This window comes from Chiloscyllium punctatum, chromosome 36 (genome assembly GCF_047496795.1).
Source record: "Chiloscyllium punctatum isolate Juve2018m chromosome 36, sChiPun1.3, whole genome shotgun sequence".
NCBI lineage: Eukaryota > Metazoa > Chordata > Chondrichthyes > Orectolobiformes > Hemiscylliidae > Chiloscyllium > Chiloscyllium punctatum.
Genome location: NC_092774.1, coordinates 32992828 through 33064916, shown reverse-complemented (window position 1 = coordinate 33064916; position 72089 = coordinate 32992828). Strand labels below are relative to the sequence as shown.

The 72089-nt window shown below is 46.1% G+C and overlaps 1 protein-coding gene across 6 annotated transcripts; it reads left to right on the top strand.

Moving 5' to 3' along the window:
- Positions 1-28538: 28538 nt before the first annotated feature.
- LOC140460357 (uncharacterized) lies at positions 28539-48832 on the top strand. 6 transcript variants are annotated; one of them, XM_072554852.1, is made up of 4 exons: positions 28553-28641; positions 33059-33137; positions 33915-34069; positions 39722-39976. In XM_072554852.1, the coding sequence occupies exons 1-4, from the start codon at positions 28590-28592 to the stop codon at positions 39754-39756; spliced, it is 321 nt and encodes a 106-aa protein (XP_072410953.1). In that variant the 5' UTR covers positions 28553-28589; the 3' UTR covers positions 39757-39976. The 6 variants fall into 6 exon arrangements, 3 of the variants coding, with proteins under 3 accessions (XP_072410951.1, XP_072410953.1, XP_072410952.1); XM_072554851.1 differs by lacking the exon at positions 39722-39976 and adding an exon at positions 36296-38277; XR_011954014.1 differs by lacking the exons at positions 33059-33137; positions 39722-39976 and adding an exon at positions 48614-48832 and having other exon boundaries at positions 28539-28641.
- Positions 48833-72089: the final 23257 nt, after the last annotated feature.

The following is a 72089-nucleotide window of genomic DNA, read 5'->3' as shown; positions in this document are numbered from 1 at the left end:
CCTCGTGGGGAAACCGCAATCAATCTCAAATCCATCGTATTAACCACTCGACCCACGAATAAAGAACCACACTGACAGATTCATTTCCCAGGTCTCTCTGCCTCTGGAGCTGAGAAAAAGTGAATTATTGCTGGGTTTGTTTGAATCCAATCACTTCACAGGTTTCGAAAGGGTTAAACATCTGCACATGCCGAGTCTGGTTGTTTCATCCCGAAAGATGAAATGAACTTTCAGTTAAAAACAGAAACAGAAATTGCAGGAGCAACTCAGCAGGTCAGGCACCATCGGTGGAAAGAGAATCAGAGACAATATTTCAGAATTCTGTTTTCTCCCACAGGCACTGCCAAACCTGCCGAGTTTCTCCAGCAGTTCCTCTTTCTGTCTCAGATTCTCAGCATCCGCAGTCCTTTACGTTAGAAATTAAATCAATTCAGCCTCATGTGCAGGAATGAGAATCCTTTCAATTTCCCAAAAAATTGGCAGAGGTTTCAAAGCATTTGGAAAATAAGTAACATTAGGAAAAACATTTTCGCACAGGGAGTGGTTCGGATCCGTAAATCCCTGTCTGACCGTGACAAGGAGGCAGATTCAAGAACACAAAAGGGAATTCGGTGGTTATGTTCAAAGTAACAATGTGTAGATTTACAGGGAGAAGGCAAGAGAATGATACGAATAGAGACTCTCATTTACTTGCTGTGAAGAACCAGCAGAGCTAAGGTGGGCCTCCAAATGCGCTGTGACACGTGTTGTGATTCAGAGTGAACTCACAGTTCGACAAACGGAAGGTGGGTATTTAGAAAAAGTTTATATTTACACAGTCTCCTCACGTCGGCGCAACAATAAAATAGTTTAATTATCCACCAGTGGAGAGGGACCTGTTCCTGGAGATGGGACAAACAGCTGGCTCAGGGATATCAGTCCACATTGGTCTCTTTGCTGCAAGTTCAGAGGGAGAACATTGGAGGGACAAAGGAGTGAATAGCTATCTGTGTAGGAGGGTGAATAACTGTCAATGGAGACTGTTCCTGGCTAACAATAAGTCGTGTGTAACAGCAGACTATGTGATAACAAGGCCTCGAGTGGGTGAGGTAGGGGTCAAGGGCATGGGGCAGTTCGGGTCCAAACAATATTGAACTCGATGTTGAAGACGGAGAGCTATAGGATCTTCAAGTGGAAACTGAGGCGTTGGTCTTCCACCAGGAGCTTAGCTTTGCTGGAACACTGCTGCATGCCTGAGACAGAGATGTTGGCCAGGGAACAGGGTGGCGTGTTAAAGTGACAGGCAATCAGAAGCGCAAGGCCTTTTTTTGCGGGCAGAACCCAGCTGTTCTGCGAAGCAGTCACCCAGTTTATGCTTCATGCTACGTTGGGGAAACCACACTGTGAGCAACGAATGCAGTAGACTAGTTTGTGGCCAATGTGCAGGTAAAGTGCTGCTTTACCTGGAAGTTATGTTCGAGCCCTTGGATATTCAGGAGGGAGCAGGTAAATGGGCAGGTATTACACATTTGGTGATTGCAGGGGAAAGTGCCTTGGGACAATGGGAGGTGGGTGTGGGGTGTTGCAAATGAAGGAAGAGTGGACCCGAGGTGTAAGCCCTGCCCATTTCCCTCCTCTCACATATAAATCCATAAAGTTGAAAGAACGTTCCATCGAATGATTTAGTGCCACGTGACTCACGAACTAGTTTGTATTCATGTTCCGGGGCCAGCCTCATTATTGTGTCACAGCAGCTGCAGGCCATCAGCGGGGTCTCGCCCTATGACGTCACGGTACGGCTGGAATCCCCCGGGACAGTTTATCAAACTGTCCTGTGGGTCAGGGCAACCCTGCATCGGGAAGCACTGAGATGGTCAACCACTATCAGTTAACATGGGGAACACATCTCCACATTACACAGCCTCGCGGCAAGCTTCCCTTCGTTCCACTTAAAGTTCAAGAGCTCTCAAATTTCTTCCAGGTGTTCGCTAAATATATCTATGAGCACTTTGTTAAAGTTTGAATTTTGCGAGTGTTGTAATTTTGTGCTTTTGGAGAAATCACAGTTCGAAAAAAGAGAATGTGGGAATTTAGACAGAGTTTATATTTGCACGACGGTGATATGTCTGCGGGTGCGTGATTGGAGCATCACCCAGAGGGGAAACCATCTCCCCTATTCAGTCAATGTCGTTTTTGCAGCTTTCCCGGAAGACGGCGCACTGTTCTGCACCTCGCCTTCTCATCTCTTTCCCAAAAAAACTTCGACATAAATATTTCACATTGATTTCCTGGCCCAATGTGCACAGTTGAGATGACACCCTCGTGGAGGTCTAAGTGGTCTTCTGTTGTTCTCTGTACCCTATGTTGAGGAGGGCAATGCTTGTCACTGGGCAATCCGGTGTCAGAGACAAGTTTAGAAACAAAATGGTTCAACTTTCTGCCAGTCGAGAGGGCTCGGTTCCTGGGGCCGGGACAAACAGCAGCAGGGAGACAGAATGAGAAGCAGCTGTTCTGGAAACCCTTTGCCGCTTGCAATTCTCAGAGCAATGTCAAATGTATTTCACACTGAGCAAGACTCAGCTGGTTGAAGATGTGAAGTGGCAGTGGCAGCTCGTAGTATGTGTGGCTTCTTGGACTAGGGGTATGATTCTCGCTGTACATTTTCCACTGCGAGACATCCCCGGTTGAAATCCTAAACGAGCCCACGTTTCCTGATTTGTGCACGAGTGCCTGCTTCATTTTCTCAAAAAGCGCCTTCGCTAAACTCCATTGGACAACGAATTGGGCAGGAAGCAAGCAAGAGAATTGATGGAATATAGCATTGACATCAGTGGTCCCGTGTTTAAGGAATGTCAGCAGTGAAGCAAGATTGGAAAATTAGGACAGCTCTGCTCGGAGAACAGAAGTTTGAAATCTGGCCTGATTGAAGCTTTCCAAGTCATGCGAAGTCTAGGCAGAGAAAGTAATGCAGTTAAAATGCTCCCACGCCTGAAAGGATCGGCAACGATTTGGCAGTGTTTTAAAGTATTGAGGAAAAGAACCAAAAGTGACATTAGGAAGAACGCTTTCGTACAGGGAATGGTTAGGGTCAGTAAATCCCGAACTGACACTGACAAACAGGCAGATTCTATCGACGCAAACGGGAATTCGGTGATCATGTTTAAAGTAACAATGTGCAGAATTACATGGAGAAGGCAAGAGAATGATACGAATAAAGACCCACGTTTCCTTACTGTGTCGACCCAGCAGAGCGAAGATAGGCCGCATGGCGTCCGTCTGCGCTGTGACACAGGCTGTGATTCAGAATGAAATCACAGTTTGACCAACAGAATGTGGGAAGTTCGAAAAAATGTTTATACTTACACAGCCTCCATACGTCTGTGGAACAGCATATTACACGCCAGCAGTGGAGATCTTTGACATCAGTCTCGAATGTGCATGCCACATACCAGCCAAAAGGCTGAAGGGACCTTGGAAAACGGGAACGTGCTGGGCCCATAACGCAGAGGTCGATGGATCGAAACCATCCTCCGCTGTTGCTCGATGTCTCCTTGAGCAGCTTCCTTTTGTAATGGTGCTGTGCTCTGTTCTGTATCTTGCCTTTGCACCTACTTCCTGAGTGTCGGAATGTCCTATATCATACCGATACTCTCACGAACCTCACACCGTTCAAGTAACGTGCTTTTGGAGGTCTGAGTGGTCTTCTCCTGTTCTTCGTCGGTTTCCTATGAACTGAATCGCTAACCCACTTCTCTGAGATGCCAATGAGCTGAGACGCATACCTTGTGGTTTCGTGCCTTCCCTGCCATCGTTCGCCTCGCCGGTTCGGACATGAATGACAAGATGATCTGCATGTCAGAAACCGTATCACCACTCAGACACAGTCCCTTACTATTAGGACAGATATCACTGATTGTGAATCACCTCAGAGAGAGACAAGTGGCAGAGAATCGCCGTGGACTCGATGGGATGAACCACCTCTGTCGGCGGGAGAATGATGCTACGTGTTTATGCCGTCCCGCTGCCTATCTCTGGGACAAAGAGGCTGAGGGAGAAAATCTGGTTCATTTTTAACCGTCCCTTCCGTGTTGGACCGCCTGCAGTCCCTCAGCTCGGGGCCGTGGGGATGACTCTCAGTGAGTGAAGGTTTCACTCGGATTTTCTTCATCTGGGACACTTGGGGCTCAGATGTTAACTGCTTTGCGGTCGCAGCGATGAAAGCGATGCCCATTTTGCAATAGACTTTCCGTAAGATTTCTGCTTGAAGACGAATTCTGAACACCAAGCAGGCTGCACAACAATGTACTCATATGAATTTACTTGAGGGAAGTGTCCTCGGTGTCCATTTCTCTCTGCCCCGCCAGCACAGCATCTTTCTATCTCTCCGATAACAGACGTTTGGAGGAAATTCATAATCAAAGTTACTCACGTCCCACGCATTAGTGTAAGTGAAACCTCTCACCCCAAGGGATTGAGAGATAGAGAGCAGAAGAGCGAATGGACTCTTCCCTCCCTCCAGAAAAGCGTGCAAGTAGAAACAAATTGGCTTAATTATCCGCCAGTGTAGAGAGTCCAGTTCCTGGGGATGAGACAAACATCAGCGTCTCGGGGACAAAATGACAAGTAGATGTTCTAGAAACGCTTTGCTGCTTGCAATTCTTGGGGCAAAGTGGAATGTATTTCACACTGAGAAAGTTTCAGCTGGCTCAGAGTCTCAAATGTACATTGCTCTCTGAGTTTATACTTGCACATCGACGATATGTCTGCACAATAGCACATGACAACAGCAATGCAGGAGAATGGCACAGCGGGTGCATGCTGGGATCATAACCCAGAAGCAAAACCATTTTTTCCTATTCACTCAATGTCGTCTTGAGCAGCTTTCCCGTATAACGGCGCTCTGTTCTGTTCCTTGCCTTGTCATCTGCTTCCCAAACTTCGAGTATCTGAGTTAACTATGTCACATCGATACACAAGTCAAATTTACACAGTTGTGCTGGCACCATTGTGGAGCTCTGAGTTGTATTGCCCTGTTCTTTGTCGGTGTGTCCTGATTTCGTGTGAAATCTCTTCTCTCAGATGGCAATGAACCGGTGAAGTTGAAACACGTGACTTGCTGTTTTTGTCCACTTCCCGCAGTAAAGAAACCAACGCCCGTGTAATAAAAGACTTTTTGCAGGATTGCTGTGTCAACACAAATTCTGAACAGCAAACAGGCTGCACAAAAATGCACTCATACCAATTTACCTGAGGGAAGAGTCTCCGGTGTCCATTTCTCTCTGTCCCGACAGCACAGCATCTTTCTGTCTCTCCGTTAACAAGACCTTTGGAACAAGCTCAAAGTTGCCCATTTCCTACGCATGACTGTAACTGACTTAACGTGCCTCACATAATAGTGAGAGAGAGCAGAAGAGTGAATGGGCTCTGCCTTCCACCAGCACAGCTTGTAAGTAGAAACGAAATGGTTCAGTTATCCACCAGTGGGGAGAGCGGGATCCCTGGGGACGAGACAAACAGCAGCGTCCTGGGAGCAGGGAGACAGATTGAGAAGCAGATGATCTTGAAACTCTTCCCCAATTGCAATTCTGGGAGCAATGCACAATGTATTCCATAATGAGCAAGTGTCAGCTGCTTCCGGAGGTGGATGCATCCATGGCTGGTGCCTCGTTAGTCTGGGATATGATTCTAGCTTTGGGTGTTGTAGCGAATGCAGCCGTGTGAGAGTTTCCGGATTCCAATCCCAGTCGAAACATCATTCGTTAAATTGACCTGATCAAAAATGCCCGATGAATTTTCTCAAAAAGCCGCTTCGTTAAATAAGATCGGACTCCCTGAATTAGGGACAGTGCAGAGCTGCCATTGCAGTGAACACGGCGAAGGGAAACAAATGTTCAAAGTGAGAACAAGTATTGCAGATTTTTCGCCCGCGCAATCCGAGTCTGAATGAATCCTCCACCTGTATTACGCTCAATTCTGAGGGTGATACTTCAGGAAGCGGGGAAGTGAAGTAAGTGCAGACGGCGCTGAACAGGTTAACGTGAGTGGTGCCATCCTGAGGAATGTCAGCAATGAAGGGAGATTGGAAAGTTTGGGGCAGCTCTCTTTAGAGAACAGAGGGCTGAAAGCTGGTCTGATTGAAGTTTTCCACGTCATGAGGGTTTTAGACAGAAGAAATAATGCAGTGAAAATGCTCCCAGGCCTGAAAGGGTCGAGAACGATTTGGCAGAGATTGAAAGTCATCAGGAAAATAAGTAAAAGTGACATTAGGAAGACCGTTTTCGCACAGGGAGTGGGGTCAGTAAGTCGCTGTCTGACAGTGACAAAGAGGCAGATTCAATGGACACAAAAGGGAATTTGGTGGGCATGCTCAATGTAACAATGTGCAAGAGTTACAGGGACAAGGCAACAGAATGAGACACTTATTTACATATTGTGTTGAACCAGCAGAGCTAAGGTGGGCTGCATGGCCTCAGTGTGATTCTGAGTGAAATCGGAGTTGGATCAACAGAACATAGGAAATTTGACAACGGATATATTCTGCCCAACAGGATACTCCATCACAGCAATGAAGGTGTTTTGACATCATTCTCGAAGGTACATGCCACAGTGCATATTCAAAACGGAGTATTCCTTTGAATCACTGAGAAATTTGTTTACAGTTATTCAGTCGAGGTGAGCGGAGTTGCGCATTGGGAGCCACTCCAGTTGATAGGTCGAAGCCGTTTTCTCCTGTTTGATCGTCCCACTAGCACTCCAATTTGCTGTGCTTCCAGTCAGTAGATGCAGATCACTATCCCATACTGATACATGGGACACGATGACCCAGCTGTGGTGACAAGCTTGTGAAGGGCTGAGTGCTCTTCTCCTGTTCTCTGTCTGGCTGCTATGATCCGAATAATCAAACCTCTCTTCTCCGAGATAGGAATAAACTGGTGAAGGTGAAACACATCAGTTGCGGTGTGTCCCATGCGCAGGAGGCCCTGCAGTAATTCCCCACGCTGTTTCACACAGCAGTAGCCTCTCGGTGAATTACACTTGGCAAAAAAATCGATTGAACCAAATCAGTGTCCGCCATTGGATTTTCCTGACACCGTTTATAAAATTCAGGCTCACCGTTAATGTGGAGAGGGGTCGTCAGACTGTAGTTTCCGCTCCTTCTGTTGAATAAAGATAATTTTAACTGTGTCCAGTGAGAGGAAAGGATTTGCATTTGGTGGGAAACATTTCTATCTGAACTCGCTGTCACTCCCCTTGAAAGCTTGAAAGATTGAAACATAAAGCTGGGAGTCTCTGGATTATGTTGTAAAAATATTGGTCTTATGTTATTCACACCGCGCTGTCACCAACTGAACGAAGCAACTGCCCAGAGGGAGGCGGCTGTGTTTAAATCCCGTGATGAACCCGGGGAGCTGAGCATTAACCCAAACAATGGGCACACCACCTCCCTGACACAGTGTTCACAAATCAAACTGACAGCAAAGATTCACGTGAGATCGAAAGTTTCCGAAAAGAAGATTTGGCTCAACAGATATCCGGAGTGAACGCACTCCTTTCTTGATTTGAAATGTAAGAAGTCGACGTCAGTGAGCCTGACGTGACTCGAACACGCAAACTTCTGATCTGGAGTCAGACGCGCTACCGTTCGCCACAAGGTGACTTGTAAGCTCTATTCATGCTTAAGGAAGGTGATCGCGCCGCAATGATTTTACGTTATGAACGACAACGGAGATCAACAGTTCATGTCTGTTCTGTCTCTCCCACCTCTCCTTCTGTCTCTCGAAACAATTTCCAACTCTACCTCAATAAAAAGCTGAAAGAACTGCGGATGTTGTATATCAGAAACAAAAAAACAGGAGTTGCCGGTGACCCTTCCACAGAACAGATGGTGATTGGGAAAACGTTGGTTTATATGCAGGAGATATTGTGGGAGGAAGGCGGATGCAGTAAATGATAGATCAGGACAGAGCCCAAAGCGAGGGAAGAACTGTTGGACAGGAAAGGGAGTTGATAACGATCTGCGTGGGAGGGTGAATGGAGACTGTTCGTGGCTAATAATAGGTAGTGTGTAATGACAGACTGTGTGATAACAAGGCTTGGTGTGTGTGGAAGGGATGAGGATACTATGGAGTTCAGGCCCTAGAATTATTGAATTCGATATTGCGACCGGAGGATGTATGGTCCCCAAGTGAAATATTTGGTGCTCTTCGTTCTGCTGGTGCTGAACTTCGCTGGAACACTACAGTAAACCTGAGACAGAGATGTTGGCCAGGGAATAGGGTGGGGTGGGGAATTGGCAGGCAACTAGAAGCTCAGGTTCTTTTTGCGGGCAGAACGTAGATGTTCTGTGCAGCAGTCGCCCAGTTTTAGTCTTCGTTTTCCCCATTGTAGATGAGACCACATTGTGAGCAGCACATGCAGTAGATTGGGTTGTGGGAAGAGCAGGTAAAGTGCTGCTTCACCGGGAAGGTAAGTTTGGGCCCTTGGATAGTGAGGAGGGAGCAGGTAAATGGGCTGGTGTCAGACATTCGGCATTGCAAGGTAAAGTGCCGTTGGACTATTGGGTTAGGGTTGATAGGAATGAAGGAAGAGTTGACCCAAGGTATAACTCCTGCCCATTTACTTATCCGCCAAATAGAGAAATTTGTTAAGTGTGTACAAGGAAATTTTCTAATTCACAATGAGGATGTACATACTGGCGAGTGTGCAAAACGTAAGGGCCAGCAACCATAATTCCATTAACAATAGAATAGTGATTGAAAATAATATACCAGATCTAAAAGTTGAAGTTCTAAATTGGAGGAAGACTCAAGTATGAGGCAAGATGTTTCAAAAGCTGATTGGGGGCAGTTGTTCGCAGGTTAAAGGTCTGCTGGAAAATGGGAGGCCTTCAAATATGAGATATCAAGAGTCCACACACAGTATATTTCTGTTAGGGTGAAAGGAAAGGCTGGTCGGTGTAGGGCATGCTGGATGACCAGAGAAATTGAGATTTTGGTTAAGATAAAGAAGGATGCATACGTCAGGGATCGACAGAGAGATCGAGTGAATCCTAAGAGAATAAAGGCAGTACGAGCATACTTAAGAGGGAAATCATGAGGGCAAAAAGGGGACATGAGATAGCTTTGGCAAATAGAGTTAAGGATAAGCCAAAAGGTTTTTTTATAAATACGTTAAGGACAAAAGGATAACAAGGGAGAGAATAGGGCCCCTCAAAGATCAGCAAGGCGGCCTTTGTGTGGAGCTGCAGTAGATCGTGGCGGGGTGGGGGGCGGGAATACTGAACGGATATTATGCATCGGTGTTTACTGTGGAGAAGGGCTTGGAAGATATAGAATGTGAGAAAGTAGATGGTGACATGTTGAAAAAATGTCCATATGGCAGATGAGAAATTGCTAGATATCTTGAAATGCATAAAAGTGGATAAATCCCAAGGACCTGATCAGGAGTACCCTTTCACACTATGGGAAACTGGGGAAGTGATTGCTGGGCCTCTCAATGAGATATTTGTATCATCAATAGTCACAGGTGAGGTGCCGGAAGGCTAGAGGGTGGTTAAGGTGGTGCTACTATTTAAGAAAGGTGGTAAGGAAAAGTCAGGGAACTATAGACCGGTGAGCCAGACATCCGTGACGGGCAAGTTTTTGCAGAGAATCCTGAGAGATAGGGTTTACATGCATTTGGAAAGGCAAGAATTGATTAGGGATAGTCAGCATGGCTTTATGCTTGGGAAGTCATGTCTGACGATTGAGTTTATTGAAGAAGTACAAAGTGGATTGATGAGGGCAGAGCGATGGTTGTGATCTATATGGACTTCAGGAAGGCGTTCATCAAGGTTCCTCATGGGAGACTGGTGCGCAATGTTCAATCTCATGACATGCAGGGACAACCAGCCATTTGGATGCAGAACTGGCTAGAAGAAAGAAGACAGAGGGTGGTGATGGAGGGTTGCTTTTCAGACTGAAGGCATGTGACCAATGGTGTATCACAAGGATCGATGCTGGGTCCGCTACTTTTTGTCAATTATATAAATGATTTGTATGTGAACGGAGGAGGTATCGTTAGTAAGTTTGTAGATGACACCAAAATTGGGGGTGTATGGACAGCAAAGAAGGTTATCTCAGATTACAACGGGACGTTGATCAGATGGGCCAATGGGCTGAGAAGTGGCAGATGGAGGTTAATGTAGATAAATATGAGGTGCTGCATTTTGGAAAAACAAATCAGAACAGGACTTTTACACTTAATGGTAAGTTCCTTGGAAGTGTTGCTGAGCAAAGAGACCTTGGAGTTCAGGTTGATAGTTCCTTAAAAGTAGAGACGCAGGTAGATTGGGTAGACTAGAAAGCGTTTGGTGTGCATTCCTTTGTTGGTCAGAGCATCGAGGATAGATGTTGGGAGCTCATGTTGCCACTGTACAGAACATTGGTCAGGCCACGTTTGGAATATTGCATGTAATTTTGGTCTGCTTCCTATCGGAAAGATGTTGTGAAACTAGAAAATATGCAGAAAAGATTTACAAGGATGTTGCCAGGGTTGGAGGGTTGAGCTTTCGGGCGAGGCTGAATAGACTGTTTTCTCTGGAGCGTCGGAGGCTAAGGGGTGACCTTATAGAGGTTTATATAATCATGAGGGATATGGAGAGGGCAAATAGACAAGTTCTTTTCCCTGGGATGGGGGAGTCCAGAACATAGTCCAGGGCATAGTTTTAGGGAGTGGAGGGGAAAGATATCGAAGGGACTTGAGGGGCAACCTTTTCACGCAGAGGGTGATGCATGTACGGCATGAGCTGCCGGAGTAAGTGATGGAGGCTGTATATTTACAGCATTTAAAATGCATCTGGATGTGTATATGAATAGGAAGGTTTTATGGGGATTTGGGCCAAGTGCTGGCATATGGGACTAGATTAGGTTAGGATATCTGGGCTGCATGGACGAGTTGGACCGAAGGGTTTGTTTACCTGCTGTACATCTCTGTCACTCTGTGAGAATCCATGGGATTCTCTAGGAGATAGTCAGGACTGCAGATGCTGGAGGTCAGAGCTGAAAATGTGTTGCTGAAAAAACGCAGCAGGTCAGGCAGCATCCAAGAAGCTGGAGAATCCACGTTTCGGGCATGAGCCCTTCTTCATGAATTTTAGGTATAAACTATAAACATTCCCTTAGTTAAATATTGTGAAGTGTGAAGCCATTGTTTTCGTCCCCAAGTTCGACCTGAGCTCCCCCCTCCCCCATCCAAGTAACTCTGTTGACAGCCTTCATGTCACAGGAAAAGGGCAGGAAAGTGCATGTGGAGAATGTCAGATCAGCAGGCTCAAGGGGTTGACTGGCATTTTGCTGTTCCTATTTCTTATGGTTCCCGAGCCAGTACCTCTGAAACAGGGTCCTGGCTTCAGTGTGTGCGATTACTGAGAGTGCTGATGTTCCCTTGTGTAAAATCAACAACTTAGCAGCTGCTGAAACCTCTTGCTCTTTTGTTACGTCTAAGCACAATATGCCAATGTGTCCAGGGGAGGCGATGGCCGACTTTATTGTCACCAGACTATTCACCCAGGTAATGTTCTGCGGACCTGGGTTCAAAATCTACCACGGCAGTTGGTGGAGTCTGAATTCAATATAAATCTGGCATTAAAAATCTAATGATGAAACTGTTGTGGTTTGTTGTAAAAACTTATCTGGCTTCCTGCTGTCCGAACCTGATCTACATGTGATTTCAGACCCACTGTCAGCTGGTTGAATCGTCACTGCCCTTTCAGTCAATTCTTCAAGCTCACCTTTTTTAACTATGATGTTACCAGAGTGATTTATACACGGCATAGGCTGGGACTTTTTTCACTGGAGTGTAGAAGGTTGAGGATGGAGGTTATGGAGGTTTATGAAGTCACGAGGGACAAAGATAAGGTGAATAAACACTGTCTTTTCCTGAAGGATAGGGAAGTTCAAAGTTTGGGAGTATATTTTTAAGATGAGAGGGAGAAGATTTAAAAAGGACGGAGGGGGGCAACGTTTTTTACATTGAAGGTGGTTCGTGTGAAGAATGAACTGTCAGAGGAAGTGGTGGATGCAGGTAATTTTACAACGTTTAAAATTATTTGGATAAGTACATAAGAGCCAAACACAGGTAGGTGGGTCTAATCTTCCCCCAGATATTCAAAGGGACAGCCAGTCAGAAGGGGGGGGGCAGGGCCACGCCTATCGTTGTTGTGTGGCATGTGTGACAGCTGCAACAAGACATCCCAACTCCTGTGCTCAATGCTCTGACCAATGAAAGCAAGCATGCCAAAAGCCTTCTTCACCACCTTGTCTACCCACGACTCCATTTTCTAGGAGCTAATAACCCGCAACCCTAGATCTCTCTGGTCCCCTTGGCGTTCTGATTTCTGACTTCTTCAACTCTGGGTTTGTGTTGAACTTGAAGGGATACTTTGTCCAACTCAGCATGTTTAAACAGTATCTTTCAGAGGGATTCATTTGAAACTTTTGAGGAGGTGAGCTCAGCAAGATTGAACTATTCAAAGTTACTTGGACTCTATTTTAAAGTTACATCAGGACCAGTAGTCAGAGACACGTACAGCATGGAAACAGACATTTCGGTCCAACTTGTCCATGCTGACCTGATATCCTAAATTAATCTAGTCCCATTTGACAGCACCTGACCCATATACTCTGGCAGCTCATTTCATATATATACCACAGTCTGCATGAAGAAGTTGTCCATGTAATATATTTTGCTTCTTCCCCTAAACCTCTGCCCTCGAGTTCTGGACTCCCCCATCCCAGGGAAAAGCCCTTGTCTATTACCCTGTCCATGCCCCTCATGCTTTTGTAACCTCTATTAGGTCACTCCTCTGCCTCTGATAATCCAGTGAAAACAGTCCCAGCCTATTCAGCCTCTCCCTGTAGCTCAAACCCTCCAACCCCCAGCAACATTCCTGTAAATCGTTTCTCATAGAGAAGTCAACGTTTCAGTCCTGAAGAAGGGTTAATACCCAAAACGCTGACTACTCCACATCCTGGTGCTGCCTGGTTTGCTGTATTCTCCCAACCTCTTGCTTTCCTTCATTGGCACGCAGAATGTATTGGCTCAGTGGTTACCACTGCAGCCTCATAGTGCCGGGGGCCCAGTTTGATTGCAGCCTTGCGTGACTGTATGTGAGGAATTTGCACTTTCTCCCAGCGTCTGTGTGGGTTTTTCTGGGTGATCCTGTTTTCTTCCATCAACCAAAGATGTGCAGGTTTTTTGGATTGGCCATGCTTAATTGCCCGTAGAGTTAGGTACATTAGTCAGATGGAAATGGGTCTGGATGGGTTACTTTTCGGAGGGTCGGTGTGGACTTGTTGAAACAAATGGCCTGTTTTCACACTGAAGCTAATCTCATCTGCGCTACTTTTGTCACTAACGAATGACAGAGTAGACCCGACAGGCCGAATGGCCTAACTTCTGCTCCGACGGTCTTGCGGTCTGAGGTTTCTCGGGATCATTTCATTTGGCAATGTGTAGTCCCTGGCTCAATGAGCAGCAGTGTCCACTGAAAGCAAAGCTCGAAGGACGGTTGAACTCCTACAATGTGGAAATAGGTCCTTCAGCCCAACACATCTGCACTGATCTTCCGAAGAGTAACCCAGTCAGATCCATTTTCCTACCCTCCCTAAATTGCACACAGACCCCAAAGGGTGGAATTATTCCTGGGTTCTTGGTGCCATGAGCAGCAGTGCAATCCGTGAGCCACCATGGGGTTGTGGTTCTGAGGTGTAGGGGAGGCAATTGTAGTCCAGCAGAAAACAAAAACAGCCCACCTACTCTCCCACTGCACCCACTGTCAGAACTGGCAGGAGGTTCAGTCCTGGCTGGTGACCCAAGGCAGCGTCACCGGTGGGATCTGATTGCTGGGAGCGTTGGTGCCCCCGCTGGTGCTTCCGCAAGTTGTAGGAAAATATGAACCTCTTCCCACACTCGGGCGAGCTGAAGGGCCTCTCCCCAGGTTGGAAACACTGGTGCTTCAGCAGGGCGGAGGAATTGTTGAAGGCCTTCTCGCACTCAGGGCAGCAGAATGGCCTCACTCGGTCCACCACCGCCCTCCACCCCCACCCTCCCCGGGTGGATCAGCTGGTGCTTCAGCAGTGTGGAGGAGCGGGTAAAGCTCTTCCCACACTCGGGGCAGGAGAACGGCTTCTCCCTGATGTGAATGGAGTCATGCCTCAGCAGGGCTGAGGAATTGCTGATGGCCTTCCTGCACTTCGGGCAACTGAACGACCTCTCCGTGATGTGGAATCACCCATGGGCCATCAGGTCGGAAGAAAGAGCAAAGCCCTTCCTGCACTCGGGGCAGAAGAACGGCCTCTCCTCAGTGTGGACCCACTGGTGTCTCAGCAGGTGGGAAGAACTGCAGAAGGCCATCTCGCACCTGGGGCCGGGTAACGGCTGTCCCTGGTGTGGACCAACTGGTGCGTCAGCAGGGCAGAGGAATCACTGAAGGCCTTCCCACACTCAGGGCAGCAGAAGAGCCTCTTCCCCTCTGTGGATCCATTGGTGCTTCAGAACCCTTTCAAATTTCACAATATCCTTCTGATAGAAGGGAGACCAGAATTGTACACAATATTCCAAAACTGGTCTAACCAATGTCCTGTACAGCCACAACATAACTTCCCATCTCAGTCAGAGGATTACGAAAGCTTTAAAAACCCACAAAAAACAAACAGGAAAGAATGGAGGGAAAAATCGAATTTTTGAGAGTCAGCTTGGAAGCATCAATGAGAAATCGGCGGACTGGGTTGATTGGGTGTTCGTTCTTCTTGAGTACATATGCGTATTTCTTTTCGGCTCTTCGCAGTTCCTCTGTGCTGCAGTGTGTAGTGGCTCGTTTAAATAATCTCCTGATGCAGCTTCGTTTGAGGGTGCTGGGATGATTGCTTCTGTGGTTAAGTATTTGGTTTGTGTGTGTTGTTTTTCTGCAGATGCTAGTTTGAAATTCCCCATTGACTGTTCGCTCTACTGTGACATCTAGGAATGGCACTTCGTTGTTGTTCTCCTCCTCTTCAAACCAGGATACCCCCTCAGGCCATAGTCTTACTACTTGGAACACCAATATACAGAGTGGTCAAAGGCCTCTACTGAAGACTAAAACACCAAATCGAAGATTCACTCCACTCCATTTACTCCATCCAAGAATTCCTGAACACCAAAGACACAAAGATAGAAGAGGATGGAATAATGATGTCCTTTGACATAACAGCCCTGTTCAATCCATTAACATCAACGTGGCCAAAGAAAACTGAAGACATTTCTCGAAGAACCAAAGATACAAACACAGCACCAACTTTATCAGCAAAGATAAAACTGTCAACCTCGTGGAACTGTGCCTTACCACCCAATTCATATCCAGTAACAAGCCCGACAAACAAATCAACGAAACACCCATGAAACCACCGGTATTAGGATTCCTAGCAGAAGCAATAATGCAGACTCGAACAAACAGCCATTTCGACGATCCAACCCAAACTTTGTGTCCGCTACAGCAATGACACTTCTGTCATCAGAAAATGAAACAAATTAGAGGAAACATACAACACCATCAACAATCTCCTCACTGGCATAAAATTCACAAAAGAGGAGAACAACAACAAAGTGCCATTTCTAGATGTCACAGTCGAGCGAACAGTCAATGGTAAATTCAAAACAGCATCCACAGGAAAACAACGCACGCGAACCAAGAACTGAACCACAGAAGCAATCATCCCTCCACATACAAACAAATCTGAATCAGGACAGTATCTCAACGAGCCGCGACACACTGGAGCACCCAGGAACTACGAAGATCAATAAATAACTGTGCAGCGCATTTAAGAAGAACGGGCAACCTATAAACCCCCCGAAAATTGCTTCCCTGACGGGGAATCGAACCAGACAGCGGCGGTAAGAGCGCCGAAGCCTAACCACGAGACCACCTCAGATAAATTCAACCACAGGCCATCAATGCAGACCTCAGCAGTTTCCACATTTCCCCTCCCCCACATTACCTAAGTTCCAACCTTCCAGCTCAGCGTTATCCTCATGACCTGTCCTACCTGCCAATCTCCCTTCCCACCTATCCGCTCCACCCTCCTCTCTGACCTGTCACCTACGTCCCCACCCCCATTCACCTATTGTCCTCCTTGCTACCTTCGGCCCAGCAACCCCCAATTTATCTCTCTACCCTGGAGGCGTCATGCCTTTATTCCTGATGAAGGGCTTTTGCCCGAAACGTCGATTTTCCTGCTCCTCGGAAGCTGTCTGACCTGCTGTGCTTTTCCAGTACCACTCTGATCTAAACTCTGGTTTCCAGTATCTGCAGTCCTCACTTTTGCCTCCCAATAAACCCAGTGTGCTGATTTCACATCAACAAACTGACACAAGCAGACACAACGTCTGCAGAAACCCGAGCCACATTAATTTACATTAAAGACATCTGTGAAATGATGTCCAGACAACTCAACCCTCTCAGCATCATGGTCGCCCACAAACTTACCAACACAACTTAAACAGCGGCTAATGAACCTGAAATACCCGATACAAACACCCAGCAAACGAATGTTATTTACAAAATATCATACAAGGAAATATATACATGAACTCTGCGGCACAGTTCTCTGTGGCAAGAAATGCTGGGATGAGATAAGGAAGATTTTTTTTCAGCCAAAACGAATCGGCACTGACTGGACAGCCATTTAAAATCAACGCTATTAGCCCAGGATGGAAGATCCGAAGGGATGAAGTTTTCTTATTTCTTGATGATTTACAAAGTTGTGAGTGGGTTTTGGTGTTTGTTCCCTTTCCACTCCCAAGAGCCGCAGTGGTTGGGGCGGTGAGTTGAGGAAAGTGAAATGTGCCCATGAGCAGCGTGTGGGTCTCTTTCAGCTTCCCCTCCTCTGACAGCGCTGTGACTTGACTCTGATGTTCTCAGGGACATTTACTGACGCGAGACAGTGAAAAGAGTCTCGTTCCTGCAGATCAGGAATTCAAACCGTATGCCGGCTTCAGGACAATGAGAAAGATTAATTGGGGTGTGTGAAGAAGCTGTGAGCTGCATTTCAAACTGGTAGGTGGAGTCAGATGCGTCATCCATTGCGCCCCTGTCACTGTGCGGACCTGACGCCGCCATGCTGCAGGGTTCTGACGTTAACACGGACATGCGCAGCAATGGGAACATTCACAAGGTGAACAGCCAAAGATAATCACCGTCACTGCTTCCCTTCCATAGTCCCAACTTTGTGAAGCAGTATCTTTCACTGGCAAATAAAACACATTAATCATCAGGTGCCTACTTCATTTCGATCACGACTTTACGCCCCTCACTGTTCTCATCTCATTTCCAAATACTTGGTTCATCGCCTCAAAAGCAACTCTGTGGGTATCTGCTTGTACCACCCTGACAAGCAATGGGGTTGCAGATTCCCGACCAGCCCCAATGTGATTGAAATATTTCAACTCCTCCACTGACTTGCATCGTAAAAAACCGTGGAGCAATCTCTATTTCTTTTTGACGCCGTTTCTCAAATGTAGTCGGCAGGGTTCACACCTGCGTGGGGAAACTGCAAATTATGTCATGTCCATCGTATTCACCACTCGGCCCACCAATACAGAACCACACTGACAGCTTCATTTCCCAGGTGGATGAACTGTTCAACCTCCTCGTGGGAGCACGAGGCAGCGCCGATACTGTCATCGATGTAGCGGAGGAAAAGATGGGGTGTGGGACCAGTGTAGCTGCCAACAGTGTAGTTTTACTAACTCTTTCTACCCCGACCTCAAATTCACCTGGACAGTCTCAGACTCCTCCCTCCCCTTCCTCGACCTTTCCATTTCCATCTCGGGTGACCGAATCGACATGGACATTTACTATAAACCGTCCGACTCCCACAGCTACCTAGACGACACCTCCTCCCACCCTGCCCCCTGTAAAACGCCATCTCATATTCCCAATTCCTTCTTCTCCGCCGCATCTGCTCCCAGGAGGACCAGTTCCAAAACCATACCACCCAGATGGCCTCCTTCTTCAAGGACCGCAATTTCCCCGCAGACGAAGTCGACAATGCCCTCCACCGCATCTCTTCCACTTCCCACTCCTCCGCCCTTGAGCTCCGCCCCTCCAACCGCCACCAGGACAGAACCCCACTGGTCCTCACCTACCACCCCACCAACCTCCATGTCCAGCGTATCATCCGCCGTCATTTCTGCCACCTCCAAATGGACCCCACCACCAGGGACATATTTCCCTCCCCTCCCCTATCAGCGTTCCGAAAAGGCCAGTCCCTCCGTGACTCCCTCGTCAGGTCCACACCCCCCACCAACCCAACCTCCACTCCTGGCACCTTCCCCTGCAACCGCAAGAAATGCAAGACTTGCACCCACACCTCCCCCTTTACATCCCTCCACGGCCCCAAATGACACTTCCATATCTGCCACAAATTCACCTGCACCTCCACACACATTATCTATTGCATCCGCTGCACCCGATGTGGCCTCCTCTATATTGGGGAGACAGGCCGCCTACTTGCGGAACGTTTCAGAGAACACCTCTGGGACTCCCGGACCAACCAACCCAACCACCCCGTAGCCCAACACTTCAACTCCCCCTCCCACTCCACCAAGGACATGCAGGTCCTTGGACTCCTTCATCGCCAGACCATGGCAACATGACGGTTGGAGGAAGACCACCTCATCTTCCACCTGGGAACCCTCCAACCACAAGGGATGAACTCAGATTTCTCCAGTTTCCTCATTTCCCCTCCCCCCACCTTGTCTCAGTCAAATCCCTCGAACTCAGCACCGCCTTCCTAACCTGCAATCTTCTTCCTAACCTCTTTGCCCCCACCCCACTCCAGCCTATCACCCTTAACTTGACCTCCCTCCACCTATCGCATTCCCAACGCCCCACCCCAAAGTCCCTCCTCCCTACCTTTTATCTTAGCCTGCTGGACACACTTTCCTCATTCCTGAAGAAGGGCTGATGCCCGAAACGTCGATTCTCCTGCTCCTTGGATGCTGCCTGACCTGCTGCGCTTTTCCTGCAACACATTTTCAGCTCTGATCTCCAGCATCTGCAGTCCTCAGTTTATCAGGGCAGGATCTGCAAAGTTAATGGGGCATGTTGTTGAATAAAGATAACTTGGAGTGCTGCTTCATATTTTCTTGAAAGTGGAGTCGCAGGTAGACAGGCTAGCGAAGAATGTAGTATGTTTTGGTTGCTTTTATAAGTCAGTGCATTTCCGTGCAGATGTTGGGAGGTCATGTTGCCCCTGTACTGGACATTGATTAGGCCACTTTTGGAATACTGCGTTCAGTTCTGGTTACCCTGCTACAGGAAAAGTGTTGTGAATCTTTGAAAGAGGTTCAAAGATTTACAAGGCTACTGCCAGAGTTGGAGGGTTTGAGCTATATGGAGAGGCTAAATAGGTCGGGGCTGTTTTCCCTGGAGCATTGGAGGCTGAGGGGTGACTTTTAGAAGTTCATAAGGAGCATGGATAGGGTGAATAGCCAAGAGCTTTTGTACATAGTAGGGGAGTCCAAAACTAGAGGGTATAGGTTTGAGGTGAGAGGGGAAATATTTAAAAGGAACCTTATGGACAACTATCTCACACCGAGGGTGAATCGAGCATGGAATGAGCTGCGAGAGGAAGTGGTGGAGGCTGGTATAATTACAATATTTTAAAAGGCATCTGGTAGTAGGGTGAATTGAGAGGGATACAGGCTAAGTGCTGACAAATGGGACTATGTTAATTCGGAATATCTGGTCAGCACAGACAATTTCAACTGAAGGAAAGCAGAAATGTCGTTGTGAAGACTGGACTTTCAGAGCAACTTTCAAAGATGTTTTGCCCTTACTGGGAGCAGAAGCTACAATGAAATCTTTCATTTGTGAGACAGCAGTTGAGTGAATGAGTGCATCTAGGATTTTGGTGGAAAATGGGAAGTTGTTGAAATGTGAGGAAGAAGTGTTTTAAGTAAAGCGTCCTGAGCCGAGTGAAGGGTTAGGTGGGTTTTTGTTTTAAACTGCTCATTGCATTCAGCCTCTACCATTATATTTCCAATGCTGTACATCAGAAGGAACAGTGAATCAGTAACTGGCTTCATTAGAAGCCTTATGATTTTCAGTACTGCAGGTATTGCATTTTTTCATTAGCATTGTAAAGGTCACTGGCAGCAGCAGCAGGTGTGACTGTATTCACTAGAAATTATTAAGCAGTTAGATAACACACACACAAGAGGGCACGGTGGGACTTGTCTTTCCATTTGTAGAAGGTGGGAGATTCTGGGTTTGTGATCTGGGGCAAACACAACTGCGGTTAATCATAGAAGCCCTCCTGTGTGGAAACCGGCCATTCATCCCATCAAATCCACACTAACCAATCCAAAGAGCATGCCACCCAGCCCCAGCTTATCTAGTCATTTCTGCTGGTGGGTGAGACTAGGTCACAAGATTAGGGGGAGTGGAGGAGATAGAGGTGGAGAAATTGCTTTTCCCAGAGAGTGGTGAAGCCATGGAATTCCTTGCCCAAGGAAGCAAGAGTAGGAGCCATATTCAAGACACAGTTCGACGGGATTTTGCAAGGGAGGAATTTAGGGTAGTCGGGATAGTGCAGATAAGTGGAGCTGAGACGATGGATAGGTCATCCATGATCTTTATGAATAGTGGAGTAGGCTCAATGGGCCAAATGGCGCACTCCTGTTTCTATTCCTGTGAATGTATAAACCTGCATTTCTCACGGTCAATTCAAATCAAGGCAGGTGAGCAATGTAATGATGTGGAAAGTGAACATTAGAGAATGACAGAAAGGGACAAGGAGAGTAAATGTCCCAACAATCAAAACTGGATTGAAAAGATCACAACAATCGAAACTGAAGACTGTATGTCTGAATGTGTGCTGCATTGTAACAAAAGTGGATGAATTGACTGTACACATTGAAGAGAATATGATCTAAGACTCCTGACAGAGGCATGGCTTCAGGATGCCAAGGATTGGATCCTGAATATTGAGGGGGTACATGGTATTCAAATTGAATGTGAAGGTCTGTAAAGGTAGAGGGTTGGCCCTGCTAATCGAAGCACAGATCACAGTGTAGTATGGTGTCAACTCAGATTTCAGGTCCTTATTTCACTGTTCTCCTGTTGATCTCCCTGTTCCCACAGAGTGAAATGTCATCTGTTCTCAGCTCTGCTGGATTTCTGCTGAAGCCTTTGACCTCCTTTTACAGCTTCCAGAATAATAAAACATTCAGTCAATCAAGGCCCAACCCACATCTATTAGCCTGTCAACCATCCAGGCTGAGTGAGTCATCGTAGCAGGGAATAAAACAAGGACAATTAAACAAAATTAGACATAAACGAACATTTGGTGCTCATGCTTAAAGTTTGTTCATTAGATAGTAATCCAGAATTAGGGGTGTCCCAGGATTCTTCTTGTGCCCCACTTGAGAAATTCCCTCTCCCTTGCATCTAAGTATTAGTACACAGCTATGATTTATAACAATATTTACATCAACAGAAATAAAGCATCTGTTAACAAATATACATTGAGATATACAAACAGACTTTTTAATCCAACACATCTATGCTTTCCTATATAAATCTAGTGACCTATTTGCCAGCATTTGACCCATCTCCCTCCAAACCCTTCTTATTCACACACTCATCCAGATGCCTGTTAAATGTTTTAATTGTACCAGCCTCCACCAATTCCTTTGGACCATTTACTGTATCCATGCCCCTCATGGCTTTATGAACCACTTTAAGGTCACCCTTAGCCTCAGCCTCTGACACTCCAGCGAAACAGACCCATCCTATTCAGCCTCTCCTTATTTCACAAACCCACCAACCCTGGTGACATCCTTATCAATCTTTTCTGTGCCCTTTCAGATTTCACAACAGTTATCCTATCCTAGAGCAGGGAGATCAGAATTGAATGCTACATTCCTAAAGTGGCCAAACCAATGTCCTGTACAGCTGCAACGTGACTTCCCAACTCCTATACCCAATGCATTCAATGGGCCAAATGGTCTCTTTCTGCACTGTAGGGATTTAATTATTTGATTCTGTATCAGAGTCAATTTCAGTCACTATCTCTGGTTTATGGTGTGTCAGGGTAGGATCACTGGTACCAGAATTGCATGCAACACTCCAAACATGGCCTAACCAATGTTTTCTACAGTCGCAACATGACCTCCCAATCCTACACCCAGTGCACTGACCAAAAAAAGGCAAGCATACCAAACACCTTCTGCACTGTCCTGTCTACCTGCGACTCCACTTTCAAGGAACTATGAACTTACCATCGAGTCATACAGCTTGGAAACGGACCTTTGGTCCAACCAGTCCATGCCAACCATAATCCCAATCTCAACCAATCTCTCCTGCCTGCTCCTGGCCTATATCCCTCCAAACCTTTCCTATTCATGTACTTAAACAAATGTCTTTTAATTGTACCTGCATCCTCCACTTCCTCAGGAAGTTCATTCCACACATGAACCGCCCTCTGTCTAACATTAATATTTGAATGGCAAGGATGGGGATGAATTGAAATGGTTCATAAAATAAACAGTTTCTACCCAACCCCCTGTGGCAGATATGGTAGCAACTTCAACCCTGGAGTCTCACAAATCAGTATTTCCATGGAGTGGAGAGAAAATAAAGTGCTGGATTCACAGAGAAGGTGGTTTTCTGTGAGTGTGAAGCTAAAATTAAATCCGTGCTTTGGTTGAACTCAAGCTGCATTGACTTGGAGGAGAGCGAAGGGAGTATGCAAAGTGTCCTCCCCTCCCCACATACCTCAGCTGCAGGGTAGCACAGGCGCAGTGTGGGCCCACTTTCGCCCCACCCCCCATTGCCATTGTGGATGTCACAACATGTAAGTAGCCCTGTCAGTTTCATAGTGAAGGCCCCTCCCTCTGGGCAACATCTTGGAGCAAAGCAATGTCTCCCCCTTTCCATTCTTTATCTGGGGGAAGGTGGAGGGGGGCTAGAGAGAGTGACAGGGGGACACTATTCACTTGTGGTAACTGGAGTGAATCCAGGAAAGGAGCAGACTCTCCAAAGGTGCTCAGATGCTCTCTGTCTCAAAGGTATTTTCATTGTGTATTCCCTCAGTTTGGCACATATAGAGTTTGCACCCTGGAAAAGGATTGCTTCTTTCCTCATGTTCACAATTAAAAGGGTAGTTTCTCATGGAACTGAGCAGTTTTTAAGGGATTGGCACATTGATATAAAATGTAGACGCATGTTGCTTCATATAGTGTGTATGTGATATTGTTGGCTGTTGTAAAATCTTCGTGGCTATGATTTTTAACCTTCGAATGCAGTAATGGATTTATGCCATGTATTTATTGGCATTTTTCTATATACTAGGCCAGCAGGAAGTCATTCAGCAACTTTACCGGATTTCTTTTCTCAAACAGCTTTGACATTTCATTATCACATCCTTGATTCAGCTCCATTTCCAGCACCTTTGTCGGCAGCTTTGTCCAGGTCATTGTCATCTAAATGACGTTTGTCTCCATTCACACCTAAGGCTATCTGGCTGCATGAGGGCTTTCTGTGTCCTGCGTAATATATGATCAGCAGGCATCTAGTAATCTACAGGAATTGCCACAGATGTTATGTTCATTTAATTGTACTGACAGTGATCAATTAATTTGTGATTTTTTTTTGCAGGAAGACGTGCCGAAAGAAATCTGAAAGGAAATGATACATCAACTTCTGACAGAGCCATTTGATTCATTGGGACTTGAATATCAGCAGCCATTCCAGTCGAGAAGAAATGTTTGCTTTTGTCTGCTTGAGAGAGTTTGGACAGTCCTGGTAAACATGGAAATGTGGGGACTGTAGGAAATAATTCCCTTTCTCATCAGCGCTTGACACCCACAGACATGTTCACACTGGGGAGATGTCGTTCTCCTGCTCAGTGTGCGGGAAGAGTTTCAGTTGGCTGTGCAGTTCACACCAGGAAGAGGCCATTCATCTGTCACCATTGTGGGAAAGGATTCACTCAGTTGTCCCGGCTGCAGACACACCAGCGGGTTCACACAGGGAAGAGGCCGTTCTCCTGCTCTCAATGTGGGCAGTGATTCATCAATGCATCCATCTTCTGAAACACCAGCGAGTTCACGTGGGGGAGAGGCTGTTCACCTGCTCTGAGTGTGGGAAGGGATTTGTCGATTCTTACTCTCTGCTGACCCACCAGTGGGTCCACACTGGGTTCACCTGCCCCAAGTGTGGGAAGAGCTTCAGTCATGTGAGCAACGTGCGGAGGCACCAGCGGATCCACACCGGGGAGAGGCCGTTCACATGCTCCGTGTGTGGGAAGGGGTTCACTCAGTCATCTACACTGCTGATCCATCGAAGAGTCCACACCGGGGAGAGGCCATCCATCTGCTCTCAGTGTGGAAAGGGCTTCACCCGCTCCTCCCACCTGCGAGTTCACGTGCCATCGCAGGGGGATTGAAGGAATGACGGCTGAGTGTCATTATCGACTGGACTATCAACCCAATTCTGGGAACTGCCAGATTCAAATCCTGCTGTGCCAGGTTGCAGGATTGGAATTCGGTCAGAAATCTGGAGTTTAGAATCTCATGATGAAACAATTTTCAGAGGGAAAAACTCTCATCTGATTCACTCATGCCCTTTTTAGGGAAGGAAACTGCCCTTGTGGGAAAGGATTCACTCAGTCATCCCAGCTGCACCCTTTACCCGGTCTGATCTACACGTGACTCCTGACCCACAGCCATGTGGTTGACTCTTAACAGCCCTTCCCCCCCCCCCCACCTCCCCCTCCGCCCCCCCGCCACACACACACACGGCAATTGAGTGGCAATAATTTAGTTGGTTGAAATTGCTGAGTGAGGCAATATGTCCTTCGGCTTAAGGCTGGATCAAGGATCCAATTATAAAGGGACAACTCAGCTGACCAACAGTAAAGGAAGTGGAGTTGGGAGGAGTGTGTGCACTTTGAGCTGCTTTTTTTTTCAAAAATAAGCTACTTTTCATACACTTTTTTGCTGAGGAGATCTGAAACTGTAACAAAATTGGGTGGCAAAGTTGGGTTAAACAGAACTTAACCCCGGTCTCAGACTCTCATTGAAAGCTGTGAGATCCAACAGGTTTTTGTTTTAAAGCTGCTCATTTCTTTCAAACTCCTGCACTAAGTTGCCAATGTCATGTATCAGAATGAGCAGTGGATGAGTAGCTAGTATTGTTCGATAGTGTAAATTTTTCTGGAGTGCAGGTACCGCATCGTTTCATCGGCATTGTTAGGTTTACTGGCAGCACTGGGAGGTGTGGGATATATTCACAAGAAACAAAGTTAAAAATCATACAACACCAAGTTGTTTATTTGGAAGCACTAACTTTTGGAACACTGCTCCTTCATCAGGTGTTTGTGGAGCAGGACCATAAGAGAATTTATAGCAAAAGGTTGCAGTTTCATGCAACAGAAATGATATATTGAACAAACCTAGATTGTTGTTAAGTCTTTTCTCTTTTAGAATGGGTTGCAGGTTTTGGTTCATTAATATGTAAATCCCAGAACTTTGAAAACACATTCTCGAGACAACTTAAGGTCTGTATATCACACTTGAATCAGACTGGTTCTATTTCCAAAGTGGAAATTTATAAAATCTCACATGGATTGACTGCCTGAAGATTGTGAGCTTTTTGAGCAAAATATAATATATCTGCAAATATAATTCTGCAAATTCAAAGTCACCCCAAAACCTGATATGTAAGTGTGCGTGCATGAGAGTGTGAGAGTGTGGGCATGTGAGTGAGAGAGTGTGTTTGTGTGTGTGCATGCTTGATAAAGTGTGTGTGTGTGATAGAGTATCAGCCTGTGAGAGGGTGTGAGTGTGGGGGGTATATGTGTGTATGTGCTTTGTGTGTGTGAGAGAGAGTGACAGTGAAGTGGGGTTACCTGTCATGTGACATGAACCCAAGGTCCTGGTTGAGGCCATCCTTATGGGTTCCAAACTTGGCTATCAGCCTCTGCTGGTCCACTAAAATTGGTTAAGCAGTTGCACAACACACACTGGAGAGGCAGAGTGGGACTTATCTTTCGATTTGCAGGAGGTGGGAGGTTCTGGGTGCTGGAAACTAGGGAAAACACATGCTGGAGGACCTTCGGCTCAGAGAGATGGAACTGGAAGCCAGGCTGCAGACATGTTGGGGGAATCATAGAGCCCAGACATATAGCCTGTGGAAACAGGCCCTTGGTGACACTTCAGTCCATTTGAGAAATTGAATTTGCATCCACAGAGTTTCCACGGTGTAGGGGGAAGTGTGTCTTGGCAGCCTCAACGATCCAATGAAGGGCTCATCTACAGTGAGAATACCCAGTCCACATTTCGCCAAAGAGTTAAAGTTCTCTCACAGTCAGAACCCTGGGGCACTCCCACGCAGGCTGCGTGTAATCGCGGGGCTACTCGATGCATGTCAAGTTTGGAATAATTTCCTGCAGACAAATATTTCCCCTCCTGGATTCAAATGCTGCTGATATTCAGGCCCTGAGTAAATTCCTTGTGCATGCCTGAACAGCAAATCTCTTTCTCTGCTAATACCTTGAGAGATCAGATCACTGCTATCAGTGCAGGGCAGAAAATAAGATGAGAGAATTCTGGTTTGTACGGAACATCCTTCTCTATGTTCTACCCAAAATCTGTCTCCCAATTCCTCCACCTTTCAATGGATTCCAAACCGAATTCATCCTTCCGTCCTCCTGTTTTTGCCTAGCTCCCCTCTCTTGAAAGCGCTGACTCTCAGTTCAGTTTCTCAGCCACTTCTTCCATCCCCAGTATGTCGCCCATGTCTTTATTTAGTTTTTAAAAGAGAAAGGCAGTGGTTTGCTGATGCCAGGACGTGAGGGTGACTGCGCTCACACAGTGTTCCAGACTCCATGTAGTGTCATTTACAAAAATCTGCACTGCACGTGTACGGAGAAGGGGATCCTGGGAGTCGGGGTGGGGGAGGTATGGTGGGAGTGGGTGGTATGCATTCACCACCTCCCCATTGAATCAAGACCCAATCATCCCCTCAGTGTCCCCTGTCCATTTACCCATCGCCACCTATAGCCCGCCGTCCATTCTCTCTCACTATCCCGAGCTTCCCGTCTCTTCTCTCTCTCTCACACACATCCCACCCTCTGCACCCTCGTTTCTTACCCCACTCTCTGCAACCCCCTCCATTCTATCTCCATACCCTCTGCCCCCGTCCAGTCTCTCATCTACCCTCTGTCCCCCATCCATTCCCCTTCTCTTTCTCCCCACCCTCTGCCTTCCTGTATCCAGTCCCTCTCCCCACACTCATTCTCTCTCTCCCCCCACTCTCTGCCCCAATCATGCTCTCTCCCCACCCTCTCCTGCCATTCATTTTTGCTCTTTCTTCCCCCACATTCTGCCCTCGTCCACTCTCTCTCCCCACACTCTGCAACCGCCAATTCCTCTCGCTTCACATTCTGCACCCCCCCCATTCTCTCTCTCTGCCAAACCCTCTACCCCCCAACCTGTGCACCTCCAGGCTTTCTCTATCCCCGATGGTCTGTCCCCGTGTCCATTTTCTTTTTGTCTTTCCCTCCAAGCCTCTTCTTCCTGTCCAATCTCTGACCCCGCACCCCCAACCCCATCCTTTCTCCTGCCTCGAGACCTCTGAGCATAGAGAGAGAATGGATGGTAATGACTCTACCTGGGTGACAGGAGGGGTTGATTTGAGAAATAACTGATCTTTAACATTGAGAATAGCGAAAACGATGTACTCAGAAACATCGGTAAAGTCTGAAAGCATATTCAATTGTTGAAAAAAAAAGCTGCAGCCATCTTTCTGAAATTTCCATAAAAATCAGTGTAGTTAGGCCACAGTTGAGGACAGGCTGGAAGGGTGCAAGGGCGGAATCCTAGTCTTATGAAATTGGTTTAAATTGTGTAGAAATAGAGCCATAGAGTTGCACAGAACGGGAATAAACCTTTCGGTCCACGCCGACCATATATCCTAAATTAATCTAGTGATCCATTTGCCACCATTGGCCCATATACCTCTCAACTCTTCCTATTCATATACCCATCCAGATGCCTTTTAAATGTTGGAATTGTACCAGCCTCGACCACTGCCTCTGGTAGCTCATTCCATACATATACCATGCTCTTTGGTCCCTTTTGAACCTTTCCCCTCTCACCTTAAACCTCTGCCCCTCTAGTTTTGGACTTCCTCTACCCTGGGAAAAAGACATACAAATGTTGAGCAGCCAGACAAAATGAAAAAGTAATAAAGTGTTGAGCCCCAGGGAAACGAAACAAATTGTAGGTCTAGCGTTTCTTTTTTCTGACTGGCATTTGGACACCGAAAATCTGTCAGTTACACCGGCAACTCCACTTGGCATACTGCGCATGCTTCTCAGTGTCAGCAAGCACTGCGCATGCTTCTTGATGTCAGCAGAATACTGCGCATGCTCTTTGCTGTCAGCGGAAACGACGCGCGACATTGTTTTGATGGGCCAATAGAAAGTGCTGGAGGACCGGAAGGAACCTGCCCCCATTGTCTGATTGCGGAAGTTGGATCATGAGTTTGTGTTGGTGCCGTTGCTGCTCCTCTCTCTCTCTGAATGAAGATTGAGCCTGACCCCAACTGCAACTTCTTTCCTCTATCCAACATCTGTGAGTACAACACACTTTTCTCACCCCCTTTTACATTGTATTTTTTCATTCTCGTGTTCAACTCGACTTTTAGCAAAGTTGGTTCAGGTCTGTGTCTTAATTGGCAAACACATGGCAAATGCAGTAACACAGTGTGCAGTTGTAACCTTTCCTGTGAAATAAAAGCAGAGAGGAGATGCATTGTTTAAATGGTGATATATTGGGATGTGGAGCAAGTGAGCACTGCAGATGCTGGGGATCAGAGTTGAAAAGTGTGGTCCTGACAAAGCACAGCAGGTCAGGCACCATCCGAGGTGCAGGAGAGTCAACATTTTGGACACAAGCACTTCATCAGGAATGATGTGTGGATGTACAAAGGTGCCTCAGCTGCCTTCTACTCAGGCTTTCTACTCCAGTCAATGCCAGTTGTCACATAGGTGCAGCAAGCAATGACCAAGGCAAATGGTATATTAGCAAGAGAAATTGAGTTCAGAAATGTCTTCCTGCTGAGTTCATCTGACTTTTAAATGTCAAAAATAGTTATGGGGGAAGGCAAGATTTTTAAAAATTATTTTATTGGAAACTTTCAAATCCTTTACAAAACATCTAGACACAGAAAAGAACTAAACCAAAGTACAGAAAGATAGAGGCAATACAACAATGTCATATCACAATGCTATTAATAATGAACTACCTACTACCCTACCAGAACGACCATATCTGCTGAGCTTAAGCTAAACTATAATCAAATTAAATAAAAATTAAAGTAAACTGAATGCACATTAACTTAAATTAGATTATATCACATTACTTTATTCTATTTCACTCACCACACCTCCACTGAGGCTCCCAATCCTGTAAGCACCAGTCATTTTCCCAATATTCTTTTCCCCCAATCTCCCCCTCCCAGGGTCCCACGGGTGCCCAGACTGATTCCCATGGCTGTACCACACCCCTAATTAATATTGCTGAAAAGTCTGCATCAATATAATTTAGAAAGGGCCGCCATGTCTTGTAAAATTATTCCGTTTTGTGGTGCACCATATTTGTGAGGTAGTCTTGGGGGAGATGCTCCATCACCAGCATATGCCACCCCATAAGACCTGGGGGCATTTCCAATGGCCAATTCATTAAAATGTGCTTCCTCGCGCAGTGGGTAAGAATGTTACACAGTCTCTTCCCGTGTTCCCCCAGACAGAGCAAATTTGGCAACCCCAAAAGAACTTCAATCCTCAGGATGTTCTTACCAAGCACTCCAGTATCTCTGGATCTTACAACAGTGTGGGAGAATGCCTATACTAATTTTACATTTGGGACACCCTGGTGACGCTCCTCTCTTGAACTTAGCTAGCCTCTCTGGCGCCAAATGAGCCCTGTGTAAAATCTTCAATTGCATGACCTCTGCTTTGTTACATATTGAAATTTTTCTTACATTTTCCCATATATCTTCCCATACTTCCAATGAAATATCCTCTCCTACCTCCCGATTCCATGTCCTACAGAGTCCCTCCACATCACTAAGGCACATCCCTTCTGTAAATGATGCAAAATACTAACTGAAAGAGCACCCGTACACCGGAGCACTCTTTTCTCCACATGTGGCCTGTAAAGCTGAGCCAGGAGCGTGGTCTTCCTCTGTATATCATCCCTTACCTGAAAGTACCAGAAAACGTTCCTATTAGACAATCCATACTTCTGACTTAGCTGGCTAAATAACATGAAGATCTCCGCCTCAAATAAGTTTCCCAGACAGAAGATTCCCTTATTCTTCCATGACTTAAAGCCAGAGTTCATTGCCCCAGATTGAAATCCTTGGGCTCCCGCCAATGGGGTAAATGGCGAGGTCTTCAGCCAATTGCCCTTGTCTTGCCTCATTATCTTCCAGGCTTTCACCGTATTTAAAATGATTGGACTCTTACACTGCTCGGTCACGGATTTCATCTTATCTATGAATAATAGATTAACTAGGGGACTGCAAGGCTTCAATGTCAAGCCAAATCGACCCTGAATCCCCTCCCCCCGTGCCCTGTCACCCACATTTGCTAACAAAGCACTTATTTGTTATCTCCAAGTCTAGAAGGTCCACGACCACCACCACCACCCCCCCCCCCCCCCCGCCCCCCCGTTTTATCCTCTCCAGTAATTGTACATAGTTAGCTTTATACAGCTGGTGGAAGACAGGGGTAATAAAAAATTCCCAAATACAAAAACCCTTTTGACGACCGTCTAAACAGGAACTGCATTCCATCCTTCAGATCAGGCACCTCCATTAATACCCCCCACTGGCACGGCTTCCGATTTTGTAAAGTTGATCCTGCAGCCCGAAAAACTCCAAATACATTAATTGTTTGAATCAATCGAGGAGCGGACTCGTCCGGATTGGCCAAGGAGAAGTGGATGTCATCAGCTTATAGGGTGATCTTATTCCCGCCCATTCCCACCCCTGGCCCCACTATTTCAGGATCCCTCCTGACAGCCCCAGCTAATGGCTCAATTGCCAAGGTAAGTAGCAACGGTGAAAGAGGACACCCCTGTCGACTACCTCTCCCAATATTAAAGTTATCTGACTTAGTGCAGTTTGTGATGATGTTTGCCTTAGGATCATTATGCAATTCCACCACCCATCGACCAAAGGATCCCCCCAAACCAAAACGCTGTAGGATCCCAAATAGGTACGGCCATTCTATCTGGTCAAACGCATTTTCTGCGTCTCGGGAGACACCGAACCCGGGATCAATCTTTGCTGGCATACCTGCACTATGGTCAGTACCCTCCTGATATTGTTGGAGGAGCTACAGCCCTTGACAAAACCCGTCGATTCATCTTTCATAATTTAGCGCAACACATTTTCCAACCTCAGGGCCAGCATCTTGGTAACAATTTTAAAATTTACATTCAACAGGGTCTGTGTGAAGCACATTCTTCAGGCTCCTTCCCCTCCTTTAAAATGAGGGAGATATTAGCCTCCCTAAGAGAGTGCGGAAGACAATCCTGTGTATATGAATAGCAATACATCCCCAGAGGCGGCTCCACGAACACATTTATGAATTCCTTATAGAATTCACTTGGGAATCTATCTGACCCCAGTGGGATGCTTTATTGCTTCCTGCACCTCCTGTATCGTAATAGGCCCATTCGACAGGGAAACCTGTTCTGCCTTTATACTGGGGAGGTGCAGGTCCTCAAAAAAGGACTGCATCCTCGCTGCACCGTGTTCGTCTCCCTCTGACCGATATTACTGTGCAAAGTATTCCATAAATCTAACATTGATCTTCTTCAACTCACTGTGCCAGCCTTCTCTCTAACAGACATAAAAGATTGGGAAGCATTTTTCTTTCTAGCCAGATATCGACTTGGCTTATCTCCAAATTCAAACAATCTTTGTTCAGCAAAGGAGACCCTTTTTTCGCCACCTGTGTGTGCAATGAGTCGAGAGCAGTCCGGAGAGCTGCAGTTTGACCAGAGAAGGCCTATTATAATATGCTTCCTCAGCTATCTGCAGCCGGGTCTCCAGCATCTGATTTTGCTCCTCCCTCTGTCTCCTTCCATTTGTTGAATACGAAATAATCAGGCCTCATAAATATGCCTTAGTGGCCTCCCACAGTATTGCTGGATTACTGGCCGTACCTGGGTTGATATCTCAGAAGGCCTTGAACTCTCTTCTGCTGTACTCAACGGATTTGCTACGCCTAAACATGAATTGGTCCATGCACCAGTGCTGTGCATCCATTCCACCACCCTTGACTTTACCATCTAAATACACTGGCACATGGTCCGAGACACCTATATTGCCAATTTCACAAGCCAATGTTCTGTTCAAGCAATCCAATGGCATTAAAAAGTGTCAGTTCCCATGTGGCACTTGTGTGGGTTGGAAGAGAAAGTAATGTCTCTTCCATTAGGGTGGAAATGTCTCCAAAATCCACTAACCCCAACTCCTCGCACATGTCCACCAACTGCTTCGGGTGTGTCGGTGTATCTGCCTGGCCCCTTGGCACCCTGTCTACCTCGGGAATTATTAGGCGATTAAAATCTTCTCCAATGACCATGCGGCGCACCCTAGACTTATTAATTTAGGAACTGCATCAATTAGAAATTTAAGAGGGTGCACCGGGGGATGATATACATTCAGGACGCCATACTCTTCTCCATGTGTTAGAGCTGTAAGAATGATGGACCATCCATGTTCATCCTTAATTTGCTCAATAACCTGGACAGGGAGGTTCATTCTTACCAGTACAGCCACTCCTCTCCACTTGGAGCTAAAGGAGGAGAAGAATACCCTATCATAACCACACCCCCCCCCGCCCCCGCTGCAGTTTTAGATGTTCCTTATCATTTAAATGTGTCTCTTGCAGCAGGGCGATGTCCACCCTTTCCTTTCTAGGGCTTAACAGCATCTTTTTTAATGGGGGAATGGCTCCCTTTTACATTCCAGGTGCACCACCTGAACGAATCAGTAGCCATGGTCATCCAGGGCAGCCTGTGGTTATCCAAGAGGAGGAAGCTTATCTGAGGTGTGGTGAGCGACAAAGACATTAACTCTATAAAGTCTAAAAACTGCTCCTATTAAAAACTACTATAAATAAAAATCTAACAACCACATATAACTTAAGCAAACACTCAAATAACCCCAATTATGTAGAGAACTCCCCCCCCCCCCCACCCTTGCCACCATCCCGGCTCCTTCCCGCTGAGGCTGTGCCCCAAGCGCCAGGCAATTCACAGATTGAAAAATGCATGTTATTTACATTCTGAGAGTTAACAATGGATGCCCATCTCCCCACACCCCTTCTCCATACATCTTAACCACAGATATAGCCACCCCAATCCAAAAACAAAAGGACAGCAGTGAAAAAAAGGCCTCAGACAATACCTAACCGACCGTTTTACTAAATAATTCCAGTTTTACATGAAGGCAGTACATATAAAGCCGATAACCACAACAAAAAGGGGCAAAAAGTAGCATTGTCTGTCATGATGTCCCGCCTTCACCCCGACCTGAGTCCTTTCATTCAGTGAATTCACAAAGCCCTTCACCTTTTCTGTTGAATCAAAGTTATATACCGTCCCTTCATGAGAGAAATGCAACACGGCCAGGTACCTCAAGTATATTGAATGTTCAGATCGCTTAATTTTCTCTTAACTTCATCAAATGCTCTTCTGTTCTTAATTCAGGCTCCAGAGAAGTCCTGAAAACACATTATTCTTGAGCCTTTGTGCATTTAGGCCTCTGGATCTCTTACCAGTCTTCTTGCTGTTTCAATCACTAACTGTTTTTCTTTATAATGCAGGAGTTGCACTAGGACCGTGCGGGGGCGTGGGTCCGGCCCTGACCGCATTTCGACCAAGTGGGCCCGCCCCACACTCAACAGACCCGACTCCGACTCCAGCCCCAGGAATCCAACGAGGTCTTCACCTTCCTTGCATTCCGGAAGACCCACGAGCTGTAAGATTTTTCTTCTACTTTTGTTTTCCAGGTCGTCGTCCACTTGCTCCTGAAGGACCCGAACCTGGTCTTCCAGCGTTTGGATCCTTCCTCCTGAGACCTCTGCCACGGTCTCCGATGCCACGGTCCTCTCCTCCACTGCCTATTCTCTTCGGGCCAACATTTGAATTTTCTGTTTATGCTTTTCCAGCGTGGCAGATAGTGGTTCCACTGCTGCTTCAATCTTTTCTCAGAGTTTGCCATCTCCGAGAGTAACTGCTGCTGCCCCATTAAATCCAAAGGGTCTGCCCTGGGAGTTTGAGCAATGGCTCCAGGCACCCTCAATGCAGTAGGGGAGTGCCCTGCCTGCTGCACTCCTGTCGGCTCCTTTCCTTCATTTGCTTTCATTCTGGTCCTAAAGCTGTCAAACCACAATTATAGCAGCTCCAGATGTTCAGTAAGTTTCTATTAGCAATTTGTTTTCTCTTACAGATGGTTAATGAGGTGGGGGGGGGTGGGTAGGGGGTAAAGGTCCACCTTGCCGGGGGTATGGCACAGAGCCCAGCACAGCAGACCACTCAAACCACCGCCATCTTGGATTTCCAAGAAAATGGTTTTAAGACCAGTACAGAACAGCTACAGGGTCATACAGCACAGAAATAGACCCTTCAGTCCAACTCGTCTATGCTGACTATGTTTTCAAACCCAACTAGTCCCATTTGCCAGTGATTGGCCCATATCCCTCTGAACTGTTCCTATTCATGTGCTTTTCCAAATGTCTATTAAACATTGTAACTGTACCTGCATCCACCATTTCCTCTGGACACCCATCCACACAAACCACTCTCTGTGTGAAAGAAATAGAGCTCTTCATGTCTTTTTTAAAATCTTTCTCCTCTCACCTTCAAAATTTGTTCCCTAATCTTCAAAGCCCCACCCTAGGGAAAGGACACCTGCCGTTCACCTCATCTGTACCCCTCATGATTTTATAATCCTCTCTAACATCACCTCTCAATCTCCTCTGCTCCAGTGAAAGAAATCCCAGTCTATCCACCTGGCTGTAGGTATATTCATATCCAGTTACGATCTGTTCAATGCTGGTGCAGGCTCAAAAGACCAAATGGCCAACTCCTGCTCCCAATTCTCTCACTCTGTGTGCAGGACAGCATTGGGAGATTGGGAAAGGGGAGAGGTAGATACCTTGTATGTTTTTATTTTTAAAATGCACTTGATTCCCACAAATAAATGCAACAGGTACAAGTACAGCACATGCAGTATTCCTCATTGCAACTTCAAGGTTTTGTGTCCTCTTCTTCGATATTGGCTCCAGCACATTCGGCTTCCTTCCCGTCCCCCGTCCCCTCCCCCCCCCACTCCCCCCGCCCCCCCATCCCCGCCCTGAGCCGTTGATGCTTCCATTGTTTATAAAATCAAGAGAGGCATGGATAGGGTAAATAGACAAGGTCACTTCTCTGGAAATCCAGAACTAGAGAATAATAGGTTTGAAGGGGAGGGGGGTGGGGGAGATTTAAAAGGGACCTAAGGGGCAATTCATGCAGAAGACGGTGCATGTAAGGAAAGAGCTGGATGCTGGCATAATCCTAACATATTTAAAAGGCATCTGGATGGGTATATGAATAGGAAGGGTTTAGAAGGATATGGGCCAAATGCTGGCAAATGAGACGAGATTCGGTGAGGATATCTGGTCAGCATAGACCAGTTGGACCAAAGGGCCTTTGTCTGTGCTGTATATCCAGATGACTCTGGTTTGCCACTTCAGTCTGTTCAGTTTCTCTCTAGTATCATTGCCTTGATGTCTCATTCCAAAATTCCCCCACCCCCGTGGGGGCACGTTAACCATTTTGTGTTTGGTTGTTTGTCAAGAAGCTGAATATTAGGTTCATCCTGAATGTACACACTATATTTTTGCTTCCTAAAATCAGACCTGCTCACTCTCAATAGTATCCCAATGTCGTGGAAGATATTAATTTTCAGGTGGAGGTATCCAAAATTCAGAGAGATGTCAGTTGTGACTGTTTTGCTCTTCTGTCACAGTCAGATCCTGAATCAGTACTTTCATGAGAATTAGAATGGCGTGAGAACAGAGGGAGAGAGAGAGAGAGAGTGGGATGGTGCTTTCAGTTTTGTGGAATAACAAAAGAAAAGAATGTTCTGCAGAAAGTAGAATTGCTAGTTCTGAATTTGTACCCTGGACTGACAGTGATGACTTTTGTAATCTCTTTTCAGAGTATTTGATCTGAAGATGAAGTTTCAAAAGCACACATTTCAGGCTTATACCTGAACCATTGACTCCCCTGCTCTTCGTATGCTGCTTGACCCATAGTTTTTGACTCAGATTCTCCAGCATTCTTGAGCCACTCAATCCATCGGGACTGCAACAATTTTCAACTATGATCCAATTGGTTCCTGTTTCAGTACGTTTTCAGCATCAGTGGGACTGGAAGAGAGACCCTACTGTTGCAGCAACGCACTGAGTGTGGAGCCTGAATCAGCTATCTGGCTGGATAGAGGAATTCAAGGCAGGGAGGGGACATACACACGTTTGTGTACAACTGTAGCTTCGGCCATGGAGAAACCATGGAAGTGTGGCGACTGCGGGAAAGGCTTCCGTGTCCCGTCTGCCCTGGAGACACATCGGCGCAGTCACACCAGGGAGAAGCCATTCTCCTGTCCTGAATGCGGGAAGGCGTTCAGTGATTCCCCTGCCCTGCTGAGGCACCGACGGGTGCACACAGGGGAGAGGCCCTTCAGCTGCCTCAAGTGTGAGAAGGCCTTCAATGATTCCTCTGCCCTGATGAGGCACCAGCGGGTGCACACAGGAGAGAGGCCCTTCCGCTGCCCAGATTGTGGGAAGGTGTTCACTCGCTCCTCCCACCTCGTGATTCACCGACGGGTCCATACCGGTGAGAAGCCCTTCCCCTGCCCCAAATGTGGGAAGGCCTTCAGCGATTCCTCTGACCTGCTGGCCCACCGGCGGGTCCACACCGGTGAGAGGCCATTCACCTGCTCTGTCTGCGGGAAGTGCTTTACACGCTCTTCCGACCTGCTGAAGCACCGGCGGGTCCACACTGGGGAGAGGCCGTTCACCTGCCTCGAGTGCGGGAAGGGCTTTGCTGTCTCCTCCACTCTACTGACGCACCAGCGGGTCCACACTGGGGAGAGGCCGTTTGCCTGCCCCGAATGTGGGCAGAAGTTCACAATGTCCTGCAGCTTGAACAAGCACCAGCGGAGGCACCAATTCTCCCAACAATCCGATTCTGCCAGTAACACTGCTGAGGGTCATCCCCAGGACTGAACCTCCTGCCCTTTCTGATAGTGGGTGCAGTGGGAGAATTGATAGGCTTTTTTGTTTTCTACTGGGGGAGGGGGGTTGGGAGTGGTGGTGGCTCATTGGTTAGCGCTGCTGCCTCATAACACCAGGGACGCAGATTTCATCCTCAGGGTGAAGTCTGTTTGGAGTTTGCACTATCCCCCACCACCCCGTGTCTGTGTGCGTTTCCTCCGCGTGTTCCAGTGTCTTTCCAAAGTCCAAACATGCGCATATTTGGGCGAATTGGCCAATCTAAATAGTCCCATTGTGTGCAGGTGTGGTGCATTAGTTAGGGGTAAGTGCAGAGTGATAGGGTAGGAGAATGTGTCTGGGTGAGTTACTCTTCAAAGGGTCGCTCTGAACTTGTTGGGCAGAAGGGCCCGTTTCCACTTTGCAGGGATTCTATGATTCTGTGAACATTGCTTCCAGTGGGCGCTGCTGCTCATTGATCCCAGGACCCGCACAATCCTAAGATCACAAGACCATTGGAGCAGAAGTTAGGATATTTTGACCCATCGAATCTGCTCCACCATTTGTTAGAGACAAAATTAAAAACTGCAGATGCTGGAATCTAAAATAGACAAACAGGAGGTTGGGCACGACAAGGCAGGCAGCACCAGGAGGTGGAGAAGTCAGCATTTCAGGTATTATCTCTCAGGACTGAAGAAGGGTTCTACCCGAAACGTTGACATCTCCATCAGAAATGATTTATCAGGATGTTGTTAGAACTAGAGGGCATAGGTTTAGAGTGAGAGGGGAAAGATTTAAAAGAGACCGAAAGGGAATGCTTTTCATGCAGAGTGTGGTGCGTGTATGGAATAAGCTGCCAGAGGAAGTGGAGGAGGCAGGTAGAATTACAGAAGTTCAAAGACATTTGGTTGGGGGCATGAATAGAAAGGGTTAGAGGGATTTGGGCCAAGTGCTGGCAAATGGGACTAGATTAATTTAGAATATCTGGTCAGCATGGACGAGTTGGACTGAAGGATCTGTTTTCGCGCTGTACCTCTCTATGACTACCGGTCCTGATGTAAGTTTAGAATGGAATAACTTTGAATAATTCAATCTTGTTGAATTCACCTCCGGGAAGGTTTCAAATGAACCCCTCCAAGTGATATGATTTAACTACGCCGAGTTGGATAAAGTATCCCATCAAGTTCAACATGAATGCGCAGTTGAAAAAGTCAGAACTCACCCAACCCCAGGTTACAGTCCAACAGGTTTATTTGAAATCCCAAGCTTTGGGAGCATTGCTCCTTCATCAGTGCTGCTCCTTCATCACTTCACCTGATGAAGGAACAGTGCTTCGAAAGCTCATGAGTTCAAATCAATCTATTGGGTTTGTCACCTAGTGTTGTGTGACTTCTGACCTGTCCACCCCCAGCACCTCCACTTCAGAGTTGACGAATGAGATCAGATTTTATTCAGCATGATTTAGTGAGATATTCATCTGGATGTCCTTATGACTGAAACATCGATCCTCCTGCTCCTCGGATGCTGCCTGACCTGCTGTGCTTTTCCAGCATCTCACTCTCAACTCTGATCTCCAGCATTTTCAGTCCTCACATTTTCCTGGTTCATGTGGAAACTCAACACTGTCAGAGTGACAGAAACACCAGTCATCGAGTACTATAGCACAGAGACAGGCCCTTCAGCCCAAACCGGTCCATGCTGATCAAAATGTTTGTCAACACTAACCCCATTTCCCTGCACTTGGCCCATATCCTTCTAAAGCTTTCCTATCCATGTATTTGTTGAAACACATTTTCAATGTTGTTAATGGACCTGCTTCAACCACTTCCACTGGCAGCTAGTTCCCCCAGGCGAACTACACTCTATAAATATTTTGCCCTACACCTTTTCTTCCGTCTTTCTCCTCTCACCATAAAAACGCATCCTTGCTCTTGAAATCCTCCCCCTAAGGAAGACATAGCTACCAGTAAGCCAACTCTACCCCTCATGGTTTGAAAATATTGCCTCTCAACCTCCTCTGCTCCAGTGGAAAAACATCCCAGCCTAAATTCTGATTAGATAATAATGGCAGTGATGATTTTGGCTGTGTGTGTGTGTGTGTCAAGGATCTCTCATTTCTAAGGCAATGTTGTGCCTCTTAAGTTCACCTGATCTTAAAACGAATGGCACCCCATTCATTTAAAATGTCCATGTTTTCTGTGCAAAGTCGGTCCTGGTCAGGAAAGAGGCATTGGTGTCTTATATTCCCGTAGACTTCTTGCGACAGGGTTCATCTGCTCTGTTTTGAGATGTATGAGTAAATCTTCAGAACAAAAAAATTAATGCAGCCTTTATTCATGTCTCATTATTAAAAACACTTTCTCCATTTCCAGATGTGATTGAAAAGCTTCTCCCAATGAATCCTTGACTGATAACAGTATTTGTCAGGCTTTTCAAAGTCACTGCAGCTCTGTCACAGCAGAGGGGAAGGCTCTTTCAGACACAACGCGTCGTGCAGAAAATTCTCCCACATTAGTCGAGCAAAGTTGACGTCTTTTTAAGACATTGTGAAACTTGAAAGGGTTCAGAAAAGGTTTGGAAGGATGTTGCCAGGGCTGCAAGGTTTGAGCTTCAGGGAGAGGCTGAATACGCCGGTACTATTTTCCCTGAAGCTTCAGAGTCAGCCAGAACCATCTGTTGAATCAGGAAACATCTCTTCCTGCAGTAGCTTCAGACAGACTGCTTGCTAAAACCCAAACCAGGAGAAAAGAATGGGACAACTGCCCTTTCATTGTAGAAGTGTTTTAGAAAATAAAATGTCAAACCCTTTTCCCTGATTGTTGACTTAGCCAGTATCTGTTAACCATTAGTGAAATCCTTAATTCTAGACGAATGAGAAGCTCTGCCTTTTACAACCCCTCCTGAAAATAAACCAAGAACAACATAATCTTCTTAAAGGAGCAGCATCATCACAACAGAAAGCACCTGAACTGAAACATTTGTATCAAAGGGCTGTACAGTTAGCAGGACAAGAAAACAGGTTTTCAATTTCACCAATCAATTTAAATCAGCCCCATTGGCTACCAAAAACTTATTAAATTTAAATCCTAAAGTTTTGACAACAGGACCAATCCTGTCATAAAGAATTGGTGCTCTCAGTCAGCTGTGTATTCGAGAAAGCATCATTTAGAAAAATAGAAAAGGACATTCCTGACAGAGGAATCGGAGGAGGCATCCCCCACAGAAGATAGCAGAGAATATTCCGGAAGACACATAACCTGGTTGTAATCTGGGAGATTAAATTCTATTTTGTGTTATCTGAGTGGGAGATGTATTGATTGGAACAGCATACCAGAAGAATCTTGATTTATTCCAGAATACTCATTCGTTAGGACGGATTTATTTAGTTTGTTAGTTTGCTCACAGTGAGAGTTGGTTAAAGAAATTGTTGATTTTAAAGTGTCAGGGATTTTCTTTTAGCACTACAGCAGGTTACACCACTTATCACACTGACTTTTCACATTAAAGGGCAATGTGCCACTCTTTGGACGTTTCGGTTTGAGATCTTGGAGAGTGGGGGTGGTCAGGGTGGTGGGCGGGGTGAGGGGGGAGTTGCGGGGTGGTCAGCCTTCGCTTTATAACAGTATTGAAGACATTCTCTTGAATGCAATGGATTCAATATTAATCCCAGCCTCATGGTGTGGTTGTGGGTGAATTACCTTAATTTGGCTCCTGACTCAGAAACCGCACAGAGAATCAACTGCTGAAACAATGATTTACACTTTATTGCACGGAGCAACCACAAATAAAACCCCTCAATTTCATTCAGCTTCACCCCCTCAAACTTGGCTGTCACCCAATTGATGGCTGAATTTAACTGGGTTTCCAACGACAGTGCCCATCTCTGGAAGTGTCCAGGGGTTTGATGCAGTATTATTCTTCTAAGTACTGCTGCTGCTGTATCATTCTGGAGTTGAATTTTGGTGGCGTTTCCTCAGTTTCAAATCTGTGGTGTGACTTTTTTTTAAGACTCTAACATCACCTCACATTGCTGGAGACCTCAGGTCTGTAGTTTACCTTCTTATCCTTGAGGGTTAGCTGTCTGTTTGAAACAGCCTGCCCTGCAATTAACCCCTTCTTCCCAGGGTTGGTGAACTAGCAGAAATTAGGCCATTTATAGTATTGAATCTGCTCTGCCATTCAATCATGGTCGATATGTTTTTTAGCCCCATTTTCCCTGTAACCTTTGAGCCCCTTGATACTCAAGAATGAGTGAATGGTGGAGCAGACTCAATGGGCTGAATGGCCTAATTTCAGTTCCTGTGGTGTCACAGTTTCTCATCGGCCCTTTCGTTTCTTGGTCCAGAAAGAGTTATTGCTGACTTGTGAAGTTGGGGAAGTTCTGGAGTTTACAGGTGCACACCACGCTCCTCTCTGCCTCCTCCTGGGATAACGATTCTTCCTGAGATACTGGCAGTTCTTGAGATCCCTGGATATCCCTGAATACAAATCAGTGTGTCTGGAAGTCTCTGCTGCTACCTTGGAACAGAAGGATTATGGGGAGAAAATTCAGAAATCCGAACAGCAAAGAGACTTGGGACTTCTAGTCCAGGATTCTCTCAAGATAAACTTACAGGCTGAGTCAGTAGTTAGGAAGGCAAATGCAACAATGGCATTTATTTTGACAGGACTTGAATATAAAAGCAGGGATGTACTTCTGAAGGTCTATAAGGTTCCGGTCAGGCCACAATTGGAGTACTGTACCCAGTATTGGGGCCCATATCTCAGGAAGGATGTACTGGCCCTGGAACATGTTCAGAGGAGGTTGATGAGAATGGTACCAGGAGTGAAATGTTTAAGATATGAAGAACATTTGAGGACTCTGGGTCTATACTCAATGGAGTTTAGAAGATGACAAGGGAACTAATTGAAACCTACAGAATACTGAACAGCTTAGACAGAGTGGATGTTGGGAAAATGTTTCTATTGGTAGGAGAAACTAGGACCCGAGGGCTCAGCCTTCAAGTAAAGGGAAGACCTTATTAGAACGGAGATAAGGAGAACTTCTTCAGACAGACAGTGGTGTATCTATGGAATTCCCTGCCCCAGAAGGCTATGGAGGCCAGATCATTGAATGCATTTAAGATGGGGCTAATTAGGTTCTTAAGTATCAAGAGGATCAAAGGTTACGGGGAGAATGGTGTTGAGAAACTTATCAGCCATGATTGAATGGTGGAGCAGGCTCAATGGGCCGAATGGCATAACTTCTGCTCCTATAGTCTTATGATATGCTGATGTGTGGAGGGATGAGGATGGGGGAAAGAGATAAAGAGGGAAATGCAATTAAGTTGAAGCTGGATGCAGATACATAGAAAATACACGGATTGTACGATAAATTTCAGACCACATAGGAGCATTGGCATAGAGAGGGATCTGGCTATATTGATCTCCAAAAGTGGCAATACAGGCGGGTAACGTGATCAAGAAGGTTCACAAGCACGTTTGCCTTGAATGTAAGAGTTGGCAAGTTATGTTACAGCTATTTATTCCAGTCACATTCAGAATATTGTGTGCAGTTCCGGTCGCCACACGACCAGAAGGACATGGATGCTCTAGGGAGAGGGTATAGAGAAGGTTCACTAGGACATTACCTGGTCTGGAGGTCTCATTACGAGAAGAGATGGGATAAACCAAGACTATTTTCACTGTAAAGATGGAGGCGGAGGGATGACCTCAACAAAATGATGAGACACACAGATTGGCTGGACGGGGACGGCATGGTGGCTCAATCATTAGCACTGATGCCTCAGAGCACCAGGGTACCGGTTTGATTTCAGTCTCAGGCGACTATCTGTGTGGAGTTTGCACATTCTCCCGGTGTCGATATGGCTTTCCTCCGGTTTCGTCTCACAATCCAAATGTATTGGTTAGGGTGGAGTGGCTATGCTAAATTACCCACTGCCCAGGGATTGGCAGGTTAAGTTGGATTGTCCGTGCTTAAATTGCCCCACAGTGTTCAGGAAGGTGAAAGTTAGGGACATTAATCAGGGGTAAATTTCGAGTAATAGGGGTAGGAAATTGGTCTGTGTGGATTATTCCTTGGATGTTTGGTGTTGGGTCAGATAGTCTGTGAGGTTAGTCAGAGGCTTCCCCCCCACCCACCCCCACCCCCCACCCCCCCCGCCAGGGTCGAAAAATCAACTACAAGAGGGCACAGGTTCAAGGCGAGAGGGGGACAGTCTGGGGGAGAATTGAATGGGAAGATTTTTCACACAGATGGTAGATGCCTGGAATGCATTGCCAGTGGATGTGGTGGAAAGAGGCACCTTAGCAACACTTAAGGTGTATCTGGATAGACACATGAATGGGGGGTGCATACAGGGACCGAAACCATGCATTGGCAATAAATAGCAGGTCTAAGTTAGGATTAGGAATTGGCACAGCTTGGGCAGGGAGGAGTAGGGGGTACAGCGTATGCTGATGAAGGGGTGGATGGAGGCTCAGGTGGAGCATAAACACTGACAGAGGCCAATTGGATCGACTGTGCTGGAGACTCAATGGGACAGAAACAAATGTATCTATTTCAGATCTACCTGCACTTCAGCCGCTTTTGTGGACTGTTTCCGTAGGGAAGGTGCAATCCCAGGCTCAGAGAGTGTCAGCCCCCACTGGAAGTAAAGTGGGTGAGGGTGCGGCCCGTCAGCATAAAGAAACCCCTTGCCCTTCCCACTTCACCCACGAAACAGCGTTCAAGATGTGACTCTCGGCAATGGTAACAGCAGAATCCAACCCGAATCCCTGCGCCATCTCGCTTGTGAAGTTGCTGGTTTCTCCACAAGTTGCACGACTGGGTGAAGCCCTTCCGACACACTGGACAGCTGAACGGCCGCTCCTTGGTGTGGATGTGCTGGTGTTTGTGCAGGGTGGAGGAATCGCAGAAGTTGCTCCACATGGGACAGGTGAACAGCTTCTCCCCAGTGTGGACGCGGAATCGGAGCAGCAGGTGATACGACTGGGTGTAGCCCTTCCCGCACACGGAGCAGGAAAACGGTTTCTCCCCGGTGTGGATCCGCTGGTACGGCAGCAGGTGGTGTGACTGAGTGAAGCCCTGCCCACACACAGGGCAGATGAACGAGTTCTTGCTGGTGTGGACACACTGGTGGGCTAGGAGGTGGTGTAACTGAGTGAAGCCATTCCTGCACTGACTGCAGGTGAACAGCCGCTGCCCAGTGTGCAAACGCCGATGAATCTCCAGCGCAGACGGGGAAGGGAAACCATTCCCACACTCCCCACATTTCCACGGTTTCTCCATGGGGCAGGTGCCCTCGTCTGTCTCAGACCTTAACAATCAGTTGAATACTCGGTCACACTTACAGCATGTGCGTGGTGTTACTGGTGCACCCGCTGATAATTGGAATACTCTCATTCAGTCTGTGAAGCTTGTTCCACTCACTAGTCTGGTGTGTGGGTATGTGAGACTCTGAGTTTCCTCACACTGACGTCTAAAACCTAACTAAGCAGACAGACCTTCTCCCCTTTGTTTTCAAGGCCATCAATATCCACGTCCTCGTGAATCAACTGACTGTCAGACTTTGATGTGATGTTTGGTCTGAGATTTCTGCCGCCAAATTCTTCTCTTGTAATATTCCTGTGAAGTGATTGCAAAGGTCATCACAGTCAGTCCATGATAGAAAATCTGAACGTAATTCTAGTTACTGTGGAACATTATTTCCTCTCAATGCCAAAGATCTTTGTGTAGATATATATGTAACTGTCAACCAACAGGGTTATGGGGCAGACTGAATACCTCCACGAAGAGTTCACATGGACTCAAGTTGTTGAATGGACCTTTGTAGTGCAGTATTTACACTCTTACTGAAGATCTACAATATGCTGCAGTACGATATTACAAGCAGAAACAACTGCAAATCAGACAAGGTCTGTTCCGAAGTTGGACCATGAACTTTGAAGCTGCTGCTGCTCTTCCTCTCTCTCTGAATGAAGATTGATCTTCACCCAGACTGCAACTTCCTTCTTCTTTCCAAATATTTGTGAACACAGCCCTTTTTTTGAAGGATGGCATGTTTTCTGTTCATCACAATTAAAGGGGTGTCTTCCCCCTGATCTGCAAAGGGACTGTCAGTCTGGGGAGGACAGGGTCACGTCTTGATGTTGTTGTGTGCAATCTGTGACAGCTGCAACAATTCATCCCAACTCCTGTACTCAGTGCTCTGACTGATGAAAGCAAGCATGCTGAAAGTCTTCTTCACCGCCCTGTCTATCCATGTCTCCACTTTCTAGGAGCTATGAACCTGCAAACCTACATCTCTTGTTTTGAAATACTGTATATGAAACAGATTTGGTGCTTGTTGGTATGTGTGCTTATCTCGACTCTAATTCGGTATTTTACACTGAATGCCATGACTGATGAAGGCCAGTGTGCCAAAACATTTCTACCTGTGACTCAATTTTCAGAGAACTGTGAACCTGTACTCCAAGATCCCTCTGTTCCACAACACTCCTTAAGGTCCTACCATAGGCCATGAAATTCCGACATTGATTTGACGATGCAAAATGTAAGAGCTCACACTTATCTATATTAAACTCCATTTGTCATTAAACTTAAACCTATGCCCTCTAATTTTGGACTCCCTCACCCAAGAGAAAAGACCTTGCCTATTTACCCTACCCATGCCCCCCCATGATTTTATAAATGTCTGCAATGTCACCCCTCAGCCTCCAAATCTCCAGGGAAAATAGCCCCACTCTATTCAGCCTCGTCCTGTAGCTCAAACCCTCCAACCCTGGCAACATCTTTGTAAATGTTTTCTGAACCCTTTCAAGTTTCACAACACCCTTCCTGTAGCAGAAAGCACAGAATTACACGCAGTATCGCAACAATGATGGAACCAATATCCTCTCTGAAGAGGATTTTAAAACAATACTTATAACAACAAGCAAATCAGGTTAGTTGGGCATGACTTTCCCATAGCAGTTTATTTTGTTTGTCCTTCATTAACCTATGCTTTATAAAATATAAGAAAATATTTTGAGGGATGGGATTGTTGCTAGCCCGTCCAACATTTCCTCACCATCCCTCATGGTCTTTGGACCGAGCAATTGGCTACATTCTAGAAGGCAGTTGAGAGTAAACCACATTGTCGTGGGTCTGGAGTCACATGATGTGAGCGTGCACACACGTGTGTAGGGTTGTGAATGGCAGATTTCCCTCCCTTAAAGAACACTTTCACAACAATCAGGAATGATTGGATAAAAGCAACAGTTCTGGCAGCACCTATCAGGAGACGACAGTGTTACTGTTTTGAGTCCGGTGGCTCTTCAAAATTCGGCTGGATTCAAAACATTAACTGTTTTCTCTCCACAGATGCTGCCAGACCTGCTGCGTTTCCCCAGCAATTGTGCCTTTTGTTGCTGATCTCCAACATCTGTAATTCATTGTCTTAGCCAATAATGGTTTCCTGGTTGCCAGTACGGAGACAAACTCTCACTTCCAGATCTTTTTATTCGTTGAAAATAAAGTCCACTAGCATCCATGATGGGACTTTAATTTTTGTTCTCAGAAGACCGAGATCTCAGGGCTGCTTAACCAGTATCACTAGATCACAATCTTCCCTTCACTGACAGTGACATTGACAACCTTGTCCTGAATATTTTTCTTTATTCATTCATGGAACGTGACACTTTGTCTCCCAAAGAAAAGCCAAGTGCCAATTCAGAGGGCAGTTAAGACTCAACCACATGTGTTTGGATCAAGGGTTACACATTCACCAAATTGGGAGAAGACTGAAGATTTCCTTCCTTTAAAAAAGGTTATGAGTGAACAAGATAGGTACTTATGACAATTGTTAAGATCACCAAAGAAGCGATAAGATTTATATTCCAGATACATAAATTGATTTCAAATTGCATCGGGGACATAGCAGCATCAATTTGAAACTCCAGATGTTAAATCCAGTAACAATGCCCAAATGCCACCAACTCCCTACAATTTCGAGGCTTCCCAACACTGACTGGTCTATAATTGCCAGTTGCATCCTTTTTCTCGTTACTATTTACTATTCAATTCAGCCCATTGAGTTGACTCTGCCATTTATTCAGATCACGATTATTCTGGGAAACATTTCTTCCATTTTGCTGCCATTGTCCCATAATCCTCAATTCGCTTACTGATTAAAAAAAAACAACTATCTCAGCCTTGAATGCACGTAACAACCCAGGCTCAACAGCCCTCTGTAATATCAAATTCCACAGATTTACTGCCCTCAGGAGAAATCCCTATCTGTCCGAAACATGCAATCTCTTATTTGGAGGTTACTTCCTCTGGTCCCAGACTCACCCACTGTTCTACGCCTAGCCTGTCAAGTCTCCTCAGCATCTTGTACGTGACAATAAGGTTACCTCTAATTCTTCTAACTTCTAATAAGCACAGGCCCAACCTATTCAGTTCTCCTCATAAGGCATTCTTTCCATCCCTGGTATCATCATGGTGAACTTTCTCTGGACTGCCTCCAATGCCAATATATCTTTCGTCAGGTAAAGGGCTCGAAACTGTTCACAGTGTTCAGTTGTAGCCTGTCTAATGCCTTACATAGGTTCACTATCACCTTCCTATATTTATACGCTATTGAAAAGGCCAACCTCCCGTTTGCCTTCCTATTACTCACTGAAATTGGATGAAGAGATTCGTGGACGAGATTCCAAATCCCTCTATTCTAAACTTTTCTCCATTTAATATTCAGTTCTTCACCTCCTGACAAACTGCATTACCTCATTTTCCCATCTGCCAAGCTTTCACTCATTTGCTTAACCTGTCTATATCCCTCTCCAGATATCTAATGTCATCCTCACCACCTGCTTTCACATCAACTGTCTCTTCTGCAAACTTAGCAATAGTACATTCACTTTACTTATCCAAGTAATTCGTATATATATTGTAAATAATGTTGACCCTAGCGCTGATCCCTGTGGTACACCAGTAGTTACAAGTTGCCATCCTGATCATGCCCCTTACCACAACTGTGGCAGTTAGCCAATCCTCTATCCATGCTAACATACAGTCTCCAACACCCTGGGCTCTTTGATTATTTCATAAGATGTGAATATCATTGACTGTGCCAACAACTCTTCCCAAACTGACCTTGAAAAGGTGGTGCTGAGCTGCCTCTTAAATTGCTTCACAAATATGATGTGGACTGCAACAATGTTCAGGAGTGAGATCCAGCATTTTGGTAAATAACAAAGAAACAATGCGATATATCTTGCAGTCGGAATCCTATCTTCACACTTGTCTGTTCTTGGTGGTTGAGGTCATGGCTTAGAAGGTGCTTTTGAAGAACTGCCACTCATGCAATCAAGCCAGACTGATAGATTGTGGCCCCAGACTCTGCCATTTTGACTTCCCTCATCAATCTACATTCTTTCCAACGAAGTTTCAGTCTCAAACCGCCACGCAATACCATCTGTTACGGCTTAAAAGATAAGAATACACATGATTTCCAACCGTATCTTGGATTGTATAAATCTTTGCCTGCCAGAATTATTTTCTTAGACTTTAGTTAAACTGGGTGACTGCATGAAATGGTTTTTTGGTCAGACTATATTCATCATCCTCAAAGGAGACAATGCCAGTAATACTCTTGAACTCGTCTTTTTGCTTAAAAAGCACGAGTTCTTGATTTATTTTTACAACTTACTGACATTCACACCTGCACATTCAATGTCAAACTCAGACAACATAACTGAAATTACACCATTAATCTTGTTTTTCAACAATCCAACAGATTAATTAATAATACACAGTGAATACCAAGGCTGATTAATGTAAAATTAAATTTGACCGAAAATGTAAAATCGAGATGAGAGATAACAAATGGGAAGGGCAGAAGGCAAGAAATGCAGCATCATAGAAGGTGCTCCTTAAGGGAGTGTATTTTCCAAACTACAACTGCTGAATATAAACAAACACTCTGACATGATCCTCCGGTTTTAATGTAAACCATAGCCCCATACAGTAGGTACTATTTAAATAAGTTAATAGATACAAGCCTTGAGCAAATCCAGCCTCCAACCTGGCCCCCCGCTTCTTGGAGCTCGGAGAGGGGTTCCCACACATTCATTCAACAGGAGACGGCTCAATTTATTGTAATGGGCACGGAGGGTATAGTGGTCGTGTCTCATATTGAGGAGGAAGCTGTTTCCTCTCATGCAACAGAAGAGGACCTATTTACGAGAGTTTTTTTGTGGTGCAGCTGTTGTCTCCCACAGAGCCTTGAGGCTCAGGTTCAAATCCCACTGCTCCAGTGTGTGTAATAACATTACTGACCAAGCCACGTGCCAACTGCCATACGGATAAGAAAATTAGAGAAGTAAACACGTCAAGCTGTTCAATGTTATCTCCAAAAATATCACTTCCACACTTCCAATCCCATTGGTAATCCAGGGGGCCCAGCCTCGTTGGACGAAGGTGCTTTTTGAGAAGACTAATCCGGCATTTTTTGCACAATCAAGTTAAGAGAGCGGGGATCACTCGCAAGACTGCACGGTGGACGACAATTACAATTCTCGGCGGGGAGGCTGAATTATGAATTCACGAATAGCCGACCCTAAGCGATGGTGCAGCGCAGCCCATACCCTGCCTCTGTGGTGCAATTGTTCAGCGCGTTCTGTCCATTTCAAATCCAGGGGAACAGGAAACGTTGGGGCTATGGCGCGGACAGGACAATCCCAATACATACCTTTCCTGTTAGAATTATTCCATGAGAAAGTTTAGACCACAACTTTGGGCGTGTACTTGTGGCCCATCACTTAAGGTGTTGGCGTAGAGATCCTTTGGAGCTCCCCCGCCCAGGGTGCTAACCTGCTGGCTATGCTTTCTTCGCTGGCGATTTTAAATGACTTCCTGTTGGTTGCATTATCGCTCAAACTTCACAAAACCCGTCTCAATAAAGACCCGTTTTCTCATGTCTGGGAATTGATTGCCATGCAGGAAACTCGGGTTCTGAACAAACAACGTACCAGACTCACAACGTCAGCTCTGTTTCCCTTTCCACAGATGCTGCTCGACCCGTTGGCTTTCTGCAGTATTCTCTGTGTCTATTAGGCACAAGTGCTGCTTTTCATTCAAGAACTTCAATCCCTGTCCTCAGGTAACTGACTCTGGTCAGTGGCAATTGGTTCTTCTGATCATTAATCTGCCCATTCCCACCGCTTCTTCTCCCATCATGACCAACAGCCCCAGGAAATCTCCAGTTATCCTTCTTTGCTCCAAAGCGAACATTCTCCACCTTGGGAATGTCTCCCCAGAATGGAAATTCCTCATCCCTGGACATGAGGCAAGGGAAGAGAATTTGGCAAAATATTGTCAGTTAGGAAATGGAAAAAATGTGCAAATGTTCATGAAGCAAAACAGAAATCCCAGTCTCCAGCTTTGTGAACCTTTAGAAACACTTTGCGAAGCGGATTTAGAGGAGAATGAAAGATGACCTGTCCGATTGAGCAGAGACAGTCCAGACACCGTCCCCTTGTTGAAGAGGCCGGGAGGTTGACTCTGATGTTCTCGGCACATGAACTGATCTGAGACATTGAAAGAATTGTCGTTCCTGCACATCAGGAATTCAAACCCCTTCTCCCCTGCGAGCCAATGAGAGAACTCGGGAACAGGCAAAACACTGAAAGGCTGGAAGGGCGCCGGCCCCGGAGTAAGAAAGCTAGTTCCTCGTGACATGGATGTGTCTGCAGAGAGTGGGATCAGACTGTTCAGTGTCTCCACAGTAAATGTCCCAGATTTTATTTGTGAAAATTAAGACTGATAGACCACAATTGTAATTCTCGGCGGGGCAGGCGAATTTTGAATTCACTAATAGCCTCCCCTAAGCGATGATGTTTTGTCGTTGCCTGTCTCTGTGGCGCAATTGGCCAGTGCATTCAGGTGTTAACTGAAAAGTTGGTTGTTCGAGCCCACCCTGTGGCGGTGTGTCGGTTGCTCCTCCTTGGCTTGGGTTGTGTGCTTTTAATGGGGTCTATCAAAAAATTTCCAGAACAGCTGCTTCTCATTCTGTCTCCCTGCTTCCGTTTGTCCCGTCTCCAGGAACCGGGCCCTCTCTACTGGCCGAAAATTAAACCGTTTTCTTTCGAAACTTTTCTCTGACACTTGAGTGACCAGTGACAAGTATTGCCCTCCTCAACATAGGGTACAGAGAACAGGAGAAGACCACGCAGACCTCCACAAGTGTGTCATCTCAACTCTGCATACTGGGCCTGTGTATCAATGTGAAATATTTATGTCGAAGTGTTTTGGGAAGTAGATGAGTAGGCGAGGTGCAGAACAGAGCGCCCTTATATGGAAAGCTGCTAAAGAGGACATTGAGTGAATAGGAGAGATGGTTTCCCTTATGGGTGATGCTCCCATCACGCACCCGCAGACATATCGCCGACGCGCAAATATAAACTCTGTCGAAATTCCCACATTCTATTTTTTCGAACTGCGATTTCGCTCAAAAGCACATAATTTCAACACTCGCAAAATTCAAATTTTAACAAATTGCTCATAGATGTACTTTGCGGACACCTGGAAAAAGTTCTTCCAAACGTACCTGGGGAATTTCGGTCTGAGGGCTCTTGAACTTCAAGTAGAATGACGGGAAGTTTGTCTCGAGGCTATGTAATGTGGAGATATGTTCCCCATGTTAACTGGTAGTGGTTGACCATCCCAGTGCTTCCCGATGCAGGGTTGCCCTGACACACAGGGAGGTTTCTTTGATAAACTGTCCCGGGGGCTTCCAGCCGTACCGTGACGTCACAGGGCGAGCCCCCGGTGATGGCCTGCAGCTGCTGTGACGCAATAATGATGCTGGCCCCGGAACATGAATACAAATTAGTTCATGAGTCACGTGGTACTGAATTATTGGATGGAATGTTCTTTCAACTTCACGGATTTATATGTGAGAGGAGGTAAGTGGGCAGGGTTACACCTCGGGTCCACTCTTCCTTCACTCTCAACACCCCACACCCACCTCCCATTGTCCCAAGGCACTTTATCCTCTAACCGCCGAATGTGTAACACCTGCCCATTTACCTGCTCCCTCCTGAATATCACAGGGCTCGAACATCCCCGCCAGGTGAAGCAGCACTTTACCTGCACATTTGCCACAACCTAGTCTCCTGCATTCGCTGCTCACAGTGTGGTTTCCCCAAAGTAGCATGAAGCATAAACTGGGTGACTGTTTCGCAGAACATCTCAATTCTGCCCGCAATAAAGGCCCTGAGCTTCGGGTTGCCCGCCACTTTAACACGCCACCCTGTTCCCTGGCCAACATCTCTGTGTCAGGCATGCAGCAGTATTCCAGCAAAGCTCAGCTCCAGATGGAAGAACAACGCTTCATTTTCCACTTGAAGACCCTACATGCCCCCTGTCTTCAATATTGAGTTCCATGACTTTAGGGCCTGAAATCCGCCATGTCCTATTCTCTCCTATTCACGTAACGTCGTCCTTAGCAGCTTACCCGTCTAAGGGTGCTCTGTTCTGCACCTCGCCTTCTCATCTGCTTCCCAAAAAACTCAACATGAATATTTCACATTGATATACTGGCCCAATGTGCACAGTTGAGGTGACACACTCGTGGAGGTCTGCGTGGTCTTCTCCTGTTCTCTGTTGAGGAGGGCAATGCTTGTGGTCATGTTCAGATGCGCAGATTTACACGGAAAAGGCAAGAGAATGATACGAATTGAGACACGCATTTACTTACGGTGTAGAACCAGCAGAGCGAAGGTGGGCCGCATGGCCTCCGTCTACGCTGTGACATATGTTATGATTCAGAGTTAAATCACAGTTCGATCAACAGAATATGGGAATTTAGAAAACAGTTCACATTCACACAGCCTCCATACGTCTGCGAAACACCATATAACACGACAGCAGTGGAGATCTTTGACACCAGTCTCGAACTTGCCTGTCACACGCCAGACGAAAGGGTGAAGGGATCTATGGAAAACACTCCGTGCGGGAAATTAGAGTGGCGCAGCGGGAGGGTGCTGGGTTCATGTCCCTCGATCGAAACTGTCGTCTGCTATTGCATCCCTTTGTAACGGGATTCTGTTCTATATCTTGCCTTTGCCTCTGCTTCCCAAATCTTCGAGCATCTGAGCTGAATATGTCACTAAACACGGGCCCAATTTACACAATTGAGGAGAAGTGCTTGTGGAGATTTGAGTTGTTTCCCGCCAGTCTGCTCTGAACTGAATCCTAACACCTCTTCTCTGAAATGGGAATGAGCTGGTGAAGTTGAAACAATTCGAATTCGAATCCCTGCAGTGTGGAAACAGGCCCTCCTGCTCAACAAGTCTTTATCAACCCTCCGAAGAGTAACCCACCCAGACCCGACATTTACTTCTGACTGATGCGCCCAACCTACCGACCTCTGGGCACTATGGGGCAGTTGAGCATGGTCAGTCCACCTAACCTGCACATCTTTCGACTGTGGAAGGAAACCAGAGCACCGCAGGAAACCCACGCAGACATTTGGGAGATTGAACAAACTCCACACAAACAAACCACACAAGGGTAGGATCGAATTCAGGTCCCGTTATGAGACAGCAGGGTTAACCACTGAACCACAAAGCCACATTATTTGCGGTCGTATTCATTCCCTGCAATAATTCCCCACTCCGGTTCAGACGTGAATGACAGGACGATCAGCATTTCGAAAGCAGCATCACCACACAGACACAGTTCCCATGATGAGGACACATATCACCGATTGGGAATCATCTCGGAGAGATACAAGTGACAGAGAGTCACATGGAAATGATGGACTGAACGGCTTCAGGCTGCGGCGGAATGACGTCACGCGTTGATGCCGTCACTCTCCCTGTCTCTGGGGCAGAGCGGCTGAGGGAGAAACAATGGCTCATTTTTAACTTCATCTGGGACAGTTGGGGCTCAGATGTTCACTGCTGCCCGTTCGCAGCAAAGAAACAGACGCCTGTGTTAGAAAAGTCTTTCTGCAGGATTGCAGTGTGAAGACGGAATTCTGAACACCGAGCAGGCTGCACACAAATGTACTCATATGAATTTACCTGAGGGAACAGTTTCCAGTGTCCATTTCTCTCTGTCCCACCAGCACAGCATCTTTCTGTCTCTTTGATTACAGACCTTTGTAATGTAGTTAAAACTTGCCCATTTCCTACGCATTAGTGTAACTGACGTCTCCCATCCCAAGTGATTGCGAGAGAGCAGAAAAGCGAATGGGCTCTGCCCTCCCCCAGAACAGTTTGCAAGTAGAAACAAAATGGTTTAATTATCCACCAGTGGAGAGAGTCCAGTAACTGGGAACGGGACAAACAGCAGTGTCCTGTGCGCAGGGAGACGGAATGAGAAGCAAATGTTGTGGAATCTCTTTGCTGTTTGCGATTCTTGGAGCAACTCAAACGTATTTCACATTGAGCAAGTCTCAGCTGCTTCAGGGGAGGGCGCTTGGAGCGTCCGGGGTCAGGGCAGCGCACCCCGGGTGGGGCCTGTGGCTCGTTGGTCTAGCGGTATGATTCTCGCTTCGGGCTTTCAGTTGGGTAGACTTGCGAGAGATCCCGGGTTCATATCCTGGACGAGCTCTCATTTCTTAAGTTGCCTTGTGCAGAAACGCCGGCGCAATTTTCTCAAAAAGCACATTTATTCAACGAGATCGGACTGCCTGAGGGGCCGAGCTCCCATAACAGCGAACATGGTAAAAAGGAACACTTGCTCAAAGTGAAAACAAGCATTGCACCTCGTTCGCCCGCGCAGTCCGACTCTGAATGAATCCTCCAGCTGCATTATTGCTCAATTGTGAGCGAGAAATTTCAGGAAGCAGGGAAGTGAAGTGATTGCAGACAGCACTGAACAGGTTGACGTTCATGGTGCCGTGTATGAGGATTTTCAGCAATGAAGGTAGATTGGAAAGGTGGGACAGTTCTCCTTGGAGAACAGTAGGTTGGAAGCTGGCCTGATTGACGTTTTTCAAGTCATGAGGGTCTAGACACAGGACTAATGTAGTGCAAATGCTCCCACGCCTGAAAGGATCGACAACGATTCAGCAGAGTTTTAAAATCACGAGGAAAAGAAGTAAAAGTGACATTAAGAAGAACATTTTCGTACAGGGAGTGATCAGGGTCAGAAGGTGACGCAAACTTCAAACAATTATGGTCCTGAACCCATAGGACATATATACTTATCCTTGGGGGGAGGTTTGCTAGTGCTCTTTGGGAGGGTTTAAACTAACTCTGCAGGGGCATGGGAACCTGGACTGTAGCTTTAGGGTACAGGACCTTGAGTGTAGGGAGGTTAGGAACATGGCATCGATCTCGAAGGAGGGTGCCTGTAAACAGGAAGGTGGCTTGAAGTGTGTATACTTCAATGCCAGAAGTATAAGAAATAGGTGAGCTTGCAGCATGGGTTGGTACCTGGGACTTCGATGTTGTGGCCATTACAGAGACGTGGGTAGAACAGGGACAGGAATGGCTGTTGCAGGTTCCAGGGTTTAAATGTTTTAGTAGGGTCAGAGATGGGGGTAAAAGAGGGGGAGGTGTGGCATTGCTTGTCAAGGATAGTATTACAGCAGTAGAAAGGGTGATGGAGGAAGACTTGCCATCTGAGGTAGTGTGGGCAGAGGTTAGAAATAGAAAAGGTGAGGTCACCCTGTTCAAGGCGTTCGATAAGGTACCCCATGGCAGGCTAATGCAAAAACTACGGAAGTATGGCATTGAGGGTGCATTAGAGGTTTGGATTAGGAATTGGCTGGCTGGAAGGAGACAGAGGGTAGTAGTTGATGGTATAGGTTCATCTTGGAGTGCAGTTACTAGCGGTGTTCCACAAGGATCTGTTTTGGGACTATTGCTGTTTGTCATTTTTATAAATGACCTGGAGGAGGGGCTTGAAGGCTGGGTGAGCAAGTTTGCGGATGACACGAAAGTCGGTGGAGCTGTGGACAGCGAAGAAGGATGTGGCAGGTTACAGCACGATATAGATAAGTTGCAGAGCTGGGCAGTAAGGTGGCAAATGGAATTCAATGTAGCTAAGTGTGAAGTCATTCACTTTGGTAGGAGTAACAAGAAGATGGATTACTGGGCTAATGGTAGACTACTTGGTGGTGTGGATGAGCAGAGGGATCTTGGTGTCCATGTACACAGATCTTTGAAAGTTGCCACCCAGGTAAATAGTGCTGTGAAGAAGGCATATGGTGTACTGGGCTTTATTGGTAGAGGAATTGAGTTCCAGAGTCCTGAGGTCATGTTGCAGTTGTATAAGACTCTGGTGCGGCCTCATCTGGAGTATTGTGTGCAGTTTTGGTCGCCATACTACAGGAAGGATGTGGAGGCATTGGAACGAGTGCAGAGGAGGTTTACCAGGATGTTGCCTGGCATGGTAGGAAGATCGTATGAGGAAAGGCTGAGGCACTTGGGGCTTTTCTCATTGGAGAAAAGAAGGTTTAGGGGAGATTTGATAGAGGTGTACAAGATGATTAGGGGTTTAGATAGGGTTGACAGTGAGAACCTTTTTCCGCGTATGGAGTCAGCTGTTACTAGGGGACACAGCTTTAAGTTTAGGGGTGGTAGGTATCGGACAGATGTTAGGGGTAGATTTTTTACCCAGCGGGTTGTGAGTTCATGGAATGCCCTGCCAGTAGCAGTGGTGGACTCTCCCTCTTTATGGTCATTTAAGCGGGCATTGGACAAGCATGTGGAGGTTATTGGGCTAGTGTAGGTTAGGTAGGCTTCGGTCGGCGCAACATCGAGGGCTGGAGGGCCTGTACTGCGCTGTATCTTTCTATGTTCTATGTTCTAGGACAGACGGATGGGAGTGGAAGACAAGAAGAAAGAGAGACACAGAGTGAGCGAGAAAAGGGAGAAAAGTCAGAAAATCAGAAGTTAAGGAAGAACATAGAGAGACTGAGGAAGGGATACAATTCCAGTGGGTCCCAGCTTTCTCTGTGGTTTCATACACTCCCTCTCATCCATGAGAGACAGGCCCTGCTCCTAGAATCTACGTCAGTCTGGCTGGTTCAGGGACGGTGTGGGGGTGATGGACGGTGGTTAATCTATCAAAACTGACACTGAGACTCTAACAGTACACACACTCATACACAAACACACACACACACAAACCCTTTGATACTCACCTCCTGCTCCATCCACATGGCAGAGGGAACTATGGCTGACAGGACCTGCTTTAAATACCTTCAGGTCTATGACTTAAAGATCCTTCTGTGCCCAAAACGCAGCTCTTCTACCGAGATTATACCTCCCCCAGAGATGGAGCATTACAAGTTGTGAGTTGAGAGGAATCGGGGGTGGTGTGAGAGAAAGCAGCAGCTCAATAGTTTAGTCCAAACTATCTGTCTGTCTGTCCCTCTCCTCCTTCCCCCACCTCCTCACCCCACACACAGATTACAGACTTAAAATCCACACAGAGACAAAGCTGCAGTTTCAAACCAGCAGCAGCCACAACACACTTTCATTTAGACAACAGAACACAGAATTCTGCACCCAAAGGACACAAATTTATTTCACAAGGAAACAAGGATTTTCACACAGCTAAAGACAACATTGTCTGAGTATATCTCTGGACATGTTTGTAAAAGTCAGTGATTCTGTGTCTCACTCTGACTGTATTGCGCTTCCATCTCTGTGTTAATGTCTGTTTTTCTCTGTTGATGTGACTATCTCTGCAAGCAATGGGACACAGATTATGTCGGAGGGAAGTTTGAGTGTGTCTGTCTGTGTATGAATGACAAACTGTCTGCAGTGGCACACGTTGTCCCAGAAGCGTGTGGCTGAAAATTTCTGTATACCTGTCTGTGAATCTGATTTTGTGCCTGTGAGTGTTGGTGTGTGCCCAGTCCTGCCTGCAATGGGACAAACTTTGATTCATCACGTTTATAATTCATTCTTTCAAAGTCAGAGTTTCTCTCTCTCTCTGAGAAGTACAGTAACACAATGCCGCCTTCTGCTGGCCTACCCATGTGACATCACAAGTGCCACATTTCCCTGTTCCACTGCATCTGTGTCCTTGGGGGGGTTGAGATCCATCAGAATTTAATTGAGAACAGCAGCAGCAGCACACAGCAGTCAGGTGTGAACTCAGAAGGTGGGATGACTGAGTAAATCCTTTCCCAGAAAAGCAGCAGGTAACGGCTTCTCACCAGTGTGTATTCGTTGGGGTTTCAGAAGGTTTTTTTGAATGGACAAATTGCTCCCCACACACAGAGAGGGGAATGGCCTCTCCCCAGTGTGAACGGACTCATGTATCAGCATTTCATGTCTGTGTTTAAAGCTTTTTTTCTCAATGTGAGCATTTCAAAGGTCTCTCAGTGTTTACCAGTTGGTGTGTCTAGAGGCTGATAACAGAGAATGCCTTGTTATACTCAGGGCAGATGAATGGCCTCTCCCCACTGAGTGCATTCTTGTTTCTCAAGGACGGGTGATTGATTGAATCCCTTCCCACAAACAGTAGATGAATGACTTATCTCCAGTGTGACTGCATCAATGAATTTCCAGCATGTATAGACATATGTATCCCTTCCCACAGTTTGCACATTTCCATGGTTTCTGTGGTGTAGATCATGTCTCTCCATATTGGATGATCAGCTGATTCCTCACTTAGACACAGGTCAGGGTTAATAGACTTATAGAATCCCTACAGTCCACAAGTCCACACCAACCCTCTGGGGATAAAGACATCCAGACCCATTCTCCTACCCCATTATTGAACATTTACTCTTGACTAATACACCTAACCTACACATCCCTGAAAACAGTGAGCAATTTTACATGGTGAATTCACCTAACCTGCCCATCTTTGAATTGGGAGAAGAAACCGGAGTACCCAGATGGAGCTGACGCAGACCCAGGGAGAATGTGCAAACTTCACAGATACAGTCGGCTGAGGCTGGGATTGAGCCACTGTGGCGATACAATCTCTCCCTGCTGTGAATGGTGGGATGCTTTTCAATCTGTGGGACTGGTGCAGGACTTGTCCATTTGTCACTGGATACACCGATGTTTGCAAACGTTTCCCACAGACAAACATTGACAATCTAATGGTTTTCAAATCCTGATGAATTGACTCACTCTAAGATGCTGATAAGATATTTGCTTAGAATTCACGCTGATAAATGTGTCTCTGTGATACTCTGTGAAACAAACTTAAATCAGGAAAAATCAGAGATTGAGAAATCGTACTGTTTAAGATACTAAAAGGAGTTAAGAATCATAAAAACCTTATAGTGTGGAAGCAGGCCGTTTGAATCCACACCCATCCTCTGAAGACCATCCCACACAGACTCACCCCATATCCCTGCATTGCCCATGGCTTACCCACTCTAACCCCGTGTAAAAGAATTTCCCAGAGTTCAGGACTAACTTGAATACAAACACTTCCCAGCAGGTTGACATAAACCCATACATTTCCTCCCTCCAGCTCTGTCTCTCACTTTTCGACTCCACCAGCTCAGACACCCGCACTGCGCATGCTCCATAAACCACTTGGCGCTGCCTTTTGTTCATTCTGATTCGCTCGGTGTCCCGCCAATTCCAGAATGTCGTCCCGAGCTGCCCCACTTTCTATTGGGCAGGACATGCGGTCAGTCAAACAAGAGGTGAAGCAAAAAAGAGATATGTGTTCATCTCTGAGCCGGCGTGTGTTTATTGTCCATCCCTCGTTGACTGGAGGACGGTGAAGAGTCAACCACAATGGAGTCACATATCGGTCAAACCGGAGAAATGTGAGCCCAATGGTATCTTACAATAATTGACAGTCCAGATTTTTAATGACTTAACGTAACACCCCTAACTGGCCTGATGAGATTTGAACACCTCTCACAGAACATTAACCAGGATTGGTTTGGAGTAGACCAGTTACATTGAGACAAAACCACTGTTTTCTAAGACAGGAATTTCCAGCTTTTGTCAACAGGAGGACACAATGTTTCAGGGAAACCAGAAGTATCTATTCAGAATTTCCAACATGAACTGACAGGAATAACTTCTGTAAAACTCCCTCACAGGATTTTGGGGTGAAGATTTACATAGGAAAAGAAGAATCATAACCCATAAGTCCGTGTGTGAATAAGAATAATACTTATTGTTACGTCATGGAGATCAAACCCTGTTAATTAAACTAAGCGCCCAGAAAAACTCACCTTGCCTCATAATCTGTTAAAATGTGAGTGACAGAATTCCTAAATTCCACTATTTAAAGAAAATATTTTTCTAATAATGAACACTAAACAAAACCTATTCACAAATCCAACACCCCCTTTCTTTAACTACTTACTATCTGACCCCAACTTGACACGACTTAATATGCTATTGTAATAACATATTTATTAAACTTTACAAACGTTATATAATCTCAAGGCCACACAGTCTCCTCTTCATTGATGTTTTCACCTTTCTAGCTGCTGAGCTTCCTGGGTGCTCTTCTTTTTACTTTATGTTTCGCGTGAAAAGGTACCTTTGATGGAGAGTGTTTTGAATTTCTCTGAGAGCAAGGTATTAGATCAGCAGTTGCTCTCCCACTAACTTTCAAAATGCCGGTTTATATCCCACATAGGACACATTAAATTCTTATTTGATTGATTTCCAGAGATCAAAACAATAAAATTCAAAATCTCATTGCCTTCTGGTATCCTAGGCAGAGCTGAAATTAATTAAATTTGAATTATTGTAAAAACATCAAACAGAACACAGGTATCCATTTAACAGCCAATTGCTACATTTGAAGCAGCCCGACCTTTTGCTCGCAGCTGTGGCTGTACTTTAAGTTGAGAAAAGCACTCTCTATCTTAAACTGACAATACATGCTTTCGACTTCATCACATTGCATTGATCATTTGTCCTGGACGAACACGAAGACTCCAACACCATGATGCAACCATGTAAATGTGGAGACTATGGGAAGGGATTGGAGTTACCCTGTCGAGCTGGAAATTGATTGCTACAGTCCCACTGCAAATTAGCTTTTGCTCTACATGTGGAAAGGGATTCACAGTGTATTCCAGCTTCCAGAAAAATTTGCTTATCACACTGAGGAGATACCGTTTAGCTGAACCTCCTGTGGAAAGTGTTTCACACAGTCAGTCAACCTCCCTGTGCACCAACGAGTTCACACTGGGGACAGGCTGTTTATGTGCCCTGTATGTGGGAAGGAATTTGCCAGACATCAAACTTGTTGCAACATCAGCGAGTTGACACTGGAGCTAAATTATTTACTTGCTCAGAGTTTGTAAAGGGATTCGGATAGCCCCACAACCCGCTGATACATCAACACATTCATTCTGGTGAGAGTGTGTAAAAGAATTCACTTCTGCCGACACATCAATGAGTTCACACGAGGGAGAGATCATTCACTTGCTCCGAGTGTAATACAAACTGCATTCAGCTTTCTCAGCTCTTCGGTGCAGTTACAACATTGGCATCGACCCAACAATCTAGAAATTTGGCAGACTGCCTGTGCACAAAGTAGCAGTACATCTCCAACTCAGGATTAATCGTCCTATCAGTATACTCTCGATTATCGATAAAGCTATGTAACATATCGAATAACATCCTCTCAATACCACCAGTCTCACTCAGGTACTGACCTCATTCTAGCCTTTGGTTAAAACATGGACAAAAAAGCTTAATCCTAGAGGTGAGATGAGATTGACCTCGAGGCTGCATTCGACCCAGTGTGGCATCAAGGTGCTTTGATTAGATTCCAGGATGTAATTTACTACTGCGTACGTTATTCTCTATATAAATCACAACGATCCTCTTAATTAGGTTCCAGTCTGTAATTCATTCCCGAGTATGTTATTCAATATACAAACTATCCCGAACCCCTCAATTAGATTATAGCCTGCATTACACACTCAGTTTTCTGTTATACCGGATGTAATCATCCTGATTCCCTCGATCAAGTTTCCATCTGTAGCTCACTTCTGATTGTGTTATTCTGTCAGTTAACAAACCCCATCTCTTGATTAGATTCCAGTCTATAAAACCCTTCCTTGAATCTAGTTACCTTTCAGAAAATGTCCATATTTAATTTTGAACTTTTTTCAGCGACCAATCTATAATCGCTCTGTCTAATGTAAAATCACGGTCTTCCATGGCATAAATTTTACCCAACATGGCATGCGAATGTGATCGCTCCCCATTCTACATGCAGGAGTCCCACGACCATGCGCAATGTGCGCTTAAAGGCACATGGGCTGGAGTTGGGAACATGCGCACTGATGGTCCGGAAGCCGGAAGGGAGAATGATGTCAATTTCTGTCCAACACTGACAGTGATGGTTCCGAGAAACTCCTCTCACAGATTAGATCAGATTACCTACAGCGTGGAAACAGGCTATTCGGCCCAACACCAAACCCTACGAAGAACAACTCACCCAGACCCATTCCCCTACATTTACCCCTGGCTAATCCAGATTGTGGGAGGAAACCGGAGCACCCGGAGCAAACCCACGCAGACACGGGGAGAATGTGCCAACTCCACACAGACAGTTGCCCGAGGCGGGAACCACCGCCTGAGCCACTGCGCCACCCTCATGGGCGGGGGGCGTTTCCAGGCTTTTCCTCGAGTAATGTTTGAATGTTTGATTGGAGTCATGTGGTGAGTCTTTCTGATCTCTGTCTCATTCACATGATAATTTTGGTGGTTTGTAGTTTACTGCGACTGTTAAGCTGCACTCCTCAATCTTACTCATACATGGGACCTGAACGTCTTTAGTATCTATTTGCTATATCTAATTGTGCTATTCTGAGTTCCAGACTTCAGACCCTTGGAGTTGGATTCTAGAGTGTGGTGCTGGAAAAGCACAGCAGGTCAGGCAGCATCCGAGGAGCAGGAGAATCGATGTTTCGGGCAAAATCCCTTCATCTGGAAACCCTGGAGTTCGATGTCAGTTTGAATGAGAATGTTGGGCATTTACTGAGCTCCTGGAGTTCAGAGGTTTAGAGCTGGAGAAGATGATAGAGATAGCGAGGGACAAGACTATGAGCAAAGATTGACATTTTATAATGGATCTGCTGCATCACCAGGAACCTGTGTGCGTCAGCAGGCATAGCAATCATAGATTAAATGAACTTGGTGTGAGGAAGGCGAGAAGCAGCCGTGATCTGGAACGAAAGGAGGTCACTGGACCTGAAATGTTGACTGTACTGTCTGTCCATTGATGGTACCAGACCTACTGAGGTTCTCCAGCAATTTTTGTTTTTGTTTCTGTTTCTGATTTCCAGCATCCACAGTTATTTGTTTCTTGTTTAGCGATTTGGATGATCTCAGATTTATGGGAAGTAGAATGTTTCAGGTCTTCAGGTGCGTGACAGAAGAATCAAACTCAAGAGGTGACAAAGGCATAGTGTAATTTTCAGAAGCAGATGAACTGAGGTGGGGCAGGATCAGAAATTATTCCTGAGATTTGAAGAGGTGATCCCAATGAAAGTGTGGACATGCAGCTGGTAACTCATCTGAGAGGTAAAGCATTTACCAAGCTTTCAAGCAGCTACTTCAGCCTCACACGTTTTGGAATGAGGATAGATGGAAGTGGTGCTGGAGAGTGGTGTTTGCAGTGTGATTTGGACATAATAGATTTGAACTTCTCATTATTTAGTTGTGCAAGAGTCCCAAGTATTTAGAATTGGGTGTTGGGAAGCTGAAGGCAGTTCGGTAAGGTGTAAAAGGCCGGGCCGGGGTGGTGGGGGGAGGGGTGGTGCGGTTGGGCGGGCAGGGTGGTGGGCGGGGCGTGTCAAAGCTTCAATAGAAATCCAGCAGAACTTAGAACAGACAACACCTAGCTCTGTGGGAACGGGGAGACCAACAGAGGACAGAGAAATCAGGACCTGAAATCCAAGATGACACCAGACTACCATGTTATCAGTGCTTTGATTTGCATTGCCAACCTTCCACCATTACCGAACTTCCCATTTGATTTGAATGTCACGTACCTTTAATATTCAGTATCCAATCCTTGTCATCCTAAAACCACGTCTCTGTAAGGAGTGTCAGATCACACTTATTTTCTTCAGTCAATTCGTTCACTTTTCTTACAGTGCAGCAAACATTCAGACACAGTCTTTAGTTTCAAGTTTTGTGATCATTACAATCCAGCTTTGATTGGTGGTACATTTATTCCCCTTGTCCCTTTCTATTGTTCTCTGACATTCACTTTCCACATTACTACATCGCTCACCTGCCTTGGTTTAGAATTGCCCATCATGTCCAGGGATGTGCAGGTTAGATTGGTTAGCCATGGGAAATACAGAGTTATCGTTTCATAGTAATAGAAGTAGGAGTCGGCTCTTTGGCCTGTCGAGCCTGCTCCACTATTCATTCAGATGATGGCTGATCTATTTATCATCTCAGCTCCTCCTACCTGCATTATTCCATCTCCCCTTAATTCCCCTTCATGCAATATCCCATCCAACTGTGTCTTGAATATAATTAATGAAGCTAGCTCATCTGCTCCCTCGGGCAGAGGATTCCACAGAGTCACACGAATGACAACATGGAAAGAAACCTTCAGTCCAACTCATCCATGTTGACCAGTTATCCTAAACAGTCTAGTCCCATTTGCTAGCACTTGGCCCATATCCCCCTAAACCCTTCCTATTCACGTACCCATCCAGATGCCTTTTATGTGCCGTAATTATACAAGGCTCCACGGCTTCCTCAAGCAGCTAATTCCATACCTGCACCATGCTCTGCATTAAAAAGTTGTCCCTTAAGTCCATTTTATTTCTTTCCCCTCTCACCGTTAATGTATGCCATCTAGTTCTAGACTCCCTGAATTCAGGGAAAAGATCTTGTCTGTTTATCCTATCAATGCCCCTTATGATTTTATAAACCTCAATCAGGTCACCCCATAGCTTCTGATGTTGTAGGGATAACAGCCCCAATTTATTCAGCTTCTCCCGATAGCTCAAATCTTCCAACCCTGGCAACATCCTTGTAAATCTTTTCTAGCAACACATTTTCAGCCCGTATCCTATCAATGCAAATTTTGCAAACCTCCATAAAGTCACCCCTCAGCCTCCAACACTCCAGAGAAAACAGCCACAGCCTGTTCAATGTCAACTATATTTCACTCTGAGCAAGACTCAGCTGGTTCAAGAGGTAGACCGGGGCCGCACAGGCAGCTGCTGTGTGGCTTGTTGGTCTCGGGCTATGATTTTCGCTTTGGATTTCTTTCGACGCAGAGGTACGAGAGATTCGAGGCTCAAATCCTGGACCAGCCCGCGTTTCATGACTTGTGCCAAAGTGCCTGTTTAACTTTCTCAAAAAGCACCTTCGTTAAACGAGGTTGGGCTCCCTGGAGTACGAATGGGGCAGATAGCAGAGAAGTGAAATGATTGGACATAGCGTTGAATAGGTTGACGTGAGTGGTGCAGTGTTTGAGGGATGTCAACGATGAGGGTCGATTGGAAATTTGGGACAGCTCCCTTCGGAGAACAGAAGTTTGAAATCTGGCCCGATTGAAGCTTTCCAAGTCATGCGAAGTCTAGACAGAGGAAATAATGTCGTTAAAATGCTCCCACTCCTGAAAGAATCGGCAGAATTTTAAAGTCATCAGGAAAAGAACCAAATGTGACATGAGGAAGAACGCTTTCGTACAGGGAGTGGTTGGAGTGAGTAAATCCCTAATTGACACTGACAAAGAGGCAGATTCATTAGACGCAAACGGGAATCCGGTGGTCATGTTTAAAGTAACAATGTGCAGAATTACATGGAGAAGGCAAGAGAATGATACGAATAGAGACCCACGTTTACTGACTGTGTCGACCCAGCAGAGCGAAGGTGGGCCGCATGGCGTCTATTTAGAGTGAAATCACAAGAGAATGTGGGAAGTTAGAAAAAGTTTATATTTACACAGCCTCCATACGTCTGCGCAACACCATATAAGACGACAGCAGTGGAGATCTTTGACATCAGTCTCGAGCGTGCATGTCACGCGCCAGACGAAAGGCTGAAGGGACCTGTGCAGCGGCACGCTGTGCGTGGGAGCAGAGTGGCGCAGCGCGAGCGTGCTGGGCCCATACCCCGAGCTCGAAGCCATCCTCTGCTATTGTTCAGAGTCTCGTTGAGCGACTTTCTTTTGTGATGGTACTCTGTTCAGCATCTTGCCTTTAAAACGACTACCTGAGTGTCTAAATATCTATAACAGCGCTTTGTTCTTTTCCTTGCCATGTCATTTGCTTCCCAAAACTTCGGGTATCTGAGCTCAATATATCACATCGATACACAAGTCAAATTTACACAGTTGCGCTGGCACCCTTGTGGAGCTCTGAGTTGTCTTGTCCTGTTCTCTGCCGGTGTGTCCTGATCTCGTGTGAAACCTCTTCTCTCAGATGGCAATGAACTGGTGAAGTTGAAACTCGTGATTTGCTGTTTTAGTCAATTTCCTGCAGTAAAGAAACCAACGTCCGTGTAATAAAAGACTTTCTGCAGGATTGCTGTGTCAGGACAAATTCTGAACAGCAAGCAGGCTGCACAAAAATGCACTCATATCAATTTACCTGAGGGAAGAGTTTCCGTTGTCCATTTCTCTCTGTCCCGACAGCACAGCATCTTTCTGTCTCTCCGTTAACAACACCTTTGGAACAAGTTCATAGTTGCCCATTTCCTACGCATGACTGTAACTGACTTCTCCTGCCTCACGTAATAGTGTGAGAGATCAGAAGAGTGAATGGGCTCTGCCTTCCACCAGCACAGCTTGTAAGTAGAAACGAAATGGTTCAATTATCCACCAGTGGAGAGAGCCCGGTCCCTGGGGACAGGAAAAACAGCAGCGTCCTGGGGGCAGGGAGACAGATTGCGAAGCAGATGTTCTTCAAACTCTTCGCTGCTTGCGTTTCTGGGAGCAATGCACAATGAATTTCGTATTGAGTAAGTCTCAGCTGCTTCAGGAGGTGGCTGCAGCCATGGCTGGTGGCTCATTAGTCTGGGATATGATTCTAGCTTTGGGTCTTCGAGCATATGCAGCGGTGTGAGATTTCCCGAGTTCCAATCGCAGGCGAACCATCATTCCTTAAATTGACCTGAGCAAAAATGACCGATCAATTTTGTCAATTAAAGCCGCTTCGTTAATTAAGATTGGACTGCCTGAATTAGGGACGGCGCAGAGCTGCCATTACAGTGAACACGGCGAAGGGAAACACTTGTTCAAAGTGAGAACAAGTATTGCAGATTTTTCGCCCGCGCAGTCCGAGTCTGAATGAATCCTCCACCTGTATTACGCTCAATTCTGAGGGTGATACTTCAGGAAGCGGGGAAGTGAAGTGATTGCAGACGGCGCTGAACAGGTTAACGTGAATGGTACCGTCCTGAGGAATGTCAGCAATGAAGGGAGATTGGAAAGTTTGGGGCAGCTCTCTTTGGAGAACAGAGGGCTGAAAGCTGATCTGATTGAAGTTTTCCACGTCATGAGGGTTTTAGACAGAGGAAATAATGCAGTGAAAATGCTCCCAGGCCTGAAAGGATCGAGAACGATTTGGCAGAGATTTAAAGTCATCAGGAAAATAAGTAAAAGTGACATTAGAAAGACCGTTTTCGCATAGGGAGTGGGGTCAGTAAGTCGCTGTCTGACAGTGACAAAGAGGCAGATTCAATGGACACAAAAGGGAATTCGGTGGGCATGTTCAATGTAACAATGTGCAGATTTGCAGGGAGAAGGCGACAGCATGAGACACTTATTTACATATTGTGTTGAACCAGCACAGCTAAGGTGGGCTGCATGGCCTCAGTCTGCGCTGTCACACATTTCATGATTCTGTGTGAAATCGGAGTTGGACCAACAGAACGTAGGAAATTTGATAACGGGTATATTCTGCCCAACGGGATACTCCATCACAGCAATGAAGGTGTTTTGACATCATTCTCGAAGGTACATGACACAATGCAGATTCAAAACCGAGTATTCCTTTGAATCACAGAGTAATTTGTTTACGGTTATTCGGTTGAGGTGAGCAGAGTTGCGCATTGGGAGCCACTCCAGTTGATAGGTCGAAGCCGTTTTCTCCTGTGTGATAGTCCCATCAGCACTCCAATTTGCTGTGCTTCCAGTCAGTAGATGCAGATTACTATCCCATACTGATACACGGGCCACGATGACCCAGCTGTGATGTCAAGCTTGTGAAGGTCTGAGTGCTCTTCTCCTGTTCTCTGTCTGGCTGCTTTGCTCCGAATCTTCAAATCTCTCTTCTCCGCGATAGGAATTAACTGGTGAAGGTGAAACACATCAGTTGCAGCGTGTCCCATGCGCAGGAGGCCCTGCCGTAATTCCCCACGCTGTTTCACACAGCAGCATCCTCCCGGTGAATTACGCTTGGCAAAAAAAAAATCGATTGAACCAAATCAGTGTCCGCCACTGGATTTTACTGACACCGTTTATAAAATTTAGGCTCACCATTAATGTGGAGAGGGGCTGTCAGACTGTAGTTTCCGCTCCTCCTGTTGAATAAAGATAATTTTAACTGTGTCCAGTGAGAGGAAAGGATTTGCTGTTGGTGGGAAACATTTCTATCTGAACTCGCTGTCACTCTCCTGATAGATTGAAACATAAAGAAGGGAGTCTCTGGATTATGTTGTAAAAATGTTCGCATTATGTTATTCACACCTCGCTGTCACCATCTGAAATAAGTGGCTACCCAGAGGGAGATGGCTGTGTTTAAATCCCGTGATGTACTGGGGAGCTGAGCATTTACCCCAACAATGACGCCCGTGAGCCTGATGCGAGTCGAATATGCCACCTTCGGATCTGGAGTCAGACAAGCTACCTTTGCGCCACAAGCTCATGGGTGGCTCCTTCCCTCTATTCATACTTAAGGGAAGTGATCGCACTGCAATGATTTTACATTATGAGGAACAACGGAGATCAATAGTTCATCTCTGTTCTGTCTCTCCCCCCTCTCCTTCTGTCTCCCGAAACAATTTCCAACTCTACCACAATAAAAAGAAGAAAGAACTGTGGATGCTGTATATCAGAAACAAAACAAACAGGAGTTGCCGGTGACCCTTCCACAGAACTGATGGTGATTGGGAAAACGTTGGTTTATATGCAGGAGATATTGTGGGAGGAAAGCGGATGCAGTAAATGACAGATCAGGACAGACCCCAAAGCGAGGGAAGAATTGTTGGACAGGAAAGGGAGTTGATAATGATCCGTTTGGGAGGGTGAATGGAGACTGTTCGTGGCTCAGAATACATAGTGTGCAATGACAGACTGTGTGATAACAAGTCTTGGTGTGTGTGGAAGGGACGAGGATACGATGGATTTCAGACCCTAGAATTATTGAATTCGATATTGGGATCGGAGGGATGTATGGTCCCCAAGTGTAATATTCGGTGCTCTTCGTTCTGCTGGTGCTGAGCTTCACTGGAACACTACAGTAAAACTTAGACAGAGATGTTGGCCAGGGAACAGGGTGGGGTGTGGAATTGGCAGGCAACTGGAAGCTCAGGGTCTTTTTGCGGGCAGAACGTAGATGTTCTGTGCAGCAGTTACCCAGTTTAAGTTTCGTATTCCCCATTGTAGATGAGGCCACATTGTGAGCAGCAAATGCAGTAGACTGGTTTGTGAGAAGAGCAGGTAAAGTGCCGCTTCATCTGAAAGGTAAGTTTGGCCCTTGGATAGTGAGGAGGAAGCAGGTAAATGGGCTATTGTCACACATTCGGCAGTTGCAAGGTAAGGTGCCGTTGGACTATTGGGGTGGGAATGGGGTTAGGGTTGATGGGAATGAAGGAAGAGTTGACCCAAGTTATAACTTCTGCCCATTTACTTATCCGCCAAATAGAGAAATTTTTTTCAGTGTGCACAAGGAAATTTTCGAATTCACAATGAGGATGTACATACTGGCGAGGGTGCAAAACCTAAGGGCCAGCAACCATAATTCTATTAACATTACAATAGTGATTGAAAATAATATATCAGATCTAAAAGTTGAAGTTCTAAATTGGAGGAAGACTCAGGTATGAGGCAAGATCTTTCAAAAGCTGATTGGGGGCAGTTGTTCGCAGGTAAAAATGGAAAATGGGAAGCCTTCAAATCTGAGATAACAAGAGTCCACACACAGTATATTCCTGTTCGGGTGAAAGGAAAGGCTGGTCGGTGTAGGGCATGCTGGATGACCAGAGAAATTGAGATTTTGGTGAAGATAACGAAGGATTCATACGTCAGGTATCGACAGAGAGATCGAATGAATCCTGAGACAATAAAGACAGTACAGCATACTTAAGAGAGAAATCATGAGGGATAAAAGGGGACATGAGATAGCTTTGGCAAATAGAGTTAAGAATAACCCAAAGGGTTTTTATAAATACGTTCAGGACAAAAGTATAACAAGGGAGAGAATAGCGACCCTCAAAGATCAGCAAGGCGGCCTTTGTGTGGAGCTGCAGTAGATCGGGTGGGGCGGGGGGGCGGGGATAGTCAACGGATATTATGCATCAGTGTTTACTGCGGAGAAAGACATGGAAGATATAGAATGTGAGAAAGTAGATGGTGACATGTTGAAAAAATGTCCATATTACAGGTGAGAAATTGCTGGATATCTTGAAATGCAAAGAAGTGGATAAATCCCAAGGACCTGATCAGGAGTACCCTAGAACTCTGTGGGAAACTGGCGAAGTGATTGCTAGGCCTCTCACTGAGGTATTAGTGTCATCAATAGTCACAGGTGAGGTGCCAGAAGGCTAGAGGGTGACTGACGTGGTGCCACTATTTAAGAAATGTGGTAAGGAAAAGCCAGGGAACTATAGACCAGTGAGACAGACTTCCGTGACGGGCAAGTTTTTGGAGAGAATCCTGAGAGATAGGATTTACATGTATTTGGAAAGGCAAGAATTGATTAAGGATAGTCAACATGGCTTTATGATTGGGAAAGCATGTCTCACGAACATGATGGAGTTTTTTGAAGAAGTACAAAGTGGATTGATGAGGGCAGAGCGATGGACGTGATTTATATGGACTTCAGGAAGGCGTTCATCAAGGTTCCACATGGGAGACTGGTGAGCAAGGTTTAATCTCATGGCATGCAGGGACAACTCGCCATTTGGATACAGAACTGGCTAGAAGGCAGAAGACAGAGGCTGGTGATGGAGGGTTGCTTTTCAGACTGAAGGCCTGTGACCAATGGTGTACCACAAGGATCGATGCTGGGTCCGCGACTGAATGGTAAGTTCCTTGGAAGTGTTGCTGAACAAAGAGACCTTGGAGTTCAGGTTGATAGTTCCTTAAAAGTAGAGGCGCAGGCAGATTGGATAGTAAAGAAGGCGTTTGGTGTGCTTTCCTTTGTTGGTCAGAGCATCGAGGATAGATGTTGGGAGCTCATGTTGCCACTGCACAGAACATTGGTCAGACCACGTTTGGAATATTGCATGTAATTTTGGTCTGCTTCCTATCGGAAAGATGTTGTGAAACTAGAAAAGGTGCAGAAAAGATTTACAAGGGTGTTGCCGGGGTTGGAGGGTTGAGCTATAGGGCGAGGCTGAATAAGACTGTTTTCTCTGGAGCGTCGGAGGCTAAGGAGTGACCTTATAGAGGTTTATAAAATCATGAGGGATATGGATAGGGCAAATAGACAAGTTCTTTTCCCTGGGATTGGGGAGTCCAGAACTAGAGGGCATAGTTTTAGGGAGGGGAGGGGAAAGATATAGAATGTACTTAAGAGGCAACCTTTTCACGCAGAGGGTGATGCATGTACGGCATGAGCTGCAGGAGTAATTGGTGGA

Bases quoted from the DNA above. Each gene is read 5' to 3' on its own strand.
- LOC140460357 (XM_072554850.1), top strand. From the start codon at position 36,636: ATGGAGAAACCATGGAAGTGTGGCGACTGCGGGAAAGGCTTCCGTGTC.